Source organism: Emydura macquarii, unplaced genomic scaffold (assembly GCF_026122565.2).
Source record: "Emydura macquarii macquarii isolate MOO-44397 ecotype Brisbane River unplaced genomic scaffold, CSIRO-AGI_Emac_v2 contig_509, whole genome shotgun sequence".
Taxonomy (NCBI): domain Eukaryota; kingdom Metazoa; phylum Chordata; order Testudines; family Chelidae; genus Emydura; species Emydura macquarii.
Genome location: NW_027130646.1, coordinates 1,599,796 through 1,659,098, shown reverse-complemented (window position 1 = coordinate 1,659,098; position 59,303 = coordinate 1,599,796). Strand labels below are relative to the sequence as shown.

General features: G+C 43.7%; 1 protein-coding gene across 1 annotated transcript; it reads left to right on the top strand.

The window, feature by feature from the left end:
* Positions 1-15,414: 15,414 nt before the first annotated feature.
* On the top strand, positions 15,415-49,986 carry LOC137147207 (zinc metalloproteinase-disintegrin-like cobrin). Its single transcript, XM_067539094.1, has 7 exons — positions 15,415-15,487; positions 16,029-16,236; positions 21,971-22,042; positions 28,575-28,646; positions 34,747-34,916; positions 45,733-45,814; positions 49,825-49,986. Exons 2-7 carry the CDS (start codon positions 16,111-16,113, stop codon positions 49,984-49,986), a joined length of 684 nt encoding a protein of 227 aa, XP_067395195.1. The 5' UTR covers positions 15,415-15,487; positions 16,029-16,110.
* The last annotated feature ends 9,317 nt before the right edge of the window (positions 49,987-59,303 follow it).

Below are 59,303 nucleotides of genomic sequence, written 5' to 3'. Positions count from 1 at the left end.
GAGAGTGGGGCAGGATTAGCACTGAAGCAGTTGGAGGGGAGGGAGCAGGGTTGGCACTGAGGCAGTGGGAGGGGAGGGAGCAGGGTTGGCACTGAGGCAGTGGGAGGGGAGGGAGCAGGGTTGGCACTGAGGCAGTGGGAGTGGGCGGGGCTGGCACTGAAGCAGTTGGAACGGGGGCAGGGCTGGCACTGAGGCAGTGGGAGGGGGCGGGGCTGGCACTGAGGCAGTGGGAGTGGAGGGAGTGGCCTGTCACTGGGACAGTTGGAGCAGGGGGGTGGGGCTGGCACTGAGGCAGTGGGACGGGGGTGGGGCTGGCACTGAAGCAGTGGGAGGGGAGTGGACGGGGTGGCCTGTCACTGGGACAGTTGGAACAGGGGGACGGGGCTCATACTGTGGCCCTTGGCCAGTGTCTGCGAGGAGCTGTGGGGATGGGGCTGCAGGTCTGGGCCCTGCTCCTGCTCCTGCGCCCAGGTGAGGCGGGGTCTGGGGAACGAGTCTGGGGGAGGTGCCCGAGCCGGGAGGTGTTTGGGGTTATGCATCGTGCTTGCCAGGCAGGAAGCCAGGGGTCAGAATGGGGGTGTGAGGGAAAACGGACAGACCAAGGAGGAGGAGCAGGTCAGGGCCCGGAGCCAGGGAGGCAGCTGAGCGGAATCATGGGCCTGAGGAAGGGGGCAAAGGGACTCTCTGTGGTGCAGGGAAAAGGGAGCACGGACAACCCGGGGATTGAAGGGATGGGGCAGGGAGGGATTAGAGCCGGGGGCAATGGGCTGCGAGGTGTTTGGATCCCAGAGCGAGGCAGCCCTGAGCACCAGCTGGAAAGGGGCGAGCTGGAGCAGGGAGGGGGACTGGGTGGGAAGAGGCTATGGTGAGGTCTCTGGTACTTGGCTGATGTGTGTGAGGAGCTGGTGGGGTGGGGCTGCCTCCTGGGGCTGTGGGGTTGGGCTGGTGCTGGGGTTTGCTCTCGCCCCTGATCAGCTCAGTTTAGGTGGGGAAAGGAGAGTGGTGCCTCTCTGGGGGGAAGGGCAGCACAGTGCTGCAAGGGGATGGGAAAAGGGGCCTGTTCAGTTAGAAGGTACGGGCGGGGGGGGACGCCAGGTGAGGTTCAGGGGAGGTAGAGCAGGGAATGAGGAGCCAGGCCCATTGAGTTTTGGGGGGATGAAAAGGATTTTGGTGCGGGAGCAGGGGAGAGGGTTGGAGTTGGAAGTTTGGGGCCATGGCTGCAGTCAGAGGTAGTGAGGCATAGGGCCCATAGAAGGCTTGAGGGGTGATTGACCAGGGAAGGCAGTGTGGGCCCCACAAACGGTTAGTGTTTTGGGGGGGAGTCTAAGGGTGGCGGTTGTGTGGGAAATAGGGTTGCTGAGGGGGTTTGGGAGCACTCCAGGGGGGGCTCAGGGGAGGTGAGCATGGAGAAGGGGTCCCTAAAGGATATTTTCAGGAACTATTGTGAGTGGGGAGCAGTGCCAGCTGAGCGGGAGTTTGTAGGGGACTGAATCAGGCACAGAGTGAGGTTTGCCAAGGAGAATTTAGGAGGAAAGAATAAGGACAGGGTGTGGGGTTTGCTGAAGGCTTTAATTGGGGTATGGATCAGGGAGGGCAGAGTGAGTTCCACTAAGGGATGGTTTGGGGTACACAGGAGCACAACTAGCTGAAAGCAGATGTTTGGGAGACAGTGCAGGGAGACAGGGAGCAGGGGCTTTGAGGGACACTGAGGAGGGTGATGCATATCCTGTTCAGGGGGCTCAGGTGTACTGGCACAGAAGGAGGGGTAGAGGGGCCTGCCAAGATGAGAAGAGTTCATGGATAGGGTCTATGTAGGGCAGGCTGTTGGAATGAGAGCCCCTGGGGGTGAGGGAGGTGAATTTTTGGAGTCGTGAAGCAGGGCCTGCAGAATGTGCAGACCTGGGAGGGAGGGAGGGGTTGAAGAAAAGAGAAGAAAGAGATTGATTTAACTGGGAACAGAGTAGATAGATGGGCCCATTAAGGAGGGCTTTGATGTGGGAGCTGTTGGGCATTGGAGCAGGACCTGGGCCAGCTGATGAAAGCTTGGGCAGATGGAGAAGGGAGGAGAGGAGTGCAGCCTGCTGAAGATGATGATGTGGGAGTGGTGTAGCAGGAAGGGGTTTGTGACTGTGGAGTAGAAGGGGTGTTTGTGGGATGGAACAGTGAGAAGGAAATGGGTCTTGCCCACTGGAGTTTTGGACGGTCTGAGCAAAGAGAAGAAGACAGGTCTCATTGATGGGGATATAGTTGGGAGTGCAGAATATTGATGGGGGGAATATGGCTCAATAAGGGGGGATTTTGAAACTGAGTAAGGGGCGGGGCAAATGTTCTTCCAAGGAGAGGTTTGCAGTGGATGGAACAGATAGTGGGGAGTGTGGCTTCCTGAGGATGGTTTGCAGTAGTAGATGATGAAGTGGGGTCCACTGGGCTTGCAGGGGCGGAGTTGTTCCCATTGAGGGAAATGGTTGTAGGGTGGAAGGAGTACGGAGCAGGGGCAATGAAAGGAGATATTTGGAGAACAGGGCTCATTGAACAGTACAGTGCAGCAATGGGGTTATGGGGATCGCCATAGTTGAGGGTTGTGTGATGCAGAGGAGGGATAGAGGAGCAGGTCTTAATGTGGGGTGTTTTAGAAGAATGAAGCTGGGTGTGATGGGTAAGGTGGATCAGGGAAGGTTTAGTCTGGTACAGGGGGTAGGTGTTTGCTTGGAAGAGAGATCCTATTGATGACAGATACAGTGGAGGTGGCTGGAAAATCAGAGTGATGGAAAAAAGATGGAAGGAGCCTGATGGAGAAATTGGCTTGGATTTGGGTTGGGAAAGAGAACCAAAGGAGCAGTAATGTTACTGTGTTCTCTATGTGTGTAAACTTATCAAATTGCATCTTAATTCAATAATGTTTGTAATCCGATTTCATCCTTGTCATTTCCCTGGAATTGTTCCTCCTTCACACATTGTACAGAGTGATTTCTGTATAAAATGATTTTCAGTTGCAGAATCTAGAAGCATATACTCCAGTAACTGTAAACTTATATTCTATTTAACTTATTTGAAACTATTTCTCTTTTTAGGCTTTTCTGAGTCTTTAAAATTCTCTTACTCTGAAGTAATAGTGCCGAGAAAGCTAGAACCAAAGGATGGCATAGACACCAAGGTAGTACTGCTTTATAAGAAAATAGAAATTGCTATGTTGAATCAGACTAATGATCCATGAATCCTGTCTTTGGTAACCATCAGTACCAGATGCTTCAGCAAAAAGTGTAACTACCTCTATAATAAAGTATGTAGGACAGAAAGTTTCTTCCTAATCCTGAGTAATTAGTGGTTTGGTTCTCTTCTGAAGCACAAGAGTTGATAATCCTTAATATAGTCTGTGCTTGCCTTTGTAACTGCACTTGACATTTTTATGAGTGGAACTCAGTGTGCATTAATAACATTTATCATTTGACAGTAGGTAAAACATATAGTATCTTGTTTTTGCAAAGATCTAAGGAATTCAGAATGTACTTACATGGCCTCCACCAGCAAGGGGTATAAGCACTTCACAATGTTTAAAACATTTATCCTCACAACATTCTTGTAAAGTAGGGAATTTCCTCTGTGAGCTGGCAAACCCCAGTTTTAAAGAATGGTCCTCCCATCATAAGACTATTCTTGACTGTAACTTCTGGTAGGGGGAAATACCTCATTTGTCTGAGCTGTTTTAGATCCCAAAGAAATAGTTCTGGCATTCTGATTGTTATTGATAGTCTATATTCCTATTGTTATTGATAGTCTATATTCTAAATATTTCCTGTTTTTGCTGACACTGGTTGAGTTACCCCAAGTTTAGCAATACTGGGGAACCTAATGAAAAAAGCACTCCAAGGGCCACAACCATATTTCACGCTGTGGACTAGACTTGTTTTGACCAAGTTTAACTGAAATGATGTTAAATATTGTTGGGACCATGGGAGGCTGGTTTATATTGTGGACCCTAATGCTGCTAGTACCAGCTATACTAGTATTGGAAACTTTGGGAAATATTTAACAAACTTCATTAATGTAGAGAGGCCTTAGATGAAAGGAGAAAAAAATCTTCTCTGAACACAGTCTGAGGAAACATAGTGAATACAATTTTTTATAAATGGAATACAGTATAGGGACTGATTAGTCAGAGTTTTAGAATATTATTGAATTATAATTTTTATTTGAATGCTCTAGGAGAAGGTGTCTTATCTAATTAAAGTAGAAGGAACGTTCCATATTGTTCATCTACTACAGAAGAAGTAAGTGACAGTTCTCTTCCAAACCTTTCATCTGCTCTTTTGTATAGAGAAATAGGTGTACATAAGGCTTTACAATAAAGTGTGAAGACCAAAGTCCCTGCCCCTAGAAGTTGTCGATCTAGACATGGAGAAACAACAGAAATGGTTTTTTTTTAAAAAAAGTACCCAATGGGATGCAAGGAAAACTGCTTTTATAGGTGGCAATAATTACAGCAGTAATAATTAAGGAGGGACAAGCATCTCCGTACTTTAGTTAAAGCTGCCTTTCCATTATAAACTTGATTTTTTTACATACTTTCTAACTTTGCCAAGAGCAAACCAATCCACATGAAACTCTACACTCATATAACCTTATGCCATGGGAGGATATTTCTGAAAGGTTTGAGATACACGTTAGTTATATGAGATCTCAGAACCAGAGCCTCTTCTTGAAAGTGGTCTTTGCATATCAGCACAAATAAGATTTTTGCCTCCTTGTACTGCTGAGTTTTGGAAATCTTGAAAAGAGGTGTCCACAGAGACCACACGAACATTCTCTCCAGGAGCTAACGTTCAGGGCTAACGTTAGAAAATGTCATATGATCCCTTATTGCATTGGCTTCTTCTTTTTGGCATGTAGTTGCAGGTATGGAGACCCTCATTCTGTGCCTGGAGAGAAGTTCTTAATTTTTTTACCTGAAATTGCCTGTTGGCTGATTCTAGTTATTGCAGTTTTAGAAAATGTAAAATCTTCTACTGCTCAATTTAAATTCCTAGACCAACTGCAACTTTAGTTCCTGGCTCATTTCTGATGAGACCCTAAAGATCCAACAGAAGATGGTTTAAATTGCATATCACATATTTCATATTTCTCATATTTCATGCATCTCTGTCTTGCGAGAGTTGGATGTATATACTTGCTGTCTGATATGCCTCAGGGATGTTCATTCTATGGATTGTTCATTCTGTTCTTTTTGCTGGACATTTACACCTTGGGCATGAAAGAACAGATTCACTCAGCTCCAAGCTTTTCTAATTACAGGCATTAGACTATAGCTCCTTGGGTTCCTCCTCTTGTCGGGTCCCTTTCCTGTGCAAGGACAGAGTAGGGCGTCATCTGCTTGTATTAGTTTTGATGGACTATATGGACCACAAAAGTCAAAGGTGTTGCTGTGATCCATTCCCTGTCCACTGTTAAATGAGGTTTTGGGTTTGGTATACAGACACATCAGCCTGCTTAGTACCATGGCACAAAGGCCATTAAAAAGCAGTTGTATCTTTTTAATAAAGATACAGAAAAAGAAGGAAAAGCAGTTAAAGCATTTGAAATGTAAAATATTAAGTAAGGCTTTAATTTTAACAACATCTCTCTGTAGCCTTATCTATAGTTATGGGTTACTTGAACCAGTTACCCACCCCAAGGTGAGGGTTTACATCTACATTGATCTGTGAGCTCAGCCCCCAAGATCAACTACAGTAGAGAGGATATCAATTAAAGAGGGATCTCAGGGTGCCCAACAGAGACTAGATATGCCCTTTATGTAATACAGTGATTCTTATAAGCGGTTGATTCATATAAGTGGAATATAGGTTAGTATAGGAATGATTTTGTCCCAGTGGTTTTGATCACTATATGCAGTTGATTATTATATCAGTGATTCTCATAAATAGTGCATTCTCATAAAAGTGCATTGTAATTATTTTTATTGACCAAAAAAACAATAGTCTACACCAGCGTTTCTCAATTAAATTTCCCCGCGGAACCCTTTAGGCTCTGCGGGGAAATTACACTCATACTCAATACCCTCCGCTGAAAAATCCAGGACATCTTCCCTTTTTCGGCAGCGCGGAGAACAGCTGCTCTCGGCGGCGCAATGTCACTTTCTCGCGCAACCCTAACAGGGTTCCCAGGATTCCGCGAAACACCAATTGAGAAACACTGGTCTACACATTGCAGTCTGGTAAGGGAGAGAGACAACAATATGGAACATCTAGCATTTCTATTACTCCCACCACTCCTTGTGGAGAAACCCAAAACGTCAGTCAGCATCATCATAATCATCCTCACCATCATCACCACCAGTAGCTGTTTTCCTGGCATCCCCCCGAAGGCACACAGGCCAAGATACATCTTTTATTATGTGTCATGGTGATGCCCACTGGGGTTCATGCATATTTACAAATGATTTAACTCCTTTTCCTTATTTGAACTTCCACACTGCACTACTTTGGGGTACCTGTTTTTCATAGGCTAGCTCTTTAATTTCCCTAGTACTCATTAACATTTATGTTACTTTCTCACCACAGTAACAGGTCGTAACCTTAAGGAAGTCTCTAACATTTCATCCTGGCTACCAACCGTCATCTTGTAGCATCTACTGATCTTTCATAGACATTATTATCCAAACTCAGCAATTATTTTCAAAACACCAGCATATCACAAATATAGACACATGCTCAGTAGATTTTATTATTAAATTTCTAGTGCTAACTTATCCTCAGGCCTAATTTTTTACTTCTATAAAGATAGAAGATACCTGATATCTTTTAACTTTGGCTACACCTCATTCATTTTACCTGTAAAGAACCTTAAGAAGGCAGAAAAAACCCTGTCTGACAGTTTCTTAAATGGTAATGACAGTCTTTTTTTGGAAAGAGAAGAAGATGGATGAGATGTGCTTGACTTTTATTGCTTTTGTTGTTAAAGTCTGATCCCATTTCCTAGAAAACAAAACAAGGCAAAAACACACAGAAGGGGAAATAAAAAATCAGCAAAGATAAAAAATGCAACTTCTGTCTCTGGTGTTAACTCTCATTTGCAAACTCTCTGCTGGAAAAGCTCAGACATAGTATAGGGTCTTAGCAATCACTCCAAGACCTAGCAAACTTGTAACAGTATTGGGCTGTTTAGAGGCACTGAATTTAGCTCCTCTTCTGGTCACAGGTTTGCAACCGTGTTGCAGAATATGCAGTTTGGGCCAGCTAAACTAGAGTCTTATTAAACAGAAGGAAAAAGGAGGTGTATAAGAAAGAAAAGAAATAAGGTGGGAAAGGAATATATACAGAGTGGGGAAGAGAGACAAAGTCTCACTGCCCAAATGGGGTTTGGAGTTTAGTTGTAGCCAGTGGAGGTGATAGTGTCATCTGAATCCCTCTGTCTGGCCCATTCTGGTCAAGACACCTCTTAGGATTAAGAAAAGATGGTCTGGGGTTTTAGGGGATGGAGATGGCAGCCATGATGATGAATCTTATTCCTTCTTCATCTCAACTTTCATTCAGCCATTGTCACAATAGCCCCCATCCCAAGTCTCTTCTTTTAAGAACCCTGAAAAAGAATGATGGGTGGAATAGCCAGCACCTCATTATTTTGTCCACCAATTAGATCTAATTTCTGACACACCAATTTTGGTTTATTAATTTCTGGTTCCACACTTTTCTTGTTTACCACGAAATCTCAACACAGTCTTTGAGTTATATCAGTGGACCTTCTTGTTTAGACTAATTCAATCTTTCTTTTACACCCTTTTTCGATCAACATTTATTGCTATAGGTTATTGTGACATTTTATAAACTCTTCCTCATTTTTTTGCAGTTGAGCACACAATTAGGGTAAATTTGTAGGACCAACTCTCACAACACCCTTTCAAGGGAGAAACAGAAGACTTGGACGTGTTTGTCTTGTTCCAAGTTGGAGCCACACTGAAACTAAGGAAGCTGGATTTGTATTTAGCATTTTTCAGCACCAAGAGCTTCAAATTTACCTGCTGTGAGGCAGGAGTTGACAAGTGCAGGTGGTGATGGTCTTTCAGTGCTGGAGAACTTATCTGCACTGGAAAGGATCCAAGTTAACATCTTCCTTTCAGTGTCATATTTCTCCCACATCCAGCATTTGTGAACAAATTCCTACATCTCTCTCTCTCTCTGTTGCCATTTATAAAATGTCTACAATAACACAGAACTGTCTAATGAGGTATTTTTGCAGTTAATTAGGTAATGTGTGAGTGATGCCCAGTAGATAAGGCACTAGACTGGGATTCTGTTTCCCTCTCTACCACTGCTCTATTGGGCAAACTTGGATATGTCACTTCATCATCTTGTGCGTTAGTTTCCCTTTCTGTAAAATAGGCATAATGGTCTCTCTGCAATGGTTCAAGTTTTCTTCACAACCACAAGAGGTAGGACTATTTTTGCAATTGATGCTTTGATTCTGGATCACAGCTTTATGGCAAGAAGTGAATTGTGCAGCAAATTCACATCTGCAGAATGCACTGGGTCTTGATTATAGATTCACATAAAACCAGATCCTCAAAGGTATTTAATCTCACTAACTTCAGTGAGAGCTAGACCCATAAATAAATGTGAGGAGTTGGGCCTTAGACCTTATGTAACTAGCAGTTCACATGCATCAAGACTGCAAGCAGCTGTTGGAATTTTTGGATCCGGTTTTAAGAATAGGGCTATGAGTAAATAATTCACCAAAAGTACCTATATTTCCTAAAGGCTAATGAGCTTTTTACCAAAAGAAGTACAACCTGTATGCTGTACTCAATGTAATTAAAAACTCCTACTATGATAATGCTTCCCTAAGACTATAAGCAGTGGCCTTATTCTGTACAGGAGAGCAAGAAGAAGGACCCACCACATCATCCAGGTGTCCCATGGTCTTGCCTGTCCAACAGGCCTGCTGAGCTAAAGCTTGATGCTCAAATCCCCCTTTTTGTATTCTATGCCTAAGTGCCAGCTGCACGTTTGTTCCGCTTGTCTCAGACACATCCTCTTGCAGCAGTTGTTGTCTTCCTCTCACAGCTGTTTCAAGTAGCTCGAACTAGTTGTGCAGTTTTAGCTGACTGAAAAACAATCTCCTTAATACTTACAAAAACAACTTTAATTTGCCTAACAGCAAAACTAATTATAACCAATTTTATCCAACGACTGATGATCACATATTTATATCAAGAGCCATTTTGCGTTATCTATATTTTTTCGACAGGGTCTCCTGCTTGTGAATTTCTAATTTTTGAAAATCTTTTATTTTCAGAATGTTCATAGTCCCAAATATCCCCGTTTTTACTTACAATGAAAAGGGAGACTTGATAACAGATTATCCATATATACAGGTAAGCAGACGTACTTTCTAAGGTACAATACTGAGTAAAATTAAACTACCATGCTCTAAGGAGTGAATGGATGAAGGTTGTCAGTTTTGATAACAAAATCATGGGTTTTTAATAGGGTTAGAATTTGAGGGACTTCTCTCACTAGTTGTAGTACTTCTTCCAAGGTGATGCCAGAGCATTCAATATCCTCTTGTCACTGACTTCTGCCAGTTCTTCTTTGGCCTTCCTCATTTACACTTTTCTGCACATTTCATGGTGATTAACCCTGAGGTAAAATACTGAAATTTTAAATTCATTAGCAAAATTCTAAATGAAAGAGGAGATGATATGAAGAAAATGAATTGTCAAACTGCTGAAAATTGCAGAGGTTTTTTTAAAAAAGTTTGAAAACATTGTTGGCCATTCCTTCTCTCTGTTCTCATTTCCCTCTTCCCTTTATACAGGTGAGCAGGGCTCATTTTCCCTGAATAGCTACAAAATATTTTTGCTTTAAAATCAAATTGTTAGGGAGCAGAGGTTGTATTCTTCCAAATATACAATGAATGTATATGCAAATGAATAATTACTGTAGAGCCATCAGCCTTGCTGACCTGTAGAAGAAAGTAGATTGGGAGAGTATGATAATGGGAAGGGTCTAGTCCTTTTCCCACTGAAGTAATTGACCAAATTCCCATAGACTTTACTAGGAAGAGGACTGTGCCTGAAGGAAGGTGTGGGCACTGGCACTGAAGGGGTTAAAAGCAGCCTAGGGAGGCCAATAGGAGAGGGGCTAGGAGAAATAGCCAATGAGGATCCAGCAGGCCCAATAAAAAGAGCTACAGGGAAGAACAGAGTAGTCACTGCCTGGAGCTCAAGAAGGTAAGACTGTGTCTCTCACAGCCTGAGAGGTCTGCACTACTTGAGGCAGAGCTAGTGCTGGCAGGGACTGGGGGAGCCAGGTTGCTCTTGGTTGGCTGCTGAGAGTGGGTAGTAGCAAGCCCTGAGAATGGGTAAAGAAGGTGCTAGGGCTGGGGGGAAGTGGCCCAGGGAGACAGCAGCAGGGAGAGGAATTCGAGGTGCAACAGGAGGCTGCAATCCACAGGGTCCCTGGGCCAGGACTCAGAGTAATGGGTGGGCCTGGATCCCTTTGTCCCCACTCGCCACTGGGGAAGTGGCAGAATAAGTTGTTGCAGGCGCCACTGAGGAAGTGGCCAGACAAGATACTGCAGTAGCTACTAGGGAAAGTGGCTGGACTCTTGAGGAGACATACCTTCCCCTGAAAAGGGGAACACACAGAGAGTGACATGGCCAGAGGGCCGAGCCACGACGAGGAGTTCCTGACAGCTGCGAGAAGGGCTACAGGCCAACTGCAGGTTGAGAGTGACAGTGTGCGGGCCACAAATGTGTTCATTGGCCATGAGCTAATCCCCAGAAGACCAGCAGGATGTGCCAGTCTAACAGTGAGTAATGAGCCCGTGATAGAAGGAAATCAAACAGATTTTAAAAAACACTCACTTCTAGCAGTTTGCAAGCCTTGTTTTCTTTGGTTTATTGGTACTACTTTCGTGTAAGCACTGGTGCCTTTTAGCTTTAAATGAAGGGAGTGAGAAGTGGAAGTGGCTAAAATTGTTGCTAGCTGTCATCTTAAATTCGCCAATCAGGAGCCAATCGGACTGTTACCCAGGGCTCCTCTACCCAGAAACTTTTAGTCTCTCTGAATCAATATCAGGAAATAAAACAAAGGAAACACAGTACCTGTGCCTGCTATATGGCTGACACAGAAAAGTCAAAATCTCGTCCTTTTAACCTCAAAGCTTTATTTTATGGTCTCCAGCAATTCCCCTCAGAATCACTTTTACAGGACGTCTCCACTTATTAGTCTTAAGCACATACATATACAAAAGGTTATTAGAATAACCCACACTGATTGTTACTCTATAAGTCTGAGATAGTCTGGTGATTCGGTCACAGATTTCTGGATGGTCGGTCCTTCTGTCTGTTCCTGGAGAACCTTCCAAATGTTTCCACAAAGCGATCCGCCAGGCTCATACTTGCAACCTCTCTCTTATACCTCAAAAGTTACAGAGATGTCAATCAAAAGCATTACATAGCTGATCAGATGGAAACAATTGTCAAGCAAAGGTGCAAGGAATGTCAAAACAAGATGCAGTTATGTGGTTTCGAGTAGATGGAGCTGCTGCTGTTTAATGTCTAATCCTGCTTCCTTTAGGTGGGAAAAATGAGAAAAACACACAAAGAAGGAGTGAAAACAACATCAAAAGTAGAAATGCAGCTTCTTTCTCTGGTGCTGACTTTGACTTGCAACATTATTGCTGAAAAGTTCCAGAGGGGTAGCCGTGTCAATATATATACAGCAAAAACAACAAGAGTCCTGTAGCATTTTAAAAACTAATACATTTAATTTCTGCAGGCATAAGCTTTTGTGGGCTGTAACCCACTTCATCACGTGTAAGGAATAGAAATCAGTTAGCAGGTATATATGTACATATCCAAGGTTAAACAACAATGGGGAAGTAGTTGAGGCCTAGTCACAACCATTGATTAGGAGGTGAGAATGTGTGAACAGTGACAATCGTTTCTGGTAATGAGATAACCATTCCAAGTCCCTATTTAGACCCAGTTTGATTGTGTCAAGTTTGCAGATCAGTTCAAGCTTAGCAGTTTCTCTTTGAAGTCTGTTTTTGAAGTTTTTTTTGTAGAAGAATGGCAACTTTCAAGTCATTTATGGAGTGTCCTGGGAGATTGAAGTGCTCTCTGACTGGTTTATGGATGTTTCTATTTTTTATGTTTGATTTGTGTCCATTTATTCTTTTGCATAGTGACAGTCCGGTTTGGCCAATGTACATGACAGAGGGGCATTGCTGGAACATGATGGCAAATATTATATTAGTAGATGTGCAGGTGAATGAGCTCCTTGTGGTGTGGCTGATGTGGTTAGGACCTGTGATGGTGTCACTAGAGTCGATGTGCGGGCAGAGCTGGCAACGGGGTTTGTTGCAGGGGGTAGGTCCCTGGGTTAGTGTACTTCTTGTATGGTGTTCGGTTGCTGGTGAGTATTTGCTTCAGGTTGAGGGGCTGTCTGTAAGCAAGGATAGGTCTGCGTCCCACAGCTTGACCGAATGAGGGATCATCTGTTAGGATAGGTTGTGGATCCTTAATGATGTGTTGGAGAGATTTTAGTTGCGGGCTGTAGGTGATGGCCAGTGGTGTTCTGTTATTTTCTTTGTTGGATCTGTCCTGTAGTAGGTGACTTCTGGGTATCCGTCTGGCTCTGTCAATTTGTTTCTTCACCTTTCCAGGTAGGTATTGTAGTTTTAAGAATGTTTTATGGAGATCCTGTAGGTGTTTGTCTGTCTGAGGTGTTAACTCACAGACTGGGATCTGCTATTAATGTGCTCAGGAAATGACACGACTCTCGTTCGATAATGACAGAAAGGCTTTAATTACTATACTTATAAACATATAAAATGAGCCCCCAAACCAAAAGTCCAGTATATTTTAGCTGCAAAAGCAATTATCCTCACCAATGCAGGCAAGAGGCGGTGATGATTTCTTAGCAGCTTCCCCCGAGAGCCTGGATCCGTGGTCTCAGAAAGCAGCTGGGCAAGATGGTAGTTCTTGTCAGTTTCTTGTCAAGAGTGATTCTTCTTCTCTTGAAGCTTGCCTGCTTGCTTATTTCCATTGCTTCTCTTTTTTATTCTTAAATCCAATGTTTTTCAAAGCATTTTGGTAATTTACATGAGTAACCACAGGAATTCCAGAAAACAATACAAGAGGGAGAGGACCCATGTGCTTTAATTAGTGAAAAGGTGCTAGCCACCTAGATTTGTTCTTTAGTTTCAGTGTTCCACCCTTCAAACAAAGGGGTATTGAGATTGTTGTGATTAAATTGAGCAATACCTGGGATGGCATCCAGCCATTAACTTTGATCATAAGGTATTTTGAGAGGTCTGGAGCCGTGGAGGTCTAGCACGCCCTGCATTTAACACATTTCTGTTTACTGCATAGATGAGTTACTCCCAGAGGATAAATTCATTAGGGAAAATGGTCCAGACAGGGAGGCAATTAATAAACAGTTATCTTAATGAAATACCAGACATACTTTGAGAATAGAAAGACAGCATGGGTGTGTTGCAATGAGAAACAATCACCCCTTTTCAAAAGGGACTCCAGCCACCATGTCACATACTCTGCAATATGCACTTATTAATTTGGTAGTTCAATTTTATAAGTAGGCCCAGCTTAGCTGAAATTCCACAGTCTATAGAGGGATCGGAGCAAATCCGGTTGTATCTTAAGACTTGGCTGTAGACAATGGATCGTGTAATGTGTCCAGGGTGGAAGCTGGAGGCATGAAGATATGTATTGCGGTCAATTTGTTTTCGGTATAGGATGGTATTAATGGACCATAATTTATTTGTATTGTAGTGTCCAGGAAGTGGATTTCTTGTGTGGACTGGTCCAGGCTGAGGTTGATAGTGGGGTGGAAATTATTGAAATCCCGGTGGAATTCTTCGAGGGACTCTTTCCCATGGGTCCAGATGATGAAAATGTCATCAATGTAGCATAGGTAAAGGAGAGGTGCTTGGGGACGAGTTTTGAGGAAGCATTGTTCCAGGTCAGCCATAAAAATGTTGGCATACTGTGGGGCTATGCAGGTGCCCATAGCTGTGCCACTGAGTTGGAGGTATAGATTGGCTCCAAATCTGAAGTAGCTGTAGGTCAGGACAAAGTCACAAAGTTCAACTACCAGGTGTGACATATCATCATTAGGGAATATGTTCCTGATGGCTTGAAGTCCATCTTTGTGTGGAATGTTGGTGTAGAGAGCTTCTACATCCATAGTGGCTAGGATGGTGTTTTGTGCGGGATCACTGATGGATTGTAGTTTTCTCAGGAAGTCAGTGGTATCACGAAGATAGCTAAGAGTGCTGGTGGCATAGGGCCTGAGGAGAGAGTCCATATAGCCTGACAGTCCTGCTGTGAGAGTGCCAATGCCTGAGATGATGGGGCGTCCAGGATTCCCAGGTTTGTGGATCTTGGATAGCAGAAATAATAACCCTGGTTGGGGCTCAGGGGGTGTGTCTGTGTAGATTTGTTCCTGTGTTTCTTTAGGGAGTTTTTTAAGTAGATGTTGTAATTTCTTTTGGTATTCCTCAGTGGGATCGGACAGTAGTAGCTTGTAGAATGTGGTGTTTGAGAGTTGTTTGGCAGCCTCCTGTTTGTAATCCGATCTATCATGATGACAATGGCACCTCCTTTGTCTGCCTCTTTCATTATGATGTCAGAGTTGTTATTGAGGCTGTGGATGGCGTTGCGTTCTGCATGGCTGAGGTTATGGGGTAAGCGGTGTTGCTTGTCGACAATCTCAGCTTGTAGGACATGCTGTGGGCCAGAATACCTCTGGGACCAGGAAAGACTATGGCACAGCTGACAGGTGCTATGGCTCAAAACTCCACAGGAAAAGGGAAACTCGGGCACAGACAAAAGATGCCATGTGTCAGAACTCCGTGAATGAGGGAGACTGAGAGTAATAAAATGTGCTGCCAAATTCATGGTACTCACCAGAGGGTGGGAAAATCTTCATATTGCCTGGACATAACTGAATTAGAAAAATGAATGTCATTTCCAGTAGGCCTCCTTTTCTGTTAATAAGTCTTCAACTAGTTGTTGATAGTGAGATAGCAGAAGCATGAATAGTAAGGTATTAGGCATTCATTGTGTGAAAGATGTAATATTTGAGAACCTCTCTGAAGCTCACGCAGTATCAGCTGCATTATCTCTGCATTTTTAACATGAGTAAAAAGCAGCAAAACTTGGTTTTGACACCAAAATTAGCAGATCTGAATACACAGGAGAAAGGATCGCTAAGTGAAAAGGTGTAATTTATACAATCATTTTTAACATTAGAACCACATTTTGAGATCAGATGCAAACAGGTTTAGCCATTGCATTGTGTATATTACATTTTATGTAATTAGGATCTTTTATTTTACTTGATTAAAATTAAAGATAGAAAAGAAAAACCTTTTTTTGGATCTTGCAGGATGATTGCTACTACTCTGGATATGTGGAAGATGTCCCAGAATCTGTTGCAGTTCTCAGCACCTGCTCTGGACTCTGGTAATGTAGGCTCCTCAATATGCTAGATTGTAAACATTATGAATTTTCTTCTTCTGAAATGAGAAGGTAGATTTAACATTACAGAATAATTAGGTTAGTGCCCCTTTACCTTTTCTTAATACAGATTTCATGCTAACCAGTTGTTAAGGGTCATTTGCTGCTATTGCATAGGGCTAGAAACACAAGTCTGTAATCTGAATTTATTGTTTTATTTTATAGATTATAAAACAATAGGTAGTGTAGTTATGATTGATCTGGGGCATGATGGCTGTTTGGGGTCCTTAAGGCTTGTAATAGTGCCTCTCAGAAGTGGTTGTGTTACCAGGAGCATTGGTATTCAATTGTAAATCAGAAATGTTTTCCCTCAATAGCCCTTGCCTTTAAGGGACAAGGGAGGAAATTTATTTAAAAGTTCTGCAAAAAACTGCATTATACATAAAAAATAATTCAGATGGAAAATTCCTTAGTAGCTCTAATATTTTTAATGAGTTTTTCAGTTTTCCCAAGTCACTAAATCACACTTCAATTTTGCAATTCTCAGGGGACATTTGAAGATTTCCGATTTAAACTATGAAATTGAACCTGTTAAATCTTCCTCTATATTTCAACACATTATTTATCGAATGACAGCTGATGAAGAGTCACCTGGTCGATGTGGAGTAATTGATGAAGATATCGAAGATCAATCAGCTAAAATTGAAAAACATCAAATATCTGAGGTTCAGACTGAGAAACAGCGTGTAATGGAGGTACGTGTTTTATATGGGTCCACATAAAGTAAATAGATACTATGTAGAACATTCTAAGCTATACATGTTAGGCCCAATTTTTCCAATTCATTGTTGGAAGTTGCCTTAGTTGTGCTGGAAATCACTTTGTAGTCAGGGGAACAGATTAATTCTGTTCCTCCTGAGTTTATCTATCCACAAATCTAGTAACTAAAAGCGTTCCTATCTATTGACTATGAAGGAAGCAATTTGTCAGCATCATGGAATCTATTCAACATGTGCCTAAATGCCACAGTTAATAGTCCCAGCTCTATCTCCGTTTGATTTCTTTCTAGAAATTTTGTCACCTCTGCTTTGCCTTCATTTTTTTTCAGAGTCAGATAAAGCCCAGTATTCCACCTCCATCTGGTAGAAGAAGGTCATTCCCACCCTTGCACCCCATCTGATTCACTTAAGGAAGCTCTGGCCTTATGGGGAAGAAAAGGAAGGGGTAGTCAATCTTTCACACCTTTCTTTCTCCTCCTCCTTGCATCTTGACCCATTGGCTTAAGTAAGGGGGAGTGCACTGGAAGCACGCAGCTGAAGTCAGACCTCTCTTCTCCAGTGCCTGTCTCCCTTAGCTGTGGAGATAGCCCATGATGGGCAGAAGGTACATTACATCTCAGGAGGATCCCTCACACATGAAAAACTGACTCTACACCAAAACCTGTTAGGATCCTGACCCTCAACTATCCAATAAACAGTCTCTGGGAAAGATAGAAGATTTGAAACCAAGTAAAAAGTTAAGGTCTGTGGGACATGTGGCTAGACACTGGCTGAATGGAATCCCCGGGCATATGCAAGCTTCTGGGGTAAATCCCTTGCTAATAGCTTAAATTCTCTGTTGTCCCTTCTCCTTCCAGCATTCAAGTCTCACAAACAGGGAAGATTTGGTAGGGGAAGTAGAAGTGGGTGGCAACCTAGGCAGCAGTGACCATGAGATGGTCGAGTTCAGGATCCTGACAAAAGGAAGAAAGGAGAACAGCAGGATACGGACCATGGACTTCAGAAAAGCGGACTTTGACTCCCTCAGGGAACTGATGGGCAGGATTCCCTGGGAAGCTAATATGAGGGGGAAAGGAACCCAAGAGAGCTGGCTGTATTTTAAAGAGACCTTACTGAGGGCGCAGGAGCAAACCATCCCAATGTGCAGAAAGAATAGCAAATATGGTAGGCGTCCAGCTTGGCTTAACAAAGATGTCCTTGGCAAACTTAAACACAAAAAAGAAGCTTACAAGAAGTGGAAGCTTGGTCAGATGACTAGGGAGGATTATAAAAACACTACTCGAACGTGCAGGAATGAAATCAGGAAGGCCAAAGCACAATTGGAGTTGCAGCTAGCAAGGGACGTGAAGGGGAACAAGAAGGGTTTCTACAGGCATGTTGCCAACAAGAGGAAGATTAGGGAAAGTGTGGGCCCCTTAGAGAATGAGGGAGGTGACCTAGTGACGGAGGATGTGGAGAAAGCTGAGGTACTCAATGCCTTTTTTGCCTCTGTCTTCACAGACAAGATCAGCTCCCAGACTGCTGTACTGGGTGGCACAGAATGGGAAGGAGGCGAACATCCCGCAGTGCTGAAGGAACGGGTCCAAGACTATTTAGAAGGCTTAGACATACACAAGTCCATGGGGCCGGATGCAATACACCCGAGGGTGCTGAGGGAGTTGGCTGAGGTGATTTCAGAGCCATTGGCTATTATCTTTGAAAGCTCATGGCAACAGGGGAGGTCCCTGAGGACTGGAAAAAAGCAAATATAGTGCCCATCTTCAAAAAAGGGAGGAAAGAGGATCCAGGGAACTACAGACTGGTCAGCCTCACCTCAATCCCTGGAAAAATCATGGAGCAGGTCCTTAAGGAATCCATTTTAAGGCACTTGGAAGAGAGGAAGGTGATCAGGAAAAGTCAACATGGATTCACCAAGGGAAAGTCATGCCTGACCAACCTGATTGCTTTCTATGATGAAGTGACTGGCTCTGTGGATGTAGGGAAGGCGGTGGATGTGATATACCTTGACTTTAGCAAAGCTTTTGATACTGTCTCTCACAGTATTCTTATCAGCAAGTTAAAGAAGTATGGGTTGGATGAATGGACTATAAAATGGATAGTGAACTGGCTAGAGCATAGGGCTCAACGAGTAGTGATCAATGGCTCCATATCTAGCTGGCTACCGGTCACAAGCGGAGTTCCCCAGGAGTCGGTCCTGGGGCCGGTTTTGTTCAACATCTTTATTAATGATCTGGGGGATGGGGTAGATTGCACCCTCAGCAAGATTGCGGACAACACTAAGCTGGGGGGAGTGATAGATACCCTGCAAGGTAGGGATAGGATGCAGAGTGACCTAAACAAACTGGAGGATTGGGCCAAAAGAAATCTGATGAGGTTCAACAAGAACAAGTGCAGAGTCCTCCACTTAGGAAGGAAGAATCCCATGCACAGCTATAGACTGGGGACCGACGAGCTGGGCAGCAGCTCTGCAGAAAAGGACCTGGGGGTAACAGTGGATAAAAAGCTGGATATGAGTCAGCAGTGTGCCCTGGTTGTCAAGAAGGCTAATGGCATATTGGGCTGCATTAGGAGGGGCATTGCCAGCAGGTCACGGGAAGTGATTATTCCCCTCTATTCGGCATTGGTGAGGCCGCATTTAGAATATTGTGTCCAGTTTTGGGCCCCCCACTACAAAAAGGATGTGGACAAGTTGGAGAGAGTCCAGTGGAGGGCAACAAAAATGATTAGGGGCCTGGAGCACAGGACTTATGAGGAGAGACTGAGGGAACTGGGCTTGTTTAGTCTGCAAAAGAGAAGAATGAGGGGGGATTTGATAGCGGCCTTTAACTACCTGAAAGAGGGTTCCAGGGAGGATGGGGCTAGGCTGTTCTCAGTGCCGGCAGATGACAGAACAAGGAGCAACGGTCTCAAGTTGCAGGGCGGGAGGTCTAGGTTGGACATTAGGAAAAAGTTTTTCACTAGGAGGGTGGTGACGCACTGGAATGGGTTACCTAGGGAGGTGGTGGAATCTCCATCTTTAGAGGTTTTTAAACTGAGGCTTGACAAAGCCCTGGCTGGGATGATATAGCTGAGTTTAGTCCTGCTTTGAGCAGGGGGTTGGACTAGATGACCTCCTGAGGTCCCTTCCAACTCTAATATTCTATGATTCTATGATTCTAAGTCTTCTCCCTCCCCTGGAAGACCACAGTTTGGGTCTCAGTGGAATAGTAAGATGGGGTTTGTGAACACCACACTGGAGAAGTAAGGGTTAAGGTCTGGACCGAGAAAACCCCACCCAACTGCTCTGTTGGGCTTGCTCATGGAGGAGGCTGAGCTCAAAAGGGAGCAGTTTAGCTCAGTCTGGGTGGACAGAGCAGGAGAGTAGTTGTGTTTTGCAGGCTCCAGCCAAGGAACCACTGAGGCCCCATGCAGCTGGGCCCAGTCCTCAATGCCAAGCCACCACAGGCCTTTCAATTGTGGAGATCAGCAATGACAAGCCGAGACTATGAAAGGAGAACTCTTTGGAGCACAGACTGAGAGCGCTCCAGAAAAGACTCAGAGGCAAACTGGTGACACCAACAGAGGAACAGAAACCAGGGTGGGAAGTGGCCCATGGAGCAGGCATAGAAACGTCCATACCCATTTTGGAATTACTGCTTCATTAGGCCCTGGGTTGGAACCTGATGAAGCAGGGGGACCTGGGTTCCCTTACTCCCAGTCATTGATGCTCGCTGCTGGGCAACAATCCAGAGTACTGCCACCTGTTCGTGCTGCTGGGACTAGACACAAACACTCACTTCCCTGATACATGGTAGAGAACATGGGCAATACCCAAGTGCTGTTAAAAGGACCACTGGACCACCAATTGAATGACCTTAAAGAGGACATGGATACAGAAAAGTTTCTGCAATGGATTCTGGAGAACTAGCAACAGCAAGGGCAGATACTGTAACAGATTGCAGCCCAGGATCAAGAGCTAATTTGGGAGCTGGTGGCCCAGTTCGAGGCATAACAAGAACACTTGATCCAGCAGGTGGTGATGCTTCTACAGCCCCAGAGGGCTTCCAACATCACAATTCCTGAACCTGTAGGAGATGCCTTCCCCACTGAGCTGCCCATCTGGCTCAGAAAAATGGGCCCTGGAGATGACACCAAAGCCTTCCTGATCACCTTCAAATGGGCGGCCACTGTGGCACGTTGGCCATCAGAAGCAGCCTATTAGAGCTTGAACACCGCTGAAGCACTGGGTTACTCCAAGGTAAAAGCAGCCGTACTCAACTACTTAGATATCAACCCCCAAGATGTTCTGCTGGAGTTTTCTGAGAGAGAGGTACCTGGCCCCGAGTGGTGGCCCAGCCTCTGAAGAACCAACGTTGGCACTGGTTAGACCCAGAAAAACAGACAAGAGCACAGATGGTGGAAATTACTGTGTTAGAACAATTCATCCATATTCTCCCAGTCACAGTAAAGGAGTGGGTGAAGTGCCATCAACCATATACCCTGGCAGAGGCCATGACCCTAATGGAGAACTACGTGCCTGCTGAGTGTCTAGCCTCACCAGCACTGAGGGCAGAGTTCCTGGAAGCAAGACTCTGACTCCTAGAAGGGGCCAGGCTAGGAGGGAAGGTTGAAGACTGCTAAATAGGTCATCATCCTAGGAGGTGCCCATGGCCACAAGGAGAGACCTAACTGCAGAGGTGGAACTGAGGAGGGACCAGAGCTGCCAAAGAGGGGGACTTGCCCAATCAGGAGGACCCACTGTACCATAGGCAGGCCAGCTGACAGTGATCCTGAAGGGCAAGTGCTTTGAGTGTGGACAGTTAGGCCATATCAGATGGAAGTGACCCTCCATGGACTGCAATTATGAGCAGGCATGGATGTCAGGCACCTGAACCTGGAAACGGGGCCTGATGTTGCTGCCAGTATGGGTCAATGGCACCAAAGTGATGGGCCTGGTGGACTCTGGATGTAGCCAGACCATCATTTGGACAAGCCTGCTGGAATCCCCTGGCATGGGGGAGAGGGCCTATCTACCTCCAATGCATCCACAGGGATGTGCTGCCGTACCCCATGACAAAAATGCAATGGAAGTAGATGGCCACACTGAGATATGCAGAGTTGATTTAGTGACCACCCTGGTCTACCCAGTAATATTGGGACAAGACTAGAGATGGTTTGAAGAACTCCAGTAGCAGTGGAACAAAGAACCATGTCCCTGACAGAGGCTGACCCAAGAATGAAGAATGACCCAAGAATGAAGGGATGCTGACACACCAGCCACCACACCCAGCCTTCACCCATCTTTAGGACCTAAAAATCCACTTCCTATTTGGATTTCAGTCCTTTTCTGCATGAAGGATTGTGGGATTGAGTGGGTTACAGCAAGCATCTGCAGGTAGTTTTGGTTTCCCAGTGGAAAAACATAAAGAGCCACTGATCTAAAGAAGCCCATTAGCAAAGGAAAATGATTATACTTTATAGTAGTACTTACCCAGTGCTGTCAGTTATCTTCATGCAATTCTTTTCAGATTCATAGTGTTGGTATGAAAATGGTACCATAGCAAATGGTATTCTGGATAATCATACTCAATTATAATTCTGTAAGATTTTTCCCTTAGGTGAGTGACATTATACAGGAAAGTATGGTTCAGGACCGTATTTATGTGATTGCATGCAGTTAAACACCTCAGTTTACTTTATTTAACCATGCTTTACGTGTCTTTACTTCCAGAGAGATGAACTAAGCCCTTTGCACTTATCTACCCGATATCTAGAGTGTTATTTTGTTACAGACAAAGCAAAGGTAAGTAATCATTGTGGCTTATGCCATTTATATTATTGTGGCATGCTGCACTCTTCACAACATCTATGTGAATTTTTGCCTGGAGTGGGCTTGAGACCCTGATGGTTTGCAGGCTGGATATAGGAAGATGGACAGTGTAACTGTGATCATTGGGACTGGCTCTAGGAGAGCAAGGAAAATAAAGGGTGCCTTGTGTGCCCACATCTTTGCATCAGTGGGTAACACATGTAGAAGTGTGATGTTGAGTAGAACTGCAGTATACATAGCTATTCATTTGCTACTGTGTTTTTATGGATTTTGATATTTTATTAAAACCTATGGATACAATTTGCTGACTCATCCTTTTTTCCCAGTATTCTACAATCAAACCATTTTGTTAACAAAGTATTGAAATATCAATTAAAAGCCACTGGAGGATTCCAGCTGCCTGCCAAAAATAAACAAAAGTGCAAAACAGTCTAGAAAAGAGCAAGTTTATATCAAAACCATCTATCTACAGTGCAAACATTAGGCTCACTAATAATGGAACTGAATGACAAAGTGTGCTTGTTCTCTTGCTCTTTGTGTGATTGGGGGTTGTATGCAAAGTTACAGGGGTGACATCATTGTCTTGCAGCAGTTCATCTGACCCTTTTCCCACATTGGTTGAGAATCCTCTCTTTGAGTCCTGGCGCCTGCATGTGTTCAGCAGTGGTAGAAAAGGGGTTCCAGGGAGGATGGAGCTAGGCTGTTCTCATTGGTAGTAAATGACAGAAATAGGAGCAATGGTCTCAAGATGCAATGGGGGAGGTCTAGGTTGGATATTAGGAAAAACTTTTTCACTATGTGAGTGGTGAAGCACTGGAATGGGTTACCTAGGGAGGTGGTGGAATCTCCATCCTTAGAGGTTTTTAAGGCCCATCTCAAGAAAGCCCTGGCTGCAATGATTTAGTTGGCATTGATCCTACTTTGAGCAGGGAGTTGGACTAGATGACCTCCTGAGGTCCCTTCCAACCCTAATCTTCTGTGGTTCTGTGATCTGATCTGGGTCCAGTTCCAGTACTGTGGTCTTTTCCTTTGACTCAGCCCCTTCTGGTGATGGGCTGTGTTCTGGTGCTGTCCTCATCATCTCTGCCTTCAGTCTGAAAATCATCATACCATCCCAGTTCAGAAACTAGTCATTCTGGACTGTTCAGTGAAGGCAATGGCAAGCATGCATTTGAATGCTTTATAGTAGGGACAGGTAGCTGAATAGTTTGTGGACTTGCTGTTGTCATCCTTTGCCTTGCAATAGGTGGTCTTGAGGTGCTTAATTTGCTCCCTGCACAGGGTAGCAGTCTAAGTTATCCCCACTCCACCAGCTTCTTTGCCGTATTTTTATATAAATTAAGTTTTCTAGTGGATCTTCCAAAATCATGCTCCCTGCTTTCATCACACCAGAGGTTAACCAGAACCCTGATTGCTTTTTTGAGCAGCTATTGGCTAATAGCTCCGTTTGGCTGAGCTGTAAAAAATGGAGCAGGTCTGTGCACGTCCAACAGGTTCTGCTGGGCAGCAGAAACCTTCCACTCAGGTGGTGTACTGGGCCAAGTGGAAGCGTCTTACCTGTTGGGCACAGTCCCGGGGTATCCCACCGAGCTGTTCGCCCGTACAGGCAATATTAGAGTATCTCCTCCATTTGAAGCTCCAGGGTCTAGCACCGGCCTCCCTCAGGATGCACCTGGTGGCCATCTCGTCCGTCCACCAGCCAATGGAAGGGAGGTCTTTATTTTCACACCCCATGTCGGTCAGGTTCCTCAAAGGAGTGGAGAGGCTATATCCACAGGTCCGCGACCCAGTGCCTCCCTGGGACTTGAACCTGGTCCTCGCCATGCTGACAGGACCCCCCTTCGAGGCCTTGGCTACATACCCGCTGCTCATCCTTTCTTGGAAGGTAGCCTTCCTGGTGGCCATTACATCGGCTAGGAGGGTCTCCGAGATAAGAACTTTAACCTCAGAGCCCCCCTACACAGTCTTTTATAAAGATAAGGTCCGACTGAGACCCCACTCGGCCTTCCTGCCTAAGGTGGTGTCTCAGTTTAACTATAACCAGGATATCTTCCTCCCCGTGTTCTTTCCTAAACCGCATTGTTCGGAGGAGGAGCGGAGATGGCATTCGCTGGATGTCAGACGAGTCCTGGCCTACTACATTGAGTGGACCAGGCCGTTTTGGAAGTCAACACAGGTGTTCGTAGCAGTGGCAGACCGGATGAAGGGCTCACCTGTCTCCACCCAGCGCATCTCCACCTGGATCACTGCCTGCATCAGGACCTGCTACGAGCGTGCGAAGGTGCCGCTTCCAGGAGCTGTGACAATGCACTCAACCAGAGCCCAGGCCCCATCTGCGGCCTTCCTGGGAAGAGTGCCCCTGCAGGACATCTGCAGAGCAGTGACCTGGTCGTCGGTCCATACCTTCACGTCCCACTACGCCATCGTACAGCAGGCGAGAGAGGACACGGGCTTTGGCAGAACCGTGCTGGCGAGAGCGGCTCGACGCTGACTCCTACCCACCTCCAAGGTATGGCTATTTAATCACCTAAATTGGAATGGATATGAGCAATCACTCGAAGATAGAAAACAGGGTTACTTACCAGTAACTGTTGTTCTTCAAGATGTGTTGCTCATATCCATTCTACACCCACCCTCCGTCCCCGCTATCGGAGTCAGCAGAAAGAAGGGACTGAGGGCATGGGCGCGGTACTCCAGGGGGCGCCTGAGCCGACCCTACAGGGCTCGCTAAGGGGAAAAAGTTCCGGGAACCAGTGCACGGGGCACACAGTCACCTATATTGGAATGGATATGAGCAACACATCTCGAAGAACAACAGTTATTGGTAAGTAACCCTGTTTTGTGGTCTCTCTGAACCATGCCCTGGGTACCTGAGGAACCAGCAGCATCAAGGGTACCTGATTGGAGAATCAGTGGAACTGGATCATCTGAAGATACTGACAACCTTGGATTTAGAGGTAGATTCTCTACCTCATGAGACAGGTATACGTTCTTTTGAAGGCTTATGAGAGGAGTCCTGTGTCTTCCTCTTATAAGCCCTGGAGGTGTGAGGCTCTGATTATATAGAGGCAGCAGACTTGCTCAGGACCAATGTTCTAAAGAGGAACTACATGCAAAAAAGGAGATAAGAAGTATTAAGTCCCAACAAAGGACTTGGAATTTTTATTTTGCCATCACTCCCCTAATTTCTTCGTAGTTCACTCAGTGAGTAAACGTGGTAGGCAGCATCACGCTGAAACCGTGCCTCATGACAAAGACCATAAGCATCTGGACCTTCTGGGGACGAAGTCTTATTCCTTGGCCTCCTTAGAGTTTAGTATAGTCAATTATCAGGTGTTGATAGTGAAGTACAACCACGTGAATTATACCAAGTTGAACTTTTTCGTGGACCATCTGCCAATAGAACACAGGGAACAGTATCAGGCAATTATTGCGGAGGGCCAGCCATTTGCCAAGACAATCCTACATGCCTTCCTTGACACCGCTGATACCACCACCCATTTGATTGCTACATTGGTGGTAATGAGAAGAGCTTCCTGGGTCCAACTCTCTGGATTCTCAAAAGAAGTCCAGAGTACAGCGGAGGACCTGTCTTTTGCTGGGTCTATGTTATTCACAGATAGAGCCAGAGTCATACTAATAGTTCTAGCCTGGTCCAGACAAATGTGCCTTCATTATCTGATACAGCTGGCTGTTTGCTCTCCAATTACTTTTTACAACCTGCTCAGAAAATGTAAAATAAATGCTATTACACAGCAGGAAACAAACTATTTACTACATGCATTCTCAGAAATGGACATGGTTTGCCAGTTGCTGTGACTGCAGACAGGTTTTACCTGTGACTACATCACTTCTGGATGTATCGAACTACACTCTAACTCTTAAAACCTTGGGTCTATCATTGAGCTCCATAAAGGTCCACATGGCAGCCATCACAGCTTTCCACCCCCCAATAGAGAGCTATTCTGTCCTTGCCCACCCGACCACAGCAAGATTCCTCAAAGGCCTGGGAAACATCTATCCACTGATCCAACACCCTACTCCAGTATGAGACCTCAGCCTGGTCCTTAAATGCCTTACAAGACTGCCCTTCAAACTTCTGGCTACCTGATCACTGATCCATTTGTCAATGAAGACTGCACTCCTAATTGCCATCACGTCAGTGCACCAGGTTGGATAAATAGGGGCCCTGGTAGTATACCCCCCTCACAGTGTTTTTATGGACAAGATCACACTGCAGCCTCACCCCAAATTCTTACCTGAAGTTTCTTCTGAGTTCCAGCAATCAGCCTATGCACCTGTCTGTCTTCCACCCCAAATCACATCTAAATCACCAGGAGGCAGAGCTACACATCTTAGGCATCAGGAGAGACCTGGGCTTCTATCTATATAGGACAAAATAATTCAGAAAGACACCAAGATGAATAACCTGTGAAACAGATAGAGATTACCGATCCTTTTGACCTAACCAGAGAATTTCCAAGTGGATATCATGTTGCATTAACTCTTATTATAAGTCTTGCAATATTCATCCACCTTTGGAAATATGCACTCATTCTACAAGTTCCATTTCCACTTCTACAGCCTACCTCAGAAATGAGCTGATTAATGAAATCTATAAAGCCACTACTTGGGCGTCTAGTCATATGTTCACCAAACACTGCGCTATAACTCATGACTCCACCTCTGATACTGTCTTTGGCTTGGCTATACTTTTACTGGACTGAACTCTGAAGCCCCCTCCACCGTAGAGGACACTGTTCAATAGTAGTCTAGAGTAGAGCACCCATATGAATACTACTCGAAGAAGAAGAAAAGGTTACTCACCATGTGTAGTTACATCTCAGAGTACCACAGTGTGTCCCTAAGGTGCTCCACTTCCCACCCTCTGCTTCGGAGTTCTCTGCCATGAAGTTTTGTGGTAGAGAAGGAATTGAAGGCAGTTCGCCTGTACATGTGAACTAAAGGCAGTTCGCCTATATAACAGCAGCATGAAGCACGAGACTGACTAACAACAATGTGCAGACTGAACAGACTCTGCTATGAGAAATCTCCAGTCAAAGGCACAGGGGGCGCTAGCACATCTAGAGTGGAGCACCTCAAGGATGACACATCTTAAGGAACCACAGTTACTGCACAGGGTGCGTACCATTTCTTCAGAGGACATATGAGCATATGGCTAAGAGTTTTGCTTGTTTATGATAGTGGGGTTTGTGCTAAAACACGTGAAAACACCTGGGAAGGACTTCAGTGTAGACCTACTCTTTGGAACAAAGAATGTGATTGGTAGTATTGGAAACTCTACCTTGGAAAGCATTGACTCTGAAAAGCATTAAGGAGTGATGGAGGATAACCAACAGAACATGAACAGCTAGTGCAATGCTGTAGCTGAGTGAACTAACACAATTATTGGATGTATAAACAGAGCAATACTGAGTTGGAGTAAGAAAGTAGTATTACTTTTCTCTCCAGCGTTGTTGCACCATTTACTGAATACTGTGCCCAGTCCACTTTTGAACGGGTATTGAAAAATTGATGAGGGTTCAGAGAATACCCACCTACAAGGATGATTGAGGTCTGGAATGCCTGCCTTCCAGTCAGAGACTTAAGAAGATCAATCCTTTACTAAAGAAAAGGTTAAGTGGTGACTTGATCAGCCTGTAACATTGGGATATGATTTCTGATAGCAGAGGGTTTTCTAATCTAACAGACAAAGATATAGCAAGACCTTATGTCTGGAAATTGAAGCTAAATAAATTCAGGCTGATAAATTTTAACAGTGAGGTTAATTAACCAGTGGAACTGTTTATGAAGGGACATCGTGGATTTATTATCACTGAAGTTTTTAAATCAATATTGGATGAGTTCCTGAAAGATATGTTCATTCAACCTGAACATGAGCTTCCAGTGTGACACTGTGGCCAAAAGGGCTAATGTGATCCTTAGATGCTTAAACAGAAATCTTGAGTAGAAGCAGAGAGGTTATTTTGCCTCTCTATTGGGTACTGGTGCAAGTGATACTGGAATATTATGTCCAGTCCACAAATTAAGAAGGGTGTTTGATAAACTGGAGAGGGTTCAAAGAGCCACCATGAAAATTATTAAAGGATTAGAAAACATGTTTTATAGTGATAGACTCATGGAGCTCAAACTATTTAGCCTTAACGAAGAGAAGGTTAAGGGGTGACTTCATCACATTCTGTAAGTATCTACATGGAGAACAAATATGTGATAATAGACTCTTCAATCTAAATCAAAGAATGAAAATACTGATGGAATATTTTCAGAGGAGCAAAACCACAGGTGTTTAATTATCATTAAAATGGAAAAAGTAAATTAACAAAAACTGAGATAAGTGAAATGACATGTTGGCATATTTGTGTGAATTGCAGTTAATTTGGAAAGATTTTTCATGAAACATCTGCTGCTGTTTAAAGATCTTACATAGAATTAATTTTCTGTTCAGAATGGAGATTCCAAGACATTTTGGTCTTTTTACTCCTAGTTCCGCCTTGAAGATTCCAATGAAACTTTGTTGACATTGAAGATGCTTCAGTATGTCCATTTAACAAGTGAGGTGAGTTATTTAATCTTATTTATTATGGGCACAATTGTGACTGATGTTATATGTCTGCACTGGGCAATCAGGAGACATAAGGTGCCGTCATCAGGTGTCAGAGTGCACAGGCTCGTTGCTCCTGAACAACTCTGAATGACGTTCAGACAGGACTCACTTGCAATGTGACAACTCCTTGGGGCATATGCTTATTGAGGCAAAACTCCTTGGCTTCAGTGCCTCCTTGGGTTTGACCTCTCAGCGGTCAGCACCCCTGTTCACACTGTGAGCTCCCCAGAGAGAGTCTGCTTGAATGGGACTCTGGGTAAGCCTTGCATGCCCCCAAAGAGGCCACGCAACCTAACCTCACAGTCAGCAGTGACTCTCAGCCAGTGTTGCAAAAGGATTTATTTGACAACTGGAACACAGCATAGAATAGATCTTGTTAGCACAGAAAGTAGGAAAATGTAACAAAGGCCATCTTGGGGGAATCCAGAGCCCTGTGCTCTCCCTCTTGAGTCCCGAACCAGGAGACTGCCCCGCTTTCAGCAGCCAAGCCTCAGACATTCCAATTGACCCTGCTCTATCCTCTGTCCTTCTCCTGAGCAAACAGGTCACCTAGCCTCTACTTCTTTGTTCCAACTTGTCACAGCTAGCTGGCTTCTAGTAATGGAGCACCAACCATCAGTTCTCAGGTTACAGAGTGTCTGGTCATTATTTGTGCGCAGGCAGCTAGAGGCAGAGACACCTGCCCGGTAGGGTCTCTGCAAAAATCACATATCCTTGTCCCATCAACTAGATATTTGTGTAATACACAGGGGAAAATGAGGCATGCACACACAGTACTTATGCAAGACATTAAGAACCCTCCCCCCCCACTTTGTCATACCAGGTTACCTGTATAGAGGATTGCAGCTTTGGAATGGATTAAGTTTATATGCTTTATCACCTTCTTTCCCATTGAAAGCAGGGTCTATCATAATCTGAGGAGGAATTCTGGATTTTGGAAGAAATCAAACCAGCTTTGTTTCCATGCTCCCACTGATTATCATATTCATACTCTCTTTAAAAGTTCTAACAATTCTCTCTACTAAGTCATTGGAAGCTGGACAGTGTTTCCCTGGTTTCTCAGAACGCAAAACAGTGATAACTTAACTGTTTCACTGCAGGCAGTGTCAGGAATAAGTCAATGGGAATAGAGTACTTCCAGCTGATAAGAGGTTGATACAAATAAGTGTGTTGTTATCTAAAACTACTATTTATTAGATTTATTAGACATAAGCAATAGAATTAGGACATCCCAAATAATTACCTAAAATCTGAGATGGTATCAAGTAATTAGCAGCAGGTCAACAATGGCTGGTCACTTCCCCACTGGGGAGTAGAGTGTTAGGAAAAAGTCTCTCAGTATAGCTTCAGAGAACTGCTCCAAAATACACTCTATTATCTAGTTTTTTTATAGCTTTTACAAAACATATAGCTCATCACTTTATTGAAGTTATTCAATAAACTACTTATCAAAAATACATTCTTAACGATCTTAGCCATAATAAACTTCTATATCATGAGCGTCCATATTCAAGGTCTCCATCCACTTAATGTCTTTCAGACTCATAATTTGTTCACTCTTTTCTCCCCTTCTCCCATTCTGATTAATTAATGGTTACTGAATGCACACAATATGGCTGTGATTAGCTTGATCAAGTTCTGGGGTAACACTCCCCTCCATTCTGGAGTAACAGTGGTATGGGGAAATTTAAATATGTTTTATCCCATTCTTGTCACCAATTTTGTAAAGGGTCTTCTCAGCACGACAAAAACAACACTTCACTCACTTCACTTCACTCACATCCCAACAACCCTCCTCAAAACAACAATTTTGAGGGTCTGAGTTGCCTTACCCAATTCCAAGTGCTGAAACGATCAACAATCATCCATCATTTTGGAGAATGTCTGACCCCATTCCACCAAGTATGGCAGACCAACACATCGGAAAACTAGGTATTAGAAATTATCGACATTGGTTACTCAATTTAATTTACCTCCTTCCCCCCATCCACCCTCGTTCTCTCTCCCTCTTCAGATACCACTCTCACGAGCACCTTCTATGACAGGACATAAACCACCTCCTGCACTTGAGTGCCATAGAACCAGTGCTGACACAACACAGGGGGAAGGGCTTTTATTCCCCCTAATTCTTAAATCAAAGAAAAAGCAGAGGATGGAGGCCCATTCTTGACCTAAGAAACTCAACAAGTTTGTGAAGGTTCAACAGTTCAGGTTGGTCACATTAGTAATGATAACTCTAGTACTGAAATGTGGGAACTGGTTCTCAGACCTTGACCTCCAAGGCCCATATTTTCAAATCTCCATATACCCCTCACACAGAAGATTTCTCAGTTTTGTTCTGGAAAAAGATCACTATCAGTACAAGGTACTGCCTCTTTATGGCTCCCAGCGTGTTTTCTAAGGTTCTTGCAGTGGTGGCAGCACACCTCCGTAAGCAAGGCCTCATGATATTCCCCTACTTGAATGACTGTCTCCTGAAAGTCCACTTCCGGGAAGATGCTCTAGCAGCTACTCAAAAGACAATGGCTCTCTTTTCATAACTAGGACTACAAATAAACATGCAAATATCAACTTTGACATCTGTATAAAAACTAGAATTCATCAGGGCCCACCCGGATGCATTGAAGGCCAAAGCCTCATTACCACTACACAGATTTATCACCCTAAGCAATCTGATCATCACAATGCAGACCAGCTCAAAGACATTGGCCAGGGCTTGCCTATAACAATTAGGACATATGGCAGCAACTACATTTGTCATAAACCATGCCAGGTTATATATGCGTTGTCTTCAGGGCTGGCTCAGGACAATATACAACCCACACAGACACAGTCTGAACAAGTGTCTCATGATGCCACGCAAAGTCAAAAACTCTCTAGACTGGTGGAGTCAACTCCACAATATGTGTGTTGGAGTTTCCTTCACACACCCCTCCCCATCACTGATACTTATAATGGACACATCTCTGTTAGCTGGGGAGCACACTTGCACAACACACAATTCATGGCAGGTGGTCCTCCTCAGAGAGAACATTACACATCAGTTTAGTGGAACTACAAGCAGTCCACAACACATGCTCGCAGTTTTTATCTCTGAGCAGGAACAAGGCCATAAAGGTACTGACAGACAACATCGCTTGCATGTTTTATATAAACCATCAAGGGGGACCAAGGTCACACTCCCTTTGCACCAAAGTACTGAGATTATGGAATTGATGCATCCATCACAACATCAACATATCAGCTACCTATCTACCAGGATGTCAGAACATCACAATGGATGCACTAAGCAGAAAATTCTCTCAGGACTACAAGTGAGAAATAAAACCATGGTTCTACAGAGTATAATCAGACACTGGGATTTCCCAAGTAGAGACCTTTTTACTACAGCTCAGAATGCCAAGTGTCCACAATTCTGTTCACGAGCAGGATTGGGTCCCCAATCTCTGGAAGATGCTTTCCTCATCAAATGGGATGTGCCTCTGCTGTACACATTCTCCTCTATCTCCTTGATATCCAGGATAATACACAAGATAAAGGCCTAACAACCCAGAATCATCTTGATAGCTCCCACATGGCCCAGACAAACTTGCTTCCCTTACCTATTGCAGATGAATCAAGTTCAATTGAACTTTTGAACTATTCAGCTACTGAAGTTGAATCAAGACTTCAAAAAAACATCTCAACCCAAATCAGGGTGAGAAGTTAAAATCCCAAAAATCTTCACAAACTGACAAACTAAATCAGAATGTTTTGTTCCTATAATTTCAAAAGTATTCAATGCAACCAATTTTAGTATAACTGGCTTAAATTTTGAAATCAGAAGTCACTTCAAATGCAGAAACCCAATCTTTTTATTTCAAGACTGTCAAAATGGGACATTTTGACAATTTTGATTTTTTTTTTTTTTGCAAAAAGAAATTTCTTGAAACTGACTCTTTCCCATAAACAGTTTTGATTTTGACAAATCAACGTTTTTAAACAGGAAAATGCCTCAAGGACATTGTTTTTGACCAATTGTGTATTCAAGTAATATAAAATTCTGCCACACCTGAGTTGCCTTTATCTGTGATCCTATGCATGATGAAATGAAGTTGACTTCCCATTCCATGACCTCAGGTTCATGCTTAGAATTCCTGTTGGTGATGCAGTTGTAGGCGGACCAATTGAGAAACTGTGGTAGTAGCCTTCCAATTCAAGGGAAGGTTCTTGTTATGCCACTTTCTCTTTAGAGATTACCTTTCCTGTTTCCCTCAGGTGTGGGACAGAACTTTTGTTAAAAAAACAGTCCTTCTATGGTGGTGGTATAGATCCCACACTGTATTGGCCAGGAAAGGGTTAATAAATGCATCAGTTATGTCTCCAGCTGCTATTTTGTTTGATTAGCATCAGCTGGGATAAAAGTCTCCAATTTAGGCAGAAAACATGGCTGCCCGAGAGGCTCAGAGCTTGAGGAAGCAGGCAGCAGCAGACTGGAAAGAAACCACCCAGGGAGACAGATCTCTTGGGAGAGAGAATTAGAAAACATCTCTGTGAAAGATGCTTGTGAACAGACATAGATGAACGTAGTCCAGGGAAGCAGCAGGGGATCAATCATATGAAGCAGATTTTAGATGGTTAACACAGGGACCTGTCTGGAATCCAGATGGGAGAGAGCATGAGCCTTCCACAGAAGGGAGGTGTAAACTTCAGGAGTAAATTGGCAAGGAATACTGAGCCCAAATCAGTGCCGAAGGCCTGGTCAGAAGTCATTAGACTTTAGATTTATTTGGACTTTTTGTTACCCTTGGAGGGGACCTGCTTTAAGTGACTTGGCCAGAGTTCTGGGTTCAAAGAAGGGACATATCACTAAATGGGCCAAGCAGCTACTGGCAGGAGAGGGTTCAGACAAAATGGGTTCTGTGCTATGCCTAGCCATGAGGGGGCACAGCAACCTGTGCCTGGTCTGGAGCTTTCCAACTTCCAGCCGTGAGATTCCTGAAAAGTCTTCTGAACATAAAACCTCCATTTAAAAATCAAGGGAATAAAGAAAGAGCCCTCACTGCACTCCCATTCTCCCCTGGGCTCCCATTGCTATCTAGCACTGTGCTAAGTGTCTGGGAAGATGGGAGCCTGTCCCTAAGTTTCCACTGATCCCCTGACATGTTAAGGTATCTGGATGATCATGAAGAGGCTTTGCTCAGCTGCCCCCTCTGCTTCTTTGTCCTTTAACTATATGCAGAGGGAAAGGAAATCTTGGATTATTTCAGGGGTGGAGGGGTGAGTAGGAGACACTGGCCTCAGCTGATCTAGTGCTGTTGTTTTCAGGTCTGTCCATTCTCCCTTGCTGAAAAGACCCTATAAATACCAATAGGGAGCAGAAGAACAATTATAAATAGCTTTTAATTTTTTTTTCCAAATGTCAGGACATACTTACTTAAAAGATGCTCTACCAGAAATTTGAATTTTGGAAATCTGTACTTTTATATTAAAATATCAAGTTGAGTGTCCCTTTAAAAAGTTTAACTTAGTATTTGTGCAGTTAATACATAGGTCTTCTGTCAAGCTACATTTAGTTAGGGTTCAGGCAACATACTGTTGATTTTTCTCTGCAATATCATTTTTAGTGGTTAATAATAACCCCCCTACTCAGTTCCAGGAAGCAAAGCTGTGCATGAGAGTGGTGATATCATGTTAATACATGAGACAGAAAATACAATAGATCATCACCAGAACAGAACAGAGAAACAGGCTGTACCCAAAGAACTGTCAAACACACAACGTTAACAAATGATTTTTTTTTCAGCTTTAGTAATCATGAGTGGTATTTGTAACGATAATGTGTAAACATTTTTTTCGGGTAGAAATAAGATTTTTTCAGATCAACAACAGTGTCCCTTTAACATGGTTTGATTCTGAATGCAACTTCTATGGCTGAAGAACTAAACAGCTGGGGTTGTAACAACTACAGAAGTAAATTACTGGGGAGTAACGCTAGCAATGTGGATTACGTGAAGGATCATAGCTTCAAAGGGTTACACGTAGATGACTTTTAAAATATTTATGTTTTTAGATGTACCGTCCACTTGGCCTTCATGTTATTCTGATTGGACTAGAGCTGTGGACAGAAAGGGATCTCATTACAATTACTCACCTTTTGGATCAGGTTCTTGGATTTTATTCAGCCTATGTTGGAAAGTTCCTTATGGGCCGTGTACATTTTGACCACACAGAATTATTTGCGTAAGATTCCTTTATTTCCATCTTTAAAAATATGGTAATACTGTTCTTTATATTTATTACTGTCAATATTAAATTCAGATCTTAAAGATATTTGCAAGATTTTGTTTGGAAACTTGACAAACTACCCCCAAAAATGTGTCCATTATTCTCTTGCATAGCCGAGATGCCCTTTGCAGGACTGGGTTTTTCCTTGCTTCTGTTGCCTAAGCGGCATGAGCAGCTTGACAGTCTCCACTTGCCTGGCAAAATCCTCAGTTCATTCTACCTCCTCTGCAACAGCACAGATGGCTTCCAGATCTCCTGAACCACATTGGACAAAGCAAATAAGAAACCCTGCTCAAATTCTATGCAAACATTCATAGATTAAAAATCCAGAAGTGACCTTTGTGATCTTCTTGTATGACCTGCATAACTCAGACCATAGTATTTGCCTGAATTAATTCCTGTTTGAACTAGAGCATATCTTTTAGAAAAACATCCAGTCTTGATTTCAAAATTGCCATTGATGGAGAATCCACCATAACCTTTGGTAAAATGTTTCAATGGTTATCTATCCTCACTGTTAAAATATGTGCCTTATTTCTAGTCTATATTTGTCTAGCCTCAACTTCCAGCCATTGGATCTTGTTATAACTTTGTTTGCTAGACTGAAGACTGAGGAGTTCTCTGTTATCAGATTCCAGGTCCTCCTATAGGTCTGTCCGGACAGTGATAAAGTCACCTCTTAACCTTCTCCTTGATAACCTAGACAGATTAAGCTCCTTGAGTATTTCACTATAAGGTATGTTTCCATTCCTGTAATTATTCTCATGGTTCTTGTCAGAATCCTCTCCAGTTTTCAACAACTTTCTTGAATTGTGGACACCAGAGCTGAACAAAAATATTCCAGCAGCTGTTGAACCCATTCCAAATACAGTGCTGATATAACCTATCTCCTTTCACTCAATATCCCCCTGTTTCTATATGCAAGAATCATGTTAGTCCTTTTGGCTACACACTGCACTGGAAGCTCGTGTTCAGCTGATTATCCACTGTGACACCCATATAACATATGATACAAAAAACAGTTCCTATTCCGAAGAGTTTACTATCTAAAAATATGAGGCGATTACAGGTGGAGATATACAAGGAAATAGACAGGAGGACAAGGTTACAGTGAATTATTTGGTTAAATTGTTGTATTTGAAACAATAAGCAGCAGTCATCACAGGCCCACTGTGTAGCCTGCAATAGGATACAAGCCTGTTAAAAGCCAGGACAAGTCTAGTGGTGCCTTCAGTGCTCAACTCTGTTTCAACCCTGACAGGAAAAAAGTCTACTGATTTTTTTGCTAGAGCGCAGTAACACCAGCTGCTTCAAAGGCATGAACAACATTTTCATTTATGTCAGCAGCAACACCAGAAGCAACAAAGAGCTTAAAGGACCCATGTCAGCACTGGTGATTCAACAGCACCTCTGGTTTCAGCAAGGAGCTCATAATCTGCCTCCTCCTGAACAACACCAAAAGAAGATCAAAGGCTTCTCTCTCCTGTAACACTTCTCAGGGCAGCCCCTGAGAAGTTTCCATTTCAGCACCCCTGGTTTCAATAACAGTTCTGGTGAGGCCTAATCCAGTGACTGAGCCATCACAGAATTTAAGCTTTAGAGGCCATCACATATCTTGTCATTGGACTCTGTTATAGCACTCTCAATCCAGCAATAGATATTTAGTTCCTCAGACCCTGCCTCAGCTACTATAGCTGGATTCCCACAAGAAGCCCTTCTGGGTTGCCTAGGATGAGGGTAAATTAGCCTTTTTCTCTCTCTGTCATTTAAATTTCTGTCCAGTATAGGATATATATGAACTCTAATCTGGAGGAATATGAAGAAGAGACATAGGAAAGACTCTTCTTTCCTGATATCTTCTTGGTGATAAGGAAATAATTTACAATCCTTCATATACAGCTGGGGCCCTAAAAGACAAAGCAAGAAATCAAAGCAAAGAAAACAAAAGATGACTAGGTATATTTCCTTTGAACTTAAAAAAGGAGATGTGCATCCCACTGTTCTCCTTCCTAGAAGAAGTGAAAGTCAGAACGAAAGTGCCCTAATAAATCTAAATGACTCAATAAGAAATATCAGAATTTGTATACTGCGTTCAAATCTGATGCTTCCCAAGGTGAATGCAGCTATTGCTTTTGTGGTAAAGGATTCAGTAATATCACCTGAATGGGACTTCCTTTCTCTTCTTCCTCTTTTATATATATATATATATATATATATATATGACATCAGTTGCATTTGGTTGTGTCCTCCATGCTCCATAGGTTTTCTGGCAGAAGCTATTATCTCAGATGTACTGTTGGATGACCCCTATGTTTTTTCTCCAAAGCTCTGGCAACTAGTACAGTAGACAGAAGATACATGTTTGTTTTGGACCCTGGAAGGCTTAAAGCTATAAATTTCTGTGTTGATGGAACCAAGGTATGGTTAAAATCTGAGACCATTGTTGTTTTGGTAGGGTTGTAGAAGAGTGTCCAGCTTCTTACAATATCCTATCTGAATAGATCAGAACTAGTATTTACACTATTGGCTCACTAGCCATTGTTTCTTGTCCAAAAGGGATTAGATTCCACTTCTCTAGAAGTATGGCTTTTCTTCCTCTGTAAAGGAGAAGCCTCCTTTTTAGAGAATTGCAAGGTAGCCACTTGAGCCCTGGAAAAGCTTCCAGTGACATTAATGGTCTTTGAATAAAGTTTTGGTCCTCTCTGATTTTTTTCTCCTGGCACTCCACATTAGACCTTTGCACCAAAAAGCCTTTGGCAAATGTGTCCTTGGGGAGGTCATTTATAAATAGTTTCCTTTGCCTGGGCAATCCTGGTGGTCATTTTATTTTATAATTGATTGCTAGACAGATCTCAGAGATTATGAATCAGCATCTGGAAGAACAGAAATGCAACTTCTTATCTGTTCATTTGTTTTCTCTGTTCCAAGGCACTGATTTATAATGACCCATCTAGTAAACAAAAGAAAGTAAAGAGTTTCCTGTATATAGATTCCTGTCATCTATATGCCGAAGTGTAAGATGTTTTGCCTTCTCTCGTCCGTCTGCTATATTCTAGTTCTCTGAGTGCTGGTCCCTATGTGTATTCAACACATGGGGTACACATGCATGCCCTGTGTCCGTTGACTCACACATGCACAATAGCGGCCTTTAACTACCTGAAAGGGGGTTCCAGGGAGGATGGGGCTAGGCTGTTCTCGGTGGTGGCAGATGACAGAACAAGGAGCAACGGTCTCAAGTTGCAGGGCGGGAGGTCTAGGTTGGACATTAGGAAAAAGTTTTTTACTAGGAGGGTGGTGAAGCACTGGAATGGGTTACCTAGGGAGGTGGTGGAATCTCCATCCTTAGAGGTTTTTAAGCTGAGGCTTGACAAAGCCCTGGCTGGGATGATATAGCTGAGGTTAGTCCTGCTTTGAGCAGGGGGTTGGACTAGATGACCTCCTGAGGTCCCTTCCAATTCTAATATTCTATGATTCTATGATCTCCTTCTGCTCCTGACTAAGTGCATAAGAGGGAGTGCGCCTCGCTGGTTCCTTCTTACCACCTCATGACCTAAGTCTGAATTCCTGTGTTCACACATTTCTCCAACTTTTTCTTTTGATAAAACCTGTAAATAGATTTGTAAAGTTTTTATTCTTTGTAACTTTTGTATTAGTATAGTTAGAGTTTTATAGTCTAGTTAGTATAGTGTGTTTTCCCGCTTACTGGGTACTCCCTCCTCATGGTGTGAGTCTATACTCAGAGTCCAAGGGTTCAAGAATTCTGTGTCCTGCTCTTGCTCCTTCGCTGTGAGTGACAATCTCCATTTCTGACTCGACTTCTTCAGTGAGAGGCATATCTCTGCCAAGTGTAGTATTTGTGTCTTGTTTCCACCAAGACCTCGCAAAGCTCATGAGCTTCATCTAAGGAAACACCTCATGGAGAAGGTATGAAACCACACTCTGATCTGAGCCAGGGAGACCCCCTGTATATTGGCCACAACTAGCAAGTAGCGCCTCTCCTAGTACATGCTTAGGAGTAGAGTCTGCAGCTCTTGAGCCCAAGGACTCTTCCTCCAGGGCTTCCCATGAGAGTAAGGTGCAGTCTCATGATCACTAGGACAGATCCCCATCCAGGACTGTCCACAAGAGGCTTGACAAAGCTCAGGCTGGCGTGATTTAGTCGGGGTTGGACTAGATACCTCCTGAGGTCCCTTTCAACTCTAATCTATGATATCTTCCTCTCTTATGCAGAGTCTCCCATCCTATCCGGCTTAGGCCTCCTCAGGGAAATTATGACACTGGAGGTTGATACTGCTTCAGTGTCTCAGGAGGTATCTCCTCTCCAACCATCAGACAGGAGTATCCTGGTACCGACAGCTCCACCATTGGAAGGGGAGCAGTTTTTGGATTTGGAAGAGTCAGACCTTCTGGCCACTCCTCCATCTCCTTGGAGAGAGACAGCTCTTGACGGGCAGCTGAGGAGATCTGGGTGCTACCACTCCACATATGACTTTCCCAGGGTCCTCTGGTACCAATGCCATCTGGTCCCCCTCAGTCTTTCTGGTCTTATTGAGGCCTCTGGGATCCCTATGGAAAATGTCCAGGACCATGCAGGAGTCTTACCACACTTTTCCTTTACAGCACCCACTAGATCTATTGGCTCATGACAAGGAGCATATTGACCTGTATACATAAGTACTGATGGTATCAATGGGAATCTCATTCTTGACTCCATAGGAAGAAGTTACTCCTTCCTCTCCATCTCTGCCTGAAAATCATAGGCAGTACCAGAAGCTATTTCACAGGATTGTCAGTCACTTCCTGATACTGCTGGAGTAAGTCCAGGACCCACAACACCAGTTCCTGCATATTTTGCCATCTGGAGGCCCACATCTGGAGGCCCACATCTGCTTCCATGCCCACATCTGGAGGCCCACATCTGGAGGCCCACATGCTTCCAGGTAACGAGGCCATCATGGAGGTGATTAGATTGGTCTGACACATTCCAGCATGCTGTGCCCCCACATCAAAAAGAGTCGAGAGGTGATCTTTCGTCCCCACCAACAGAGCTGAATTTCTTTTCTCCCACCCAGTCCCTAACAGTAGAGTCATGGATGGAGAAGTCTAGGTTGCAACATCAAAGGACTGCCCTGACTAACAAGGGCTCAAAGAGGTTGGGTCTCATGGGGGAAATAGGTCTTTTCCTCTATAGGCCTGGAATCCCACATCGCTAACAATTAGGCCTTATTAGCAAAATATTATTTTAACAGCTGTTCCAGACTGTTGGACTTTAAGGACAAGCTTTCCTCTGAATACAGAGCCCAACTTTGGTCCTTCATAGAGGAGGGCAAGTCAGCGGCAAGAACATCCCTTCAAGCTGCAGAGGCTGCAGTGCGGCAAATATGGCATCCAGTGATCTGGCCATTGGCATAGTCACAAGGAGGATTTCTTCACTAAAGTCTTCCTGTTTCCCCGGGAAGGTCCAGAATACCATACAGGACCTTCCCTTTGAGTTCAATCGTTTCAGTGACAAAATGGATGTGTTCCTACACTTGATAAAGAACTCAGCTCTTTGCTCTCTGGGGATTTACACTCTGGCCCCAAGGAGAAAACACCAGAGACAAACCTATAGATCAGGGGTCGGCAAACGTTTGGGAGGGGGGTGCCAAGTCTCCCCCCTCCCCCCTCCCACATGCTATGGGCCCAGCACTCTTGCCAGGGTGTTCGGTAGCCACACCAGCAGTGGAGGGGGGTCTATGGGCCTGTGTCCTGCTCTCCCCCTCACCCTGCTGCAGCAGTGGCCTACCTGAGGAGGGGTGCTGGCCGGGCCGGGTCCCAGGCGGCTGCCCCTCGCCCAAGTGGGCCCAGCGGTGCCCTGCTGGATGGAGCCGTGCCGCTCCTGGCTCCAAGCAGGGCCACATGGTGGCTGCTTCCCCCTTCCAGCCCCACCCCTCTCCCACATGGGCCTAGCAGTGCCCTGGCCAGAGCCGGTGCAAAGCAGGTGGGGATGGGGGGAGCGGCTGCCACGTGGCTCCTAGCCAGGGCCAGTGGCGCGCTGACTCATTCCCTTAGCCTCCCCTCCTCCTGTCCCCGCGCTGGGGGCATCTAAGGAGCTGCAGGGACCCCGCGTGCGCAGGGGCTGGACAGCCTCCTCACCTGCTTTTCACCAGCTCCAGCCAAGGCAGGGCACCGCTTGGCCCACGTGGGAGAGGGGCAAGGACAGAAGGGGAAGCAGCTGCTGTGAGGCCCTGCTTGGGGCCCGGAGTGGCACGGTGTGCTGCTCAAAATCATTGTGAATGCCACCTTTGGCACACGTGCCACAGGTTGCCGACCCCTGCTATAGGTCATGACCACCCTCTGCTCAAGCCTTATTCTACCATCAGCATCCAGTCAAGCCTCTGCAGAAACATCAGAGGCTTTAGAGGTCTTGGGTTTTAGTCCCCTCTACCCCATAACATCTACCCATTCCCAGCCACCTGCAAAGGGCTACTTTTGACATCTGGATTGACACTGATGCCATCCACCTCTTCCCCCGTTATTTGGGGGTGGGAGAGCATCACACACTCTTCGTCCACAATCAAGACTTGATCGCAACTGAGTCTTGGAAATTATCCATCAAGGTCATTCTATCAAGTTCCTCTCCCCTCACAAATCCACTTCCTGGTCCTGCTTCGGGGATCACTTTCACAGGGTGACTCTTCATCAAGTTGCAGACTCCCTACTGCAGCGCATCTCACCTGGATATCAAGGTAGAGGTTCTGTTTCCCATATTTCCTAGTCCCCACAAAAGACAGAGGATTGAGACCTATCATGGACCTTCAACAACTCAACTTCTGTTTCCAAAAGTTGAAATTCAGAATGATTAAGTTAGCATCAATAATTCCCTCCCTTCAGGAGAGGATGGTTTTTGTGACTTTCAAGATGAAGAACACATGCTTTCATTTAGACATTTATCCCTCCCACAGAAAGTATCTGCCGTTTATGGTAGGCTAAGAACATATCCATTTCAGAGTCCTTCCCTTTGGGATAATAACAGCATTAAGCATGCTTACACAAGTTTTCCTCTGTGATGGCAGCCCAAATGAGATGTCAGAGTCTTCAGTTTTCCCATGTGGATGTTTAGCTCTTTGTAGCTTGCTCCTGCCAAAAGGTCAGTTCAGGACAGTTTCTGCTCCATCTTTTAGCAGCCCTGGGCATCTGCATAACCAGAGAAAAGTTCTTTTATCACCCACAGAGACAATAAACGTCATCAGACACTGTTTTTGAGAGAGAATTCCTTCCCACAGAAAAAGATTTTTAGTTACTGAGCAGGCTGATAGCTTGGATTGCCGTCAGACCAAGAACTATGGTGACAATGTGCCTCTCGGTGTTAGGTTTTATGGCTTTGTGTACTTATGTGATGCTGTCTGCAAGCCTTCATCCATGATGTCTGCAGGCCTGTCTCCGATCTATTCACCAGACAGAGATTATACCAACTCCACAGTGACTGTTCCCAGCAGAGTCATCGCCTCCCTCATCTAGTGATCAAACCCAAAGAGAATGAGAATGAGTGTTCCCTTCAGCACTCATCCCTAGGGCCACCATTGTAGCAGACACTTCTCATCTGGGTTGGGATGCCATCTAAACAGCCACAGTGCTCAAGGCAACTGGACCCCATAGGAGACCAGACTGCACATCAATATACTAGAACTGAGAGCAGTCTGCCTGGCTTGCACACCTTCTTCCCACTTACACATTCAATCCATATTTAAGTGATGTCAGACAATATCATCATGGTCTTGTACATAAACAAACAGCACAGAGAAAAATCTCTTTTCATTTACCTGGAAGCAGTCAGGCTTTAGAACTGGTGTTTCAGAAATTACATCACTATCCAAACTACATACCTTCCTACAGACAAGCTGAGCAGGCACTTCTCTGCAAACTACAAGTGAGAGATTCACGTCTCTGCTCAGAGTGAAATATTTGCTCAGTGGAGTACACCTCAATTTGATCTCTGTGCATCCCAAATGAACAGAATACTTCCCTGTTCTTCTCAAGAGGAGTTATGGGTCACAGCTCCCAGAGAGACACACTCCTCTTGTCATGGAAAAACAATCCAGATTTGCCTTTCCACCCATTCCCCTGCTACCATAGGTCCTGAGAAAGATCCATGATGACAGGACTAGGGTCATTTTCCTAGCACCCAGTTGGCCCAGGCAGCTTTAGTTCTCAGGGCTCCTGAAAATTATCAGCATGCTGCCCAATCAGTATCCACCACTTTCTGGATCTCTTAACTCAGGAGGGGGGCAGAATCAGATATCCCACTCCGGACTCTCTCCGTTTCACAGCTTGGTGTTGGGATGGGCATTCGAAATAGAATGCTCCTGTTCTGCACAGGTTCTGGTTGTCCATATCCAAATTAGGAAAAATTCCACTAGGACCTACCACCTAGTTAAATGGAGATGTTTCTTCACCTGGGTGGTGCATAATCATCCTTCTCCAGGAACTGCAGGTATTCTGGTCAGTTTGAATTATCTCTGTTTTCTAAAAAACTCAGGCCTTTTCATTAGCTTGCTGCAGGTCCATCTCATAGCAATCAATGGCTTTCTTCCTCTATTAGATAGACATTCCATTTTCACTTACCCAAGTACCTTTCCTCCAGTGGTCAAATCTACACCTCAATGAGATTTCAATCCCATCCTATGAACCCTCACCAGACCACCATTTGAACCCTGGGCGACGCCTTCCATGTCCTACCTATCCATAAAAGTTGCACTTTTAGTTGCTATCACTTCAGCCAGGAGAGTGAGTTGTGAGACATCACAGCAGACCCCCCTTATATGGGTTTTCACATGGAAAAGGTATCCCATTGTCTCCATTCTAAGTTCCTTCCCAAGGTTATTTCTGAATTCCATGTCAACCAAAGTATCCTTTTACCTGTCTTTTTTCTGAAATGCCATGCTTCTGCCAAAGAGAAAAAAACTTCTATCTCTTGACATCAGACATACTCTGAGTAACACGGAGTCAGGGCACGTTCCACAAGAGCACAAGCTGCCTCTACAGCATCCCTGCAGGAAGTTCCAATACTAGACATATGCAGGGCAGCCCCTTGGAGCTCTATCCACATGTTTGCTAAACATGAAGTGCTGGGTTAGCCCTCTGCTGCAGATGGAGCAGTGGGAACTAAAGTACTGCAAGCATCATTGCTGCTGGCTTCCTCACACTCCAATCTGTGCATTGCTTCTCAATCACCCATGTGTGAAACACACATAGGGACCAGCACTCAAAGAAGAAATGGAGGTTACTCACCTGTAACTGGAGGTTCTTCAAGATATATTCTCCATATCTGTATTCCACTACCTGCTCTCCATACCTTCTGCTTTGGATCCTGTTGGATTCTCAGTAAGAATAGGAACTGGAGGGGTGTCATTCTGCGCTCCTTCTTATGCCATTGGTCAGGAGCATGTGAAGGTCCTCTGTGCATGTGGGGGCCAATGGACGCTGTTCGTTAGAATGTCCAGACTTGGGCACCTGGTGTGTATGCATACCTCATTTGTGGAATACTGATATAGACCACACATCTTGAAGAACTTCCAGTTACAGTTAAGAAAATGGAAGTGACTTACTTTCTAAATTTTCGAGTTAGTTTTGTTGTCTAGTTATAACCAGCCATCTAAAAGGAATTTTATAAGTGCTGTTAGTTATAGTTTCAGAGCTGCAGCATGGGTGAGGAACTAGGAGATGGTTCCAAAACTTTTCATGTTTCTGATTGATGAAGGTGCTGTTTGTTAACACGGAGGTTTGGGCATCAAGATCCAAGAGTTAGGAGTCTTGTTTGAAGACACAGAAAACAAATTAAGGTGGTGGAATTTTGGATTTAGTTTCCTCGGTTGTTTTTACATACTCCTTCACAATGCCCTTCATTCTAGCTCTCCAAGGCCCATATTCAACAAAGCACTTGAGCACATGCCTAACCTTTAAGCACGTGCTTAAATCCCATTGAAGTGTTTGGGACTTTACATGGTCTTAAGTATTGTGCTAAATTGGAACCTGAAAGTGCAGGCAATAATAGTAGGAGTACTGAGAACCCACCAACAGCCCTCTCATCTTAAGATCAGGAACCAGAATTCTTGAAGGCAATTTCTAGAGTAAATCACCTGTCAGATATCCTGTAGCAAAGTGGAATGCACAGCTGGAAACAAATACATATTATATAACTTAATATAAAAGGTCACAACCTGGGTGTATCTGTATACTTTTACCGAACACTGTAATGTAGGCTTCACTTCATTGGGTGATGATGGACCTGCCTAAGCTTCCATGTTTATGTCAATACTTGCATTCCACCTTTTTCTGTACTACTGTAAACCAGTTAAGTAGCAGTGAAGACAGTTTAGGCTAGATCATCAGATGATATAGATTGGTATAACTCCATTAAAGCCAATTTACACCAGCTGAGGATCTGGTCCTATGTTTGTATGAATGGGACAACTGCATTCTTACATATATATTTGTCCTCATAAGCAACTTGTCTTTTAATGTGGTCACTGCTGTCAGCAGAAGACACTTCAGCAAAGATATTTCCAGTTGGTTTTGATGGGGCAGACTTTAGCCAGTAAATAAGTCTGGATTGGTGGACATTTACATTATGACGAGACGTATTTGCAGGTAAGAACAAATTGTTTTCTTATAGTTCTAAATACAGATCTTATATATTACTCTTTTATTTACACTGTGCTTATTTACAGCTACAGAGAGTATTTTAGTATCAATTGAACATACTGTATTATTTAATGTATTTTTATTGTAGGGGTGGAAGATATCCAGGGATTGATGGATATGCATATGGAGACCATCTGTGCACTGGAACTCCCTCAGTAGCTGTTGTCAAAGTAAGTGAAATATAGTCTACAGTATGTACACTTCAAAAATTGATATTTTAATTAATGTAAATATTTTCTCCAGTAACATTATGCTAATAATGTATTGTTTCATAGCATTTAAGCCTAGAACTATTAGATCATGTAGACTGACTTCCTGTATATCACAGGGCATTAAATTTCACCCAGATATCCCTATGCAAAATCCAATAACTTTACTCAGACCAAAGCTTTTCAGTCTTTAGATGATTTAACTATTGTGTATCAAAGGCAGATAACAGGAGAGACGAAGGTGCCACCATGGCTCCTGCAATGGCAGTGAATTGATTAGGTGAGATATGCCTAGATGATCCTAGCACATGACCCATGTCCCATGCTGCAGAAGGAGGAAAAAACCAGGTTCCCTGCTAAACAGATCCAATTCTGGTGATCAGTTGGACCCTGAGCATAAGAACAAGGCATACCAAATGGTCATCTGAGAAAGAGGACTCTGCACCTGCTCAAAGTCCTGGTTCACCAGTGCAGTGTCCCCTCTCCATCTGGATACACTTTGATGTTTCAGAGGAGGTGGAACCTTCTCCCTTCTCCCTCTTCCCTGAGTATATTTGGGCAATTGTGCATTTCGTGGGTAGGGAGAAATCCTTCCTAACCCCCTGCAGATAAGCAGCAGAAACCCTGAAGTATTCAGTTTGATTATATTCCTTGTCCTAATGCAGAGCTGCAAGTCTTACAAGCATGTTGAGGGCAATGTAGAGTTTTCTATTCTCCCTGTAGCTCATGAAGGGAGGCAATGAACAAGAGATTCATAGATTCACCGATTCCAGAGTCAAAAGGGTCTGCTATGATCATCCAGCCAATTGCCCACATACAAAGGCAGTAGAATTTCTCCCAGAATCTTGATTGAAGCATATCTTTTATAGGGATATCTAATCTAATTTTAAAGACTCCAAGTGATAGTAAGCTGTTCCAATGCTTAACAACACTTTCTGCTAGGAAATTGTATGTTATTTCAAAGCTGAATTTGTCTAACTTCAACTTCCAGTCACTGGATCTTGTTATGACTTTGTCCACAAGACTGAAAACCCCCCTTTATCAGATATCTGGTATGTGTGTAAAAAGCTGTACACAGCAATCAAATCACCTCTCAGTTGTCTTTTCAATAAGCTGAATAAATTCAGCTCCTTAAGCCTCACATCATACAACTTATTTTCCAGCTCCTGGATCGTTTTTGTGGCTCTCTGTTGAACTCTCTCCAGTGTGGAACCAGAACTGGATACAGTATTCTAGTAGTAGTTTTACCAATGCTGTGTACAGAGGCAAGATCACTTTCCTACTTGTACTTGATATTCCCCTTTGCATTCAAGGATTGCATTAGCTCTTTTTGCCACAGCATTGCACTGACAGCTCACATTAAGGTGATTAACTTCGATGATCCTCAAGTCCTTCTCTCATCACTGCTTTCCAAGACAGAGTCTTCCATCCTGTAGGTATAGCAAGCATTTTGTTCATCTTTCCCAGATGTGCTATCTTACATTTGGCTGTATTAAAACACCTTTTGTTAGACTGAGATCATTTAACCAGGGGATTTATACCTCTTTGTAACAGAAATCTGTCTCTCTCATTACTTCCCCACCAATATGTCATCTGCAGACTTTATCATCCAAGGTATATTACTTCATCATTGTGATGGGATGTTCCCGACACTGAGGCACCCTGCTGGAAGCCTCATGGTTCTACCACACCCCATCCCAGAAAGGAGCAATGGAGATGAGTCCTCCAAGTGTCCTAGAGAGGCTGTGAGGAAGCTGCCAACCCGGGCCCAGCAGGCTCATATAAAAGAAGCTGCAGTAGCATGTTGTCAGTTGTTGGCTGCATGTATGTCCTCCCAGTGTGTATGCTGTCCCAGCTCTGCGCAGGTAACCAAGACACTACTCCATGATCAAATTATTCAATAAGACCAGAGATCCTTTCAGCAACGAAGGCACCCAGCCAGGTTTATTGTCAAACGAGCATAGCAGAGAGCACCTTATACATGCTACAAGTACACTTAATATTGTGTGCCCCTGACAATGGTACTGGCTAAGTAAATGGCAGGACTTTCCGTTCATCACTTGGTCAGACCCGCTTTTATATATTGGCACAAACAAGTTGCATATTGCCTCTCTGACATGTAGTTGCTACCCCCTGACATGGCAAAGTACCACCCTTTGACGTGGTATGATGCCACCCATTACCTTGTACTGGATGGTTCAGTCAAAACATCTCTATTCATCATATTAATAAGACATTTCTATCCATTATAGTGTCATTTGGAGAGGTCAGTAAACCTTCGTTATCTTAGGGGTATTAGGATGTCCTGGTACCTTTCTGGAATGTGCTTGTGCCTAGTATTTCTTTGGAATGTGTGTTTGTAATACAAGCTCTGTTCTTACCAGTTACTGTGAGCCTGCCAGTATACACAGCATGACTTCTGCTAACTTTGCTTTATAACAGACTTGACCATTACTTTAGCTCAGGTCTCATATCTGGAATGTTATGCTAGGCCTCAGGCCTCATACCTGGCCTGTTATACTAGACCTCATGTCTCAGGCTCTTACTTTCTACTACGTAACATAGTGAGTCAGTTGCTGCCTGAAGTCAGAGGAGCGAGGATGATGATCTTGGCTGGCTGAAGGAATTGCAGTAACCAGGTACAGAGCAGTTGCTGGCAGGTACCGGGAGGGCAAGAAAGAGCTCCTGGTTTACTGCTGGGGCTTAAGCAAGACTTCAACCCAAGCTAAGGGTGAAGGAAGGGTATGGAGGGGGGTGTGGGGAAGTGGTCCAGGGAAAAGCAGACAGCTGCTACTTATAGGTTCCCTGGGTTGGGACCCAGAGTAGTGGGTGGGCCAGGGTCTCCCCCACCAGCCACAAGCGGAGTGGCCTATTTCCCAAGGAGGGAGTTGAATCAGGCTCTGAGAGAGGATTGAAGACCTCAAAGAGAGTCAGTAATTTTGGAACTGTGATACACCCTGGAAGGGGATCGAACGAACTAAACTGAAAGTGACTCAGCTGGAGACCTATTTCCCCAGCTGAAACCCCAGAGCTTCATATTTTTGTTATAATAGCTTCCTCGGGACCTCTGTGGCACCTAATAGTTTTTACAAATAAATATCTAGGTACTATCCAGAGTGAGAAATTAAACCATATTTTTTGTGTTAGTCCCTTACTCTCACCAGTATGAGATCAAGAATCCCATAAGTGTGTGTCCTGTGCAATTATTTAAAAGTAGTAAAAATTATTCTGGATTTCCTACAACCAAGATATGGAAGCAATAGGTGAAAGTTATTTACCTACTCTCATCTTATCTGAAATTGATATCAATGATCCATTATGACTGGGGTCTTCCTCCTAATCTTCCAAATAAGGGGTCCACTTTCTTTCCCCCTCATTGCCCAATCTGTACCTTCACAAGGATGGTAAAAAATTGGAAGTAGTTCAGATGAAGTATAAGAATGAGTCAGTCTGAAAAACTTACTTCAGGGTGAGAGACTTTAAAAGTTTTAAAAGTTTGATTTAGCTTATCAAAGAGAGGAACCTGAAGCTGGATTAATTTGGATGGGAAAAAAGGCATAATGAAGTTAATTAACTATTAGAACAGCTTGCTAAATGTTACGGTGGATTCTTCATTACATGGAATCTTTAAATCATGAATTGATGTCCTTATAAAATAAATGCTTTAGCACACCTAGAAGTTATAGACTCTATGTAGGAATTGTTGGGTAAAATTCTATGGCTTGAGGACCTTGTCAGAGCTAGACTTATTACTTGTGAATGGTTTATCTTTTCCCCCTCTTAAAACTATCTCCGATGGCAATGTGAAGAAATTATTCCTTCACTCGAAATGTTATCTTGTGGGGTTTTGCAGTGTTCTAGATTTATGTTTGCAAATGAAATTATCCAGTGTAGTGTGTTCATGCAATCACACAACTCTGACATATGTAATTCATAACTCCTTCTTGTCTTTGTGTTTTGTCTGTGTACAGGCGAGAGATAAATCAATGCTCTATGATGCAATCACAGTTGCACATGAAATGGGCCATTCTCTTGGCTTCTCTCATGATAATACTCCAAAAAATACAGCTAGAGGTTGTGTTTGCAAATGTTCTGGAGGAGGAAAATGTGTCATGTGGTCATTTAACCCGTGAGTAATGCTCGGTTTAAAAGTTTATATTACAACAATTATGTCTTTTGATAAGGTCATTGTAAAGGAGTCCCTTAAGGTTTTTCCCCAGATGATGGGAGAATATGACCATGCCCAGTTATTTACACTGGGTGGCTCCAGCACAGGGTCCCATCCTCAGAGCCAGTGTAACTGCTCCTCCTTCAGATGTTTCCACTCTTCCATGGATCTAATCATCAGAGTTGCATTGAGCTGTTGGCCAGGAATCACTGGGGCCATTTTCAGTGTGCTTTTCAGAATCTGTAGGGCTTTCCCTCCATTTTCAGGTTGTATTCCAGGCCCTCCAATTCAGTGACCTCAGAAAGGAAAGCAGCATCTACCCACTAGGCAACACCTGTTTCTGATTCTGGTACCGGACTCCAAGAAGCAGCTCAACAGGACCATGACGAGAGAAAGGGAGAAAGAGCATCCTCAGTCAATGGCCTTCTTTTCCTCCTCTCATGATGAGGTAGTCTTAGGGTTAGGGAGGCACATCAGGAATTGTTAGAGGGTTGCCTTAAGTCTGGGCACGCACGTGGAGGAAGTAAAGGGATCCTCTCACTCCCTGGCTCTCAATCAGGCCATTTTGGACCCAATTAAGGGAAGGTGTGGAAGACACCTTCATCCTTTCCCCCCAACTTCAAAGGAGACTGAGTGTAAGTAATATGTACCTCTCCAGGGTTATGAGTTTCTTTACTCCCATCCCTTCCTCCGAGTCCCTGGTGGTCTCTGGTGCCAATGAGAGGGAAAGGCAGGGACATGAGGGCACAACCCCAAAATCAAAAGAATCACAGAAGTTAGACTGGTAGGAAAGTTTATTCTACCGGGGGAGGTAGGGTAGTGGTGTAGCTCAGGATTTTAAACAAGGATGCACTTTTGGGCAGGTATGACTTTAATTTATGGGACTCCTTGCTGAAATTTAAAGACATGCTCCCAGAAGAGGGTAGGCAGGAATTCTCCTTGCTAGTGGATAAGGAAAAATCGATGGTGAGTATCTCGCTCCAAGCTGCTCTGGATACAGATGACTTGGCTGCCAGGTCCATGGCTTCAACAGTGGCTGTCATAAGAATTCCGGGTTGTGGTCCTCTGGGCTCCCACAGAAGGACCAACAGACTGCAGGACCTGCCCTTTGAAATATCTTTGCTTTTTTCAGAGCAGACTGATGCTAATCTCCATGGGTTACAGGACTCAAGAGCAACATTCAAGTTGTACACTCCAGCCCCTTCTAGGAAGCACTTCAGGCCTCAACAACCCCTCCAGTATTATGCTCCACCTGCCCTACAGGATCTGCAGAAAAAGAGGAGTAGAACCTCCTCATCTGACCTCTGCTTCAATGCCTGCCCCACCTAGACATCCAGAGGGTTCTAAGCAGGCATTTTGATCAGATGCCGTACCAGGTCCCAGGATGCCAGGGACTCTGTTTTTCCTGTATTTGCCTTTCCCATTTCCTCAGTGCTTGGCCTCATATCACTATGCATTGTTGGTTGTAGAGCACCACAGAATTGGAGTACACCCTTCAATTTATTTCTACCCCTCCTTCTCATCCTCCCTCCCCGTTCCATGTCAGGAACCCCACTTTTGTTCCAGGAGGTTCAATCTACTCCCATTGGTCACCCTTCTGTCCATTATTCCCTCTTGGGACCCCTGGAGACTGATACACCACCCTCAATTTAAAGGATGCCTACTTTCATTTGTCAGTATACCAAGGGCACAGAAAATTCCTCAGATTCGTAATGAAGCATTTAATTACCAGTTCACGGTGCTTCTATTCAGCCTATCTGCAGCTCCTTGAGTGTTCACAGAATGTGTGGCCATGGTAGCAACGTTCCTCATGAGAGAAGGAGTGCAGGTCTACCCTTACATGGATTACTGGCTAGTCAAAAGCCGGTCCAAAGCTCACTTTATTTCCAGTATTTATCTCATTCAATCTTCAAGGCCTTAGGACTACTGACCAATGCTGTCTGATACAGATGATACAGATACATCTTTATAAAGATGATACAGATACATCTGATACAGATGATAAAGTTTATAAGAGCTATGTTGGACTGTCCTTAGGCCAAAGGGTTCCTCCCAGAGTCGAGACCCCAGTCTAGTCCATCTCTTGTGAGATTCCGCAAGATTCATCTGATCACAAGAGCCCAAAACTCTGAGGCTCTTAGGGAACAAAGCATTGTGCAATTATGTAGTACGACACATGAGGCTACACCTCAGACACCTTCAGACGTGGCTGGCCTCTGTGTACTTTCTAAGTCACCTGTATCTGGACACTACGCTCACAGTGCTTAACAGGTTATAATTTTGCTGAATTAGTGGTTGAATCCTCTCACGGTTTGTGTGGGCGTTCTCCTCCACTGCCTTCAACTGTTAGTGATTCTGGTCTCAGCTCCTTGGGGTCAGGTGATCGACAATGTCCGGCGGGGCTTACTCCACTTGAGTCAAATGAACATCGCCTTATCAGATGCTCAGCCCAGTCCATTGTTCCTGTACACATGCCTCAGCGAGGCATGAACTCTCACTCTGCTGTGTGTTTGCCTGGATCTATTGAAGCTATGTGAGACACACATTGGGAATATTACATAGCAGAGCTTCATACCTACACATGTGACATTTCAAGAAGCATACTATCATAACAATAACGTTCAGTATGTCATGAGCATTCCAAAAACACCTTGCATGACATACTTTGCATTAAACAATACACAGTTACACTATAAGAGTGAACATGTATGATACACAAATCACACCTAAGATGAACACAGGATACAGCATATCACACTGTGCAGGGAATAAAATGGGCCATTTTTAAAAAGTGATCCACCATTGTCAAGATGATCGTGAAACCTCTGGATTCTGGTAGTTCCACCACCAAGAAATTGGTTTCCCAGGGCTGAGATGAGTTGTCCAGAGGTTGGAGGAGACTGCAGGGTGTGTGTATGTTGACACGACTAACAAAAACAGGATGCAGGCAGACATCATGATGAATGGACAATATGTAGAGGCAGTAGATGAATTTAATTATCTGGGATTATATATATCTAACCAAGGAGGCTGTTCCAAAGAAATCAGAAGAATACCACAGATTGCTCACTCAGCCATGGCCTCCCTTTAAAAAGTGCGGAAAAAAGCATGTCATCTTGAAATGTACGAAGGTGCGACTGCTGGTTATAAGCCTAGTTTTTTCCATAGCAATTTAAGGATGTGAATCAAGTTTTTACTTCCAATGGCAAGGTTTGTTAAAATAAGGTTGTCCATAAATAGGATCCATCATTTTCCAGAGCAGACAATATTCTTTTTTTCTAAGGTTAATGTGTCTTTTAGTTTCAACCACATTAGTAGCTCAATACACTCATCTATAAATGAGAGAATTAAAACACTGGTTGTTGAGCAATTATAAAGCCAGGGTTACAGAATGTGCAATGGAAGTTGATAATTCCATGGTGGGTGGTGTTATCACAGATATGGATGACACAAGCTTAAAACATGATGAAGGGTACACCATTCAATCCTCCTGTGTGCCTTCAGTGATAATCACCTCGGGTGCATCCACTCAAGGATGGGGGCCTATTTAGACATTAAATGTTAATAAGGGGTCATTGGTCAGCAATAGAAGAGAAGTTGCATATCAGTTTACTAGAATTAAACACGATAAGGTTGGCCCTAAAATAGTTTTTGCCTCAGATGAAGCACAAAGTGATTCAAATGGTAACAGATAATATCATAACATTGTATTATCTGAACAACCAAAAGGAGGGAAGGGGGCATTCCCTGCAGCTGTGCAGAGAGCCAGTACATCTTTGAGAATGGTGCATAAAACAGAATATTCACCATGTGGTAATACGTGTATCCAGGGAAGACAATATCCTTGCAGATCACTTGAACAGCTCAACCTCTCAGGTGCACCAGTGGCCTCTGAAGGAGTAGATGGTAGTATAGATTAGTTTGTATTTGCATGCAAGAGCAACTAAATGTTAGAGGTTTTGTTCAAAGGTAGGAAGATACCAGAACTTAATATTTGATGCATTTCTGTTAAACTGGGATCAGGGTCTCATGGATGCATGTGATGAGGTAGTTTGCCTTTTTAAGAGGAATGCCCAATAGTCAGCCTACCTTTGTCATGTGGCATGGCCCTTTAAGATTTTGAAATGTCTGATTTTATATACAAGGACCTAGAATATATTAATAGAGAAGAAGCAGTCCCAGCAATAAGCAGTGCTTGGGAGAAACTCCTGTCACTGCATCTTTAAGAACCCAGGGCCAGGAGCCTTGCAGAGAGGGCAGGGCAAAGCTCCCCTCTCACCATACAAGTTGGGAATAAGCTGGGAGAAGGGGACCTGCATAAATGCTACCTTCTCCCTCACAGCAGAGCAGATACCAGCAGGAGAAGTCTGTCTGCTGAACCTTCTGAGTCAAGGGCTAATTGGGAATAGATGCCAGCTGAGGGAGAAACTGGTTAACTTCTGACAGCTGGCTAATTTACACCCAGCTCCAAAGAAGAGGAGTGGGGACTCTTGTTTTGCAGGAGTGATCATCTGAAGCAGAACCCCACCTCCAAGAAGGGGCCTCGGGGGGCCTCATCATCTTCTTTCCATATGTACTACATGCTTCATGTGGCACGTGATCAGGATTCATGACCAAATTTAGTCCGCTGGTTGGATCATTAGCTTCCTCAGCTTGGGCTGGGTATTGATGGGGAGTCTGATGTGAATGCTGATTGATGCCCCCCAGGGCCACATGAACTAGGACAACAGCAACAAAGGACTCATGGACCCAGAGCAGTGTGTCCTGTTGCAACTAACACATACACTTCAATTCTCCACATTCAAAGAGTGAATAAAACATGAAAGGGCCAAAATGATTTTGATAGTGCCAATCTGAGACCTACAGCAGTGATATCTAGATTTAGTCCATCTGTCTAAGTGAATGTACAAATTGTAAGTAAAAGGGTTGTTGTAACAGCAAGGAAGACTGTCAGTCACTTCACCACACAGTTTCTGCACTTGGACTGGGATTGTCAGCACAGTGTTAGTCTCTAGATATGCAGAATATTTTGGTTAATTCAAGAAAAAGTCTACATGAAAATGTTTTGATTACAAATGGAAAAGATTTTTATTGTGGGTTTCCATGAATGGGGTAGATCCATATATCTCTTAGTTGCATATTACAGTACTGATTATATCTCAAAAGATTGGGTCTCTCCCTATTGTCTGTTAAAGTACATCCATCCTTGATATTTGCATACCTATGGTATTTATTCATTATGTAGATAAAATATTCTTAAAAGATCTTAATCTGTATCCACTTGTGAGAGATCCTATACCTTCTTGGGTTAAAATTTAGTGCTCGCAGATAATGCAGCATCCGTTCAAACCTATGAGAGATTGTTCATTGTTTCATTTTTTTTATTAAGACCGTGTTTATAAAAGCTATCACTTCAGCAGGGCGTATAAGTGAGTTACAAGAATTAATGGTAGAGGCTCCTTTTCCTGTCCTTCATTAAGATATAGTAGTGTTACTTACTGTGATGTTCCTCTAGTGCAGTGTTTCTCAATTGGTGTTCCGCGGAACCCTGGGGTTCCGCGAGATGAATTTCAGGGTTCCGTGAAAAATTGAAACCGCGCCACTGAAAGCTGCTGAAATCGCACCGCCGAAAGCTGCTGACAGCGCGTGCTGGCGAACAGCTGACAGCGCCGCCGAACAGCTGACAATGTGTGCCGCCGAACAGCTGACAGCACGTGCCGCCAAAAACAGCCGATACTGCGCCGCCAAAAAGGGAAAGATGTCCCGGATTTTTCAGCGGAGGGTATCGCATGGCCCCGCAGAAGTTAAAAATGGTTCCGCGGCCAAATTTAATTGAGAAACACTGCTCTAGTGCAATCTGGACTGGTGAATCGCTATGTCACACCAATCTCTCACTTTTGGAGCCCATCTTACGCGGCTCTTCTGTGAGAACCCCCATTCTTGGGCAGCTCACACGCAGTTTATATTGTAGCATGTAGGCTGCTCTCAACTCGGTGAGTGAGTGCTTTTAGCCAGCCACTCTTTAGATTATGCAACAGAATGACCCCAGCAAATAACCCACAGTTCCAGATGCAACCAAAGGAACTTCCATCTTACAATGTTTGGTGCTGCTCACTGGACACTGCAAACTCATATGTTCATCAGTTTAACAAAGAAATTGATATGCACCAGCCTTGTCACTTCAAATGGCGTCTCTAACACATCTTAAACTAAATGCACTGCTTCAGGTAGAATAAACAAATACATTTATTAAACTGCAGAAGGATTTTAAATGATTATAAGTCAGAGGAAAGCAAGTCAGGTTTAGTCAAAATAAACTAAACCGAACGCATTCTAAACTAAGCTTAATACTTTCAGCATCCTTACAAACTCAGATGATTCTCACCACAGGCTGTCTGAATTCCTTTCCAGCCAGGCTCTCCCTCTTGGGTCAGCACTTCAGTTGCTTGATGGTGTTTGCAGTTAGAGGTGGAAGAGATAGAGAATGGCAAAATATCTCCCCTTTTTAAAATGTACTTTCTCCCCTCTGGGGCTTTGCCCCCTCCCCCCACCAAGGTCAGGTGACAAACAGTGTCCATGTATGATTTCCTCCGTGCCCGGAGTCAGTGAGCTTCTTTATTGATTCCTTTGTTGACATCTAGGCCAGTCCTTTGTTCCTGGAATACTGAGCTGTGTTTGTTCTATACCAGCCTTAATGAGGTACAAACTGCCCCTCCGCTCAGTCTTGGGTATGTTTTAAGCCATGAGGACACATCTTCAGAATATTACCTGGTGAAGCTTCATAACCATACACTTGACATTGCAACAAGCATATTATTACAACAGTAATGTTCAGTAAATCATGAGCACCAAAAACATCTTATATGACATACTTTGCATTGAACAATACACAATTACACTATAAAGGTGATTATGGGGGGATGCATGGTGCACTCTTACTGACATGAAGTTCTAGCCCAAGGTGGTTTTTGATTTTCATATTAATCAGTCATTAATTTTACCAGTGTTCTTTCCCAAACCACACAGCCAAATGGGTGCAGCTAAATTATATTGAATGCTAAAAGGGCATTAGCTTCCTAGTTAGACAGAACCAAGCATTTCAAACAATCATTCAATTTGTTCATTTCTTATAAGAAAGAAAATAAGCCCAGAACTGTCACTGTGCAAACATTTTCCAAATGGGTTACATTATGTATTCAAGAAACTTGTAAGGCAAGGACTTAGGGCACTTTCTACAAGGGCTAAGGCAACTTCTATGGCTTTTTCCAAACATGTTTCTCGTGTGGAAATTTGTAGAGCAGCAGCTTGTACTTCGATGCATACTTGCACTAAGCATTACTCATTACACTTAGAGTCTAGATCAGATGCAAAGTGTAATATGGCTGTTCTTCAATCATTGTTCAGTTAGGACTCTGTATCCCACCATCTTGGGTTAGAGTTACTGTTTGTTTGTCTATCCCATGAGTGGGAATATGCAGAGGCCCCACAAAGAAATAATGAAGTTCGGCCGCGATGATCCCTCAAGTCAAGGATGATCTCTTTCACAGGTTTTATTTTATATAGGTCCTTTGGTGACTGAAAAGTCCAATCCATGAGTTGCAGACTTATCTTGAGAGTATCTTTGAAACATTTCTTTTTGCCTCCATGTTTCCTTTCTCCTTCGGTGAGTTGAGTGTACAGCAATTGTTTTGGTAGGTGTGCATCAGGAATACACACACAGTGCCTGCTGAACCTCAGCTGGTGCTGGATAATCAGAGCCTCAGCACTGAAGATGTTGGCATCCATGAGGATACTGACATTAGTACGGTGATCCATTTTATGTTGAGGATCTTCTGAAAAAGGTGCTGGTGCTGGTGTTCCAGGTTTCTAACTTACCTGTAACTGGAGTTCTGCGAGTGCTGGTCCCTATATGGATTCTAGACATGGGTGCGCATGCATGACATGCAGATGGACTCTGCAGATGGACACTCCCTGCCCATCTTTCCCAACTTCCTTGGAATCCTACTTACCAAAGGACCTGGGATTACGGGCAGTTGAGGAACTGCGGTGTTTGGAGAGCCACACCTTTTTATATCCTTGCTGTGGAATGTTAAATGTCTGCTAAAGAGGTGTGTCAGTTCTCCAGGAGGCATTGCTAGCTTGGATTCCACCAATAAGATCATCCCATGAGTGTGAATATGCAGCGTCCATCTCGAAGAACTCTGATTACAGGTAAGTAACCTTCATTTTTCTAACATAGCCTTTCATAGGCACTTGCTAGGACATCCCTCCCAGTTCTCCAAAAAACATGTCTTTCTTTCTGACCTTTTTTCTCTTCCAGCCCCTGCTGGGAGAAAGTTTATTCTTTTCAAAACAACTTGGTCTCTCCTCATGTTAGAAACAGGATGCAGAAGAAAGAATTTATCACCTGGGAATTTTTTTCTGTGGACAAAGGCCAAAACTGCACATCTCCCACATTTCAGTTACTGGCTAGCCAAAGCTGAAGTTATAGTTTTGAGAAAATTTCACTGGAGGAAAAGGGAGAGGAGTCAATGACAGAATAGGAAAATTCTCTGCTACTACTGTTGGGCTCCAAGCTGATTTGCATATAATGGAAGATGACCAATTTGGTCTGTACTAATGGAATCAGTCTGCAGGAAAGAATAACTGAGTAAGGACTTCTCTTTTTAAAACTGTGATTCATTATAAAATCAAAAGTATTTTAATTCAATTAATTTTTAACTTGTTGACCAGAGAATATTCCATTGAAAATGTAGCACAGGGTTGATTTGATGCTACCGTATATATATATTTTAGTGATCAGTGATCAGTTTTAGTAGTCAGTCTGATTTTATACCTAAGTTCATAGCCAGTTTATCTCCATTCTGTGTTGTGTATTAGAGAAGTTCATTTAATTTTCAATCAGATCTCCATATCGTATCTGGGTGAATGGCTTCAAGGTAATACATATTTCTACTTCAAGAATATTGTTTGGGTTGTAGTCAAGTACTTAAATTGTAGGAAAATGCCACATTTAATGTTCCCATTACACCTTTATGCATCCATCGTGTGCGCTGATTGAGATAATTATCTCTATTGTTTGAATTTGTCTAGTTTCAATTTCCAGCCTTGGATTTTTATATACTGGCAGATTAAAGTGCTCTCTATTATTAGATATTTTCTCCCTATGCAGGTCGGTAATGTGCACAGAGTTCAGTAACTGCTCCAGAGAACACTATTTCAACATGATAAAAAAACCAGGAAAATTTTGCCTTCTTAATGTACCAGAAAAGAAAATATTCG

What these genes read in the sequence shown, in the direction of transcription:
- LOC137147207 (XM_067539094.1), top strand. Translation starts at nt 16,111, where the DNA reads ATGACAGCTGATGAAGAGTCACCTGGTCGATGTGGAGTAATTGATGAA. An exon ending in AGAAACAGCGTGTAATGGAG is followed by an intron (nt 16,237 to 21,970) that starts GTACGTGTTTTA and finishes CTTTACTTCCAG; the next exon opens with AGAGATGAACTAAGCCCTTT. An exon ending in TTGTTACAGACAAAGCAAAG is followed by an intron (nt 22,043 to 28,574) that starts GTAAGTAATCAT and finishes TTTTACTCCTAG; the next exon opens with TTCCGCCTTGAAGATTCCAA.